The sequence below is a fragment of the Rhinichthys klamathensis genome, unplaced genomic scaffold (assembly GCF_029890125.1).
Source record: "Rhinichthys klamathensis goyatoka isolate OS25496 unplaced genomic scaffold, OSU_Roscu_1.1 h1tg000092l_1, whole genome shotgun sequence".
In the NCBI taxonomy this organism is placed as follows: Eukaryota; Metazoa; Chordata; class Actinopteri; order Cypriniformes; family Leuciscidae; genus Rhinichthys; species Rhinichthys klamathensis.
In genome coordinates this window covers 3,229,216-3,300,560 of record NW_026606631.1, presented here as the reverse complement: position 1 = coordinate 3,300,560, position 71,345 = coordinate 3,229,216, and the positions used below count along the sequence as shown (strand labels likewise).

General features: G+C 38.3%; 5 protein-coding genes and 1 long non-coding RNA gene across 8 annotated transcripts; all 6 read left to right on the top strand.

Annotated features, from left to right (window-relative positions):
* Nucleotides 1-22,528: 22,528 nt before the first annotated feature.
* tnni2a.1 (troponin I type 2a (skeletal, fast), tandem duplicate 1) lies at nucleotides 22,529-23,893 on the top strand. Its single transcript, XM_056252154.1, has 6 exons — nucleotides 22,529-22,562; nucleotides 22,761-22,797; nucleotides 22,879-23,007; nucleotides 23,124-23,213; nucleotides 23,301-23,477; nucleotides 23,591-23,893. Exons 1-6 carry the CDS (start codon nucleotides 22,555-22,557, stop codon nucleotides 23,684-23,686), a joined length of 537 nt encoding a protein of 178 aa, XP_056108129.1. The 5' UTR covers nucleotides 22,529-22,554; the 3' UTR covers nucleotides 23,687-23,893.
* Nucleotides 23,894-24,139: 246 nt separating this feature from the next.
* Nucleotides 24,140-29,107, top strand: tnni2a.2 (troponin I type 2a (skeletal, fast), tandem duplicate 2). 2 transcript variants are annotated; one of them, XM_056252156.1, is made up of 7 exons: nucleotides 24,140-24,160; nucleotides 26,385-26,413; nucleotides 27,910-27,946; nucleotides 28,050-28,178; nucleotides 28,257-28,346; nucleotides 28,591-28,767; nucleotides 28,844-29,107. In XM_056252156.1, exons 2-7 carry the CDS (start codon nucleotides 26,406-26,408, stop codon nucleotides 28,937-28,939), a joined length of 537 nt encoding a protein of 178 aa, XP_056108131.1. In that variant the 5' UTR covers nucleotides 24,140-24,160; nucleotides 26,385-26,405; the 3' UTR covers nucleotides 28,940-29,107. The 2 variants fall into 2 exon arrangements, with proteins under 2 accessions (XP_056108131.1, XP_056108130.1); XM_056252155.1 differs by lacking the exon at nucleotides 24,140-24,160 and adding an exon at nucleotides 24,282-24,577.
* LOC130086048 (troponin I, fast skeletal muscle-like) lies at nucleotides 26,407-49,791 on the top strand. 2 transcript variants are annotated; one of them, XM_056252159.1, is made up of 7 exons: nucleotides 39,181-39,256; nucleotides 40,450-40,481; nucleotides 40,575-40,611; nucleotides 41,462-41,590; nucleotides 42,732-42,821; nucleotides 47,758-47,934; nucleotides 49,516-49,791. In XM_056252159.1, the coding sequence occupies exons 2-7, from the start codon at nucleotides 40,474-40,476 to the stop codon at nucleotides 49,600-49,602; spliced, it is 528 nt and encodes a 175-aa protein (XP_056108134.1). In that variant the 5' UTR covers nucleotides 39,181-39,256; nucleotides 40,450-40,473; the 3' UTR covers nucleotides 49,603-49,791. The 2 variants fall into 2 exon arrangements, with proteins under 2 accessions (XP_056108135.1, XP_056108134.1); XM_056252160.1 differs by lacking the exons at nucleotides 39,181-39,256; nucleotides 40,450-40,481 and adding an exon at nucleotides 26,407-26,413.
* Nucleotides 49,792-52,351: 2,560 nt separating this feature from the next.
* LOC130086049 (uncharacterized) lies at nucleotides 52,352-52,772 on the top strand. The gene is made up of 3 exons (XR_008807196.1): nucleotides 52,352-52,396; nucleotides 52,601-52,637; nucleotides 52,715-52,772. It is a non-coding gene; the product is annotated as an uncharacterized LOC130086049 (long non-coding RNA).
* A 5,243-nt stretch (nucleotides 52,773-58,015) lies between these two features.
* LOC130086047 (troponin I, fast skeletal muscle-like) lies at nucleotides 58,016-66,031 on the top strand. The gene is made up of 7 exons (XM_056252158.1): nucleotides 58,016-58,110; nucleotides 59,379-59,410; nucleotides 59,518-59,554; nucleotides 59,662-59,790; nucleotides 63,577-63,666; nucleotides 63,784-63,960; nucleotides 65,758-66,031. The coding sequence occupies exons 2-7, from the start codon at nucleotides 59,403-59,405 to the stop codon at nucleotides 65,842-65,844; spliced, it is 528 nt and encodes a 175-aa protein (XP_056108133.1). The 5' UTR covers nucleotides 58,016-58,110; nucleotides 59,379-59,402; the 3' UTR covers nucleotides 65,845-66,031.
* A 555-nt stretch (nucleotides 66,032-66,586) lies between these two features.
* On the top strand, nucleotides 66,587-70,157 carry tnni2a.4 (troponin I type 2a (skeletal, fast), tandem duplicate 4). Its single transcript, XM_056252157.1, has 7 exons — nucleotides 66,587-66,662; nucleotides 67,636-67,668; nucleotides 67,874-67,910; nucleotides 68,007-68,135; nucleotides 69,468-69,557; nucleotides 69,650-69,826; nucleotides 69,968-70,157. The coding sequence occupies exons 2-7, from the start codon at nucleotides 67,661-67,663 to the stop codon at nucleotides 70,055-70,057; spliced, it is 531 nt and encodes a 176-aa protein (XP_056108132.1). The 5' UTR covers nucleotides 66,587-66,662; nucleotides 67,636-67,660; the 3' UTR covers nucleotides 70,058-70,157.
* The last annotated feature ends 1,188 nt before the right edge of the window (nucleotides 70,158-71,345 follow it).

Here is a 71,345-nt window from a genome sequence, read left to right as displayed (position 1 = left end):
GCAGCCTGTCTATTCTGTCTATTCTGAGAATAAGAATGTCTTGCAGTCTGAGTTGGTGCTGTAGAGAGTTCATGAAAAGTCTCATTTGGGCACACATCTTGTGCGTTTGTTGCACTGGATGGAGTTTTATCCAACATCTCCTTACAATACACATTCATGGCATCTTCTTCGACTGCAAGACATTCTTATCCTCAGAATAGCAATACAATTAACAATATAACAACATACTGATATTTAAATTAAAAAATGTATAAAAATTAAATAAGGTGGTAATTATGGCTCCTACACCCGGCCCCTAATTGAGCGTTTAAGCATCAATTACAATAAATTAAATATAAATGGAGCCAAATGAGTCTATACAAGAAAAATTAATACTCATCCTTTAATCATTATTCAGTCGTCACTTCTATGGTTCAGATCTAATTTTCTGCATCTTCCGATAGCAGGCAAAGTTTGGTTTGCTTTCCAAGAAACCAGTCGTTGTTTTAAGTTTAACAGTTATTATGAGTCCTTTGGAATCAAGTAGAACTTCTGTTACTCTTCCAATAGGCCACAATCCATGAGTTGCTGAACTGTCCACGACTAGCACAATATCTCCTTTCTGCAGTCCTCTTTTTGCAGTAAACCATCCCTGTTGTTCCTGTAGTAATGGTAAGTACTCTTGGGACCACCTCTTCCAAAACAGGTCTGCTAAATATTGTACTTGCCTCCACCGACGTCTGTTGTATACATCTGACCTTTGAAACAATCCCAGTGGCAATGTAGGGCTAGATTTAACAGAAGAATGTGATTTGGTGTCAAAGGTTCCAGATCATGATCATCAGACAATGTGGTGATGGGACGACTATTCAAAATTGCTTCAATCTCGCAAAATAGTGTTTGTAGTCCTTCATCATTGAGGGTGTGTTGTTGTAAAATAGAGCATAAGATCTGCCTCACCATTCGAATGAGCCTCTCCCATACTTCCCCATGATGTGAGGCTGTTGGAGGATTAAACATCCACTGAATTCTTTTTTGGAGCATTGCCATCTGTATTCTGCTTTGGTTCCATTCTGAAAGTGAATTCTGTAACTCTCTTTTTACACCCACCAGGTTAGTCCCGTTATCATTTATCAGATTGAATATGCAGTACTTGGCCCCTTCTGACTATGAATCTTCTTAAACCATCAATGCAGGAATCTGTGTTCAGTGAGTGATCCATTTCTAGGTGAACTGCTCTGCTTGTCATGCAAGTGAAAATAACCCCATATCTACCGACTCCTACCTCTTTTTGTCTCGAACGGTCCAAAGTAGTCAACGTCAACATTTCTGAATGGTGGAAAACCAGCTTAGTCTTTCCTTTGGTAAATCTGCCATTTTTTGCTCTCCAATCTTTCCTCTTACACGCTTGCACACCGCTTGCACACAGCACATTTAGACAGAATTTTGCGGGCTGTAGAATTGGCATTTATAATCCAATATTTCTTTCTCAGGTGTGAGAGAATATGGTTTCTGCCAGCATGTCCAAGCTGTTAGTATATGTGTTGAAGGATAAGTGTGGAGATCTGAAGATCTTTTGGAAGTATTATTGGTCGCTTGGTTTCCTCAGGCATTGCAGACTTGTCCAACCTTCCTCCAACCCTCAAAATTCCATCATCCATCACAGGATCTAGCATGTACAGGCTGCGGGGCGCGAGATGCAAAGCTCGCACGCCAATGTGCATTGGGTCGTTTTATCAATACTCGAAGATGACAGGCTCCCTAAGCGTGATCCCAATCAGTACAGTACGTCCGACTCACGTCGAACGTGACCGAATTGAAGGGAATCTGTAATCCTCGAGTTGCCAGTATTCTGAGAAGCACAGCCACTACCTTTGATGAGCTGGTACGTGTCGGAGCTTTAGTGGAACGAGACATGGCAGAGGAAAGAGCCTACTGGAAGAAACGCAATCCTGAGCAAGCAACCAGAAAATGAGGATCAGACAGATCAAGTAAAGGGAAAGCATTAACATGCCAGCATTAACATTCACTGTGCATTCACTTCCAGGCAACTGGAAGGTCTTTTATTGAACTGGCCCACCAATGACCAAGGACAAACCTACGTTATAAAACATCAGATTGTGACATGATTCCATCCCAGTACGGAAAGGTCATACCCTGTACCAATCAACAAACAAAAGTTAATTGATGAGGAGATTGAGTCGATGTTGAACAAGGGCATAATATGACCATCTACTTCACCATAGGCAGCTCCTGTAGTCTTACTACCAAAGAAAGATGGGAGTGTTAGTTTCTGTGTAGATTATCAGTCCTTAAATGCCAAAGCCCCATTAGACGGATTACCAATGCTTCAAATACAGGACATCTTGGAGTCGATGTGCGGAGCCTCAGTATTCAGCACCCTGGATCTTAGGAGGTGATTCTGGCAAGTTATGATGGATGACTGCAGCATCCAGAAGACTGCTTTCATTAGTTCATTCATCTTCCCTTCGGGCTGAAGAATTTGGGAGCTACCTTGCTATACCCTGTATTCCAAAGACATCCAACAATTTATCAAAGATCTTAAAGCTGCTGTAGGTAACTTTTGTAAAAAAAATATTTGTTTACATATTTGTTAAAACTGTCATTATGTCCTGAGAGTAGAATATGAGACAGATAATCTGTAAAGAAAAATCAAGCTCCTCTGGCTCCTCCCAGCGGTCCTATTGCCATTTGCAGAAATACACGCTCCCGGTCGGAAACAACCAATCAGAGCCAGGAGGAATGTCTTAGCAGTGTCAATCACGCTTGTGTACGTGCTGATCACACCCCTCTCTTGCACAGCGCGCCGCGTACCGTCATTCAAACTCAAGATTGCCGGTGTGCCGCAGCTGTGCTAATGGCGGAGAAACAACCTAAACTGCCAATTTCTCGAGTGGCACCTGCTCATAAAACAAAGACGGGTAAAAGGAAAAAGACTGATGGCGATAAACAAGCGAAAAAGAAAGAATTAGACAGAGCCCATTGACTCGGTGTCAAAACTCTAGCCGCGTAACATGTAGATAAAATGTCACGCACTGTGCAAAGCAACAATTGAAACCTGCTAATTCACTGGCTTGTCATGTTGCTGAAATAATGTTGTGGTGAGCAGGACGAGGCCGAGGGACGTGAGAGCGGCGCGAGGCCGGTGGCGTGAGTGATAATGAACGACACCTGTGAGACGCATCTCTCACGGAGGAGCGGAAGCATAAAGGAGGAGCGACGACAGTGAAGATCGAGAGAGGAACAGGCCTGATTTTACGTTGTGATTTTATGTTCTGTTTTGTGTGCCAGCTGTCGTCCGTGAGGGGCTGCTGGCTTATACTTTTTATTTTGTATTTGTTTATTTATTATTAAACTTGTTGAATGTTCGCCGGTTCCCGCCTCCTTCTTCCCATAACAACTGAACCCCGTTACAAATGTACTAGCAAAGCTTATCTAGCATTAGGCCTACATATCGCTAGAATAATTACTTGCATACTGTTACGTTAGTTACCGTTATATTATCTTACTAGCTATTTATAACTTATAGAAAGGGTGCAACGTTATAAAGTTATATTACATGTATTGCAAAATATGTAATGATTTGAGGACCAAGTTTGTAGTCAAAGTATGGGCAGGCCTTAGTCAGTGTAAAGCATATTGTTGATGTTTCGTCCCTACTAGTGAATGTGCCATAACTGTTTATCCGCCGCCATCGGTGGCCCTGCTTACTAGCCTGTGCGTTCACGGCAGGCTCCGCTGTGGAGGGAGGGCTGTAGCGCAGCAGAGAGCAAGGGGGTGGGACCTGTAAGTTGTGCTTGTTCAAATTTTCAGGCTAAGTCAACGTTTTCTCAAAACTCCCTACTGCAGCTTTAAGGGAGTGCTCTGTGAAATGGAAGTAGGTGGCTCGACACTAAACCTTAAGAAGTGTAACCTCTGTAAAAGATCATTGTCCTTTTTGGGGCATGTGATTTCTGAAGAAGGGATCAAAACAGAGGGGACCAAGCTGGAACCTGTGAAGAAATTTCCCATGCCAAGGAACTTAAAGGAAGTTCAGCGCTTTCTCTACCTTGCTGGATGGTATCATTCTCAGGTTCAGAAAAAATTTAGAGTGATTGCAAAAGACCTGCAGCAAGACTTGGTGGCAACAGGCACTGAGGTTTCAGCTTGCACAGTATAGGCATGTACTAAACGCATGCAGTTTCCATGCCAGAACTTCAAGACATACACCACTACTGACCCTGTGTTCAGTGGACCGATGAAACAAAACTGGAACTTTTCGGCCCTATGAATGAGCGGTATGTCTGGAGAAAGAATGAAGCATATGCTGAAAAGAACACTGTCTACAGTTAAGCGTGGTGGGCTCGTGATGCTCTGCATCCTCTGGCACTGGAAACCTGCAGCGTGTGGAAGGAAAGATTCATTTTTGTATATCAGGAAATCCTAGGAGAAAATGTCATGCCATCAGTGAGGATGACATCTTGAAAAAGACGCAAACGCACCCGTGTTGCTCGTTCAGGAAGTTTGGGACTCTCACCAGTGCCGGAGCACACAGGGGAATGATCGCAGCAACACTGACAGGAATGGTGCAGCCTGGACCAGTGAAGCACTCACTTTCTTCACCCTCAACCGACCTTCAGACATATTGAACAGAAGGTTAGGGGAAAAAAACACAAAAAGGAATGCTGTTAAAACAGCAGTTGAGAGCTCAGAAGGCTGCACTCGCGCCGTAAAAACAGCAGCACCGGGAGAGACTTCGAGAAGAAGCACCGACACCCTTGCTCGTTGAAAATATTCAACACTCTTCAGAGACATCGACGTGAAGACCGATCGGCTCCGAAGCGAAAGACAAATGGTGCATGCATTCACTTCCGTATTTATACCTGCGCTGCGGGGCGGAGCGTGAGATGCAAAGCTTGCACGCCAATGTGCATTGGCTCGTTTTATCAAAACTCGAAAATGACAGGCTCCCTAAGCGTGATCCCAATCAGTCGACACGTCGACTACGTCGAACGTGAGCGACTGAAAGGGAACTGAAGAGAGGAAGCACCAACATGAACTTGTGTGAATCTGAAGGATCTGGAGAGATTCTGTATGAAGGAATGGTCTTTGATCTATTGTCAGGTGTTCTCAAAACTCATCAGGCATTATAGGAGAAGACTCATAGCTGTTATCTTGGCAAAAGGAGATTGCAAAAAGTATTTAATAAAAGGGGGCAAATATTTGTGGCCAACATGTATTGGGGAAAAACATTTATTTCATAATGTGATTTCCCCCACACTTTCAATTCTTTTACTTCAGTGAAAAGTTAGATTTTTTTGCAATTGTTTGAAAGATAAAAGGCAGACACACTCTGTCAGTTCAAATCTAGACTAAAAACACATCTCTTTGGCCTAGCATACACATTACACAGTATAGACTTCCTTAATTAAAAATTAGGCTGCATAGTTTAGATCAGCCGGAACCGGGAACACGTCCCGTAAATCCTGATGTACTTGGTACATCATAAGAAGGATGGAGTCTATGCTAATATTAGTCTCTCTGTTTATCCCGAGGGACCCTCTATGGTGGACCTGCGCTTGGACCCATCCCAACTCATCCTGAAGTGCCGGCCTCATCAGCCCTGTGAAGGCCTCATCGACACTGATCCTCAACAACTCGTCTCCATACCGGCGTGATTACTTCGACTTCCAAACAGATGGAAATGGATAAATACTCTAAATGTTCCGATCCAATCTGACTTGTAATGCTGCCCGAATCATACACTGTTCCTTCGTTGGCCAGAGGAGAACTGGCCCTCCGACTGAGTCTGGTTTCTCCCAAGGTTTTTTTCTCCATTCTGTCACCTGATGGAGTTTTGGTTCCTTGCCACTGTTGCCTTGGCTTTTGGCTTGCTTAGTTGGGGACATTTAATATGATCTGCCTTACTTAAGGTGGACGTTGATGCAATTTTCTTCTAGAAACAAACTTTGTTGTATTATTTTCATGTTATCACTGTGAAGCTGCTTTGATTCAATCTGTATTGTAAAAAGCGCTATATAAGCCGCTTTCCGACCAAGTAGTTACAGGAACTTAGTTATAGGAACTGTCCACTTCTAAACAGTTCTAAGAACTACTCTCCCCCAAACTCGGTTTTGCTGTTTGCGTTCGCACTGGCCAAGTGGCCATAGGAACTGGTAGGAGGGGTAAGGGAGTGACGCAAGCACGGCGGCGGCGGCACCACATACAACAACAACAAACCAGCATGGAGGAGGCTATCGGAATGTTCCTGTTCTGAGTTCCGGGACCTTAATAACGAGTACGAACGGCGGCGTTTAAAGACTATGCTTGAGTTCTGTACAGAGAAACACAGAAGAAGAAGGCTCCAGCGTAATATGATCTTAAGTTATATAATGGAAGAAGATAGAAGAGCAGAGCGCAGGAGGCAAACAAAATGACGGGTAAGTTTAGCAAGCATTAGCAATTAGCTGGTTGAATGCGTTATGTTTGTCTTACATTATGAGTTAGCATAGCATACATAGGCGAATTGCAACAGACAGTGAAGAAAATGAGTTGACAGTGGGCGTGACTTATAAGTTGAACCAATCAACGTAGACCTAGGGAAAGGGAACAAAAAAATTCCTCACTCGAGACTAAGTACTGAAAGAGTTATAGGAACTACGGTCTGAGGAACTAAAAAATCCCCAACTTAGTCCGGTCGGAACACGCGGAAAAAAGGGTTATAGGAACGTTAGGTTCTAGGAACTGCAAAAGTCCCTCCGGTCGGAAAGCGGCTATAAATAAAGGTGACTTGACTTGACTAAAAAGGATAAACAATGCAGATTTATTTTTTACAGCCATTTTTGTTCATATTTACCAGGGGTGCAATTAATTCTGACCACAACTGTATATCTCATTTGCAGCAGGTCATAACAGCAAAAGGGTACTACTAAGTACTAAAGTTGCTTGCCAGGAAGGGGTTGAATAATTTTGAGATTGCAGAAGTCATTTGCATTTGCAAATCAAGTTGCATTTTTAGTTGAATTTGGGGAAACCACTTGAACCATGTATGTTTGCTATTTCAATTACTTTTGTTTGATTTGTGCATATACGGAATACACTCAAATACATAATATACCCACATACAGAATACCCAATTATCCAATACCACCACATATAAATAATACCCCTGTATATACCCAATATCGCCACAAATAACTAATATCACCTCATATACCAAATACTCCATTATATACGTGGACAGAACGTGCAAAAGTATTTTTATGCTTGTTTAACCTTAAGAGTCTTTAAAATGTGTTGTTTGATAACTTTGCCATATTGAACAGAAGGATAGGGAAAAAAACAGAAGAATATAACAAAAACACTGAACAGCTGTTGGCTCATTTACTTGAGTATCCTAATGATACCTGTGGCAAATCAATGGCTAAAATAAGTAAATAAACATAACACAAGGCACACTCTATTGCATAGATAAACAATTATATTCTAAGCTTAACATTATTCAACTCTTATGTAATTGTTCTGTAAGGGGTATACAGTCAAAGACCCAGAACCAGATATGAAGAATGAAGACCCGGAGTCAGAATTATAAAAAATTAAAGAAAAGTTTTACTGAAGATAGTTTGCATTTTCATCAGCAGAAGTCAGCTTCAAGACTCACACAGGAGTTCGTAGGCCGCCTCCCCTACAGTTACAAAGATCACAGCAGTTATACCATTCCCAAGGTCTAAGCTACGTCATTGCTTACAGGTTGAATGATTCTCATTGGCTAAGAAACATTAAGAGCCTAAACAATTTAACACATGTGAGGAGATAGGGGTGCCTATCGCCATTAGTAAAGATAGTTGTCGTCCACTCATTGGATTTAGGTCTGTGGTGGCCTCGCAGGTTAGAGAAGGGCGCCGGGGTGTCTGGTCCGACCGTCCAGAACCTACATAGAATGTCATACACACACACACACAAATAACAGACACTAGCAAATAACAGCTCCCATCAAGGCTGAAGAGAGTCTGAGCTCCTTATTATCAGTTAAGTATACCAAAACATACTGCTAAAACATTCACTCGTTTGGGAGAAAAACAGATCACTGGTATTTACTCCCAAGGAAGGAAATATACTGGAAAGAATACATTTTAATACAACAATTAAAGTTTGATAGTAACGCTCAATATAGCTTGACCATATGTCCAGCGAAGAATCATATGTGCCCACGCTGCCTTTAGGACCCTCTAACCTTTCTACTGATCCCAGAGAAAGAGACAAACGGCCTTGTGGGTTACGTGGCCTTCGTGTCCTGCGTGTACTAAGTGCAATCTCAAAGTAAGATTGGAATGCACCTAAAAGAAACTGGTTACTTGCATCCATGCATTTAAGAAAATATAATTTCACAAGCACAAGAATATAAAAATTATTATGTGATAATGAATATATTTGATTATTGATTTTTATAAAGGAAGTATATAACCATTCAAAATGATATATGATTATATATGTATTTGAAGAGGCAAGGGATTTTGACCAACCCTTCAGTCCCCCGTTTTAGACCAATGTGGGGTCCAATACCGCCACGTCTGGTCTAACCAGTGAGGTCACTACGGAAGGGAGGAGTGGTGACGCATGCTCCCCTGCCGGGTCACACTTGTCTCTTCACCTCGTCATGGACATGCTGGATACTAAAAATTCCAGTCCCCATTAAGAGGCTCTCCCACCTTCCACTCACAACAGGACATCAATGTCATTCTTCCTCAGTTTATCAGTCAGGTTAAAATTTTTATAAAACACATAACTGATTACGAAACAAGTACATATTTTTTCTTTGGAAGCCAGGCTAAATAAGCAAGCACTATTGCTGTATTCCTACTAGCATGGGCTAGATCCACAGTCACTACTCAGATCCTAAATAAAGACATTGTCTATAATCATGAATACCAGAATATATGCACTAGTTTTTTTTAAAAAATAATATTATGATTTCCAAATCCTTTTATTATAAACAAAGTTGGATGGTTAATCCATTATTTTCACTACCCCTTTTATAGACCCTTTAGGTTTAAAACACAATGGTTGTCTAACTAAAAATAAACAACAAACAATAAAATATTAATAATTAAGACCCATAATAATCGATGTAAGCACTTTAAGTCTTTACTGAAATCATCCTTCAGTTTACAGTCACATAGCATGTACCATTTTAATTGTATAACATCTTATACGCTTTTTTGTTTGTTTCAAAAATAGAAATAAAATAAAACAAATTCACATCATCATTTCAGTCATTATTTTACCACTAAAATATAGGATCGTTCCCCATTTCGCTTAATAAAGCTTTTGTTCATTCCTTATCCTTATATCACTTGAATCCCTGTCAATCATACAATGTCTAACCCTAACCTTTTTCATACCATTTAAACTTAATTTGACTTCCATAAATCCTATCAGAAATTGTATTTTCATAACATACATTTTCTTCTACTATATTTCTTCCATCTTGCCCTACATGCCAGTTCCTTCTGCATCCGAGTCTCTCACCACTGTCAGCCTAGTGACACTTAAAGTTCCCTCGTTAGGGAAATCATGGTATTTTATTAATTCTTCAATACTCTTGTTTTCTTATCATTAACTTCAACTTTATTTTTCATTATAACTACTTCTCACAGTATTTGTCTCAGTTCCACTTATCTTTACAGTTTTACAGAAACCAAAATATTATGTTACTCAGATCCCAGCCCACAGCCATATAGCTGCTTTCTCTTTTTACCTTTATTAAATTGTAGTTTTCTTAGACATCTAATGTCATACATACATTTAAGGGATTGAGAAATAAAACCTTTTCTTTTTAGAAGTTATATTCACTCCTCCTTTGTTCGCCCTCCGGCCTTTCAATAAAAATGAGGGAGCTCACTCTGGATAATTTGGATAGTGACTTAGCCAATGTGCCACTTTGTCTCTCTGCCGTCAAGTCTATATATATATATTTTTTTTTTTCCCTACGTTTAACCTTATGATCCCACCTAGTTGTCTATTTAAATTTAGACCCTCAGTTGAATTTAGACAAGAGTTTTACCCCAGAATGGACGGCAATCTTCTTTACAATTCCAATTTATATAAAATACTAATCCAGAGAGTAATTCAGTTCAATATCATAAATGACAAAAGCATTCATAATTACCAATAGCAGACAGAGCTGGAAAACCACTCCAATTAAAGCTCGTCCCATGTTCTGCATTGTCTTTTCATCAGATTGTCTTAGAATTATCAACTTTTTTAAAGTTGGTCATTTCACTTAACCCATCTGTAATGATAAAACACTAATTCCAGAGGTTAATGACACAATATCCTCAAAATCAGGAAATAATAGTACCCCAAACTAATACATACAAGACATAAAGTGCTGTCACCATCATACGCACTCATACTAGACACACATATGTTAACTGTTCATTTTCAATATTAATTTTTCTTTATATTATTGCTAAAAGATTTAAATTTTAAATAAGATTTTAAACTTCCCATTTTCCGGTAGCTTCTACCTAATTTTACATGGTCTCCCAACCAGTTTCAAAGCATGTCTTGTTCATTATTCATTAGAATTTAACAAGGTCAGCTGGGTTGTTTTGTTTCATTATCATTATTTTGCTTCAGCTTGCTCTAGCAGGCCAATAATGGAAAGACAGACACAGTTACCATCCCTTCCTCTGCTCAAGCAGTCTCTCTCACTATAAATAAATAATCTTTTTCAACAGCCTTCTAAGGCTGTAACTTAGACATAATGTAATATTAAATTAATTACAATAACCTTTGACCATTCACCTTGTTATCCAGACTTTTCTCAAATCTACAAAAGCTGTCTTCATCTTTAGCCACCACCATGTCTAACGACCTTCAGGAGTTAAAACTATGTCATAGACCTATTAGTTCAAAATCATCACTATGATTTTCCTTGCCCATAAGGCAAACCAGTACATAAAAAGTTTTGCTACTGTCTCCACAACAACTAATGGGAATCACTTCATGGCCTCAGCTGGCTCTTGAAAGCCCATTTCTGTTAGCCCTTTATCTATAATCTCCATCAGGGTGTTTTCCCCTGGCATATTTGCAGACGCTTGTCACAATAAAAAAAAACAAGCCATACAATGAATGCGGTTTCTGGTGATTGGTATTAGAGGAACATCACGTTTCTGGGTCAGACTGTCTGTAACTCCTCACAGCTCATCCGCCCTAACGATAAAGGATGCTGCTGGCCTCACAGTCATCCGCTCCACTCTCATACCTTTCTCACATAAACACCTCCATCTTGAGATGCCCAGTGACTTTACGTGATCCACTCTGGCTTGGGTTGCCCCCTGTCTGGCCAATAGAAGGTCTTACCCGTCATTGAGTAGCCACTCGTGCCCACTGGTGACCGCTCTTTCCCATCACAGGCTGTTTGCTTCAACAGAACTCAGCTGTTTTCTAGAGCTTAGGAAAGGCACGTTCAAGAGTCACCAGAGCCATTCGGATTGCCTAATAGTGTTCACATAGGGAGACAGATTAATAATAACAGTATTTAATCAATTAAATCCATTAACTATCTTAAAAGCAGCAACCTAGCTACTTGGATTATACTCAGTGAATTTAGATCACAACCGTACATTCAGTGTACATTTCCGTCGGCCCCTCCCCCGTTTCATGGTGGGGACTAAGATCAGACAAAGAAGTTACTGGTCCTAAATTAACCTAATCAAAATGTCATCTCTATCTGTATTATTATTTTAAATACTTCTTTAAAGTCATTCAGTTTTATTTTTAAAACATCTCTGTGTCTATGATCCTTCAACTGAAACACTGTGCTTTACACATTATCACAGATACCAGTTTTTAGCTGACTCATTGAATGAGAGAGACTCTGAGACTCTATTGGATGGTACACTGCTCTCTCATATACTTCTAACATCAAACATTTATCTATCATCTTTTAACTCTATCCCAGCTTAAGGCATCTTTGCCAGAAATTACATACGGTTTCAAATAAACATATTATTTATATTTGTCTTTTGCCCACACATCAGGAAATTTAGGCATTACAAATTTCCACTCAGATTGAGTCTGTTGCACTGGCAGTTTCAGCCACAGCACACATCAGATTCAGATAAGCAAACTGTTTCATTACAGCCAATAACAAACTTATCTTTTGAAAACTAAACATCAGCTTCTAGTTCTTTCATGGTCAACTTTTCAAGCTGTTTGTTTAATCAGCATTTAGCAACTGTTAATTCAGTACGGCTTCTGCTTATTTGTTTTACATAAAAATAATTATTCTAGTTCTCAATAACGTTTCACATTTCTCAATCTCAATTTTAGTTGTCAAGTTCTCAATTACCATAACTTAATATTTGACTTAAGTTTTCTCTTGGAGTTTATCAATCTCCAATTAGGATTCACACTAAGTTTGAGGCAAGCACTCTCTGCTTGTGATACTTTTGCAGTTATTGTAAATCATCTGTGAGATTAGTCTCTCTATATCATCTAAAATCTTTTTAAAATTTTTAATTGCAACACAATCATCCTTTAAGTTACTTTGATATATTCTGCAACTCACATTTGTTGGAGTCATTAATTTTACATCAACTTATAAAAATTACTATTATAGATCTTTTCTTCAAAAGGATTCACTTTAAGACTTCAATCTTTTGACCTTGTTTTATCTCTTGTTCTTTCTCAGACGACAACTTTAATATCGTCATTTAAACACTGATCTACTTTCAAACTCACATTATTACCAGAAACGTGTTGTCATTCTATCACATTTTTAAACACCTTCTCGGTGGGAATTTAGAGTTACGTATTAAATGGTCCTGATGACCACCATTAAAACACTCTCTGTCATCTGGTGAATTTGTTTCAGCCTCAACTACAGTATCACACCCTTGAAGCAGTGTGTCCCATTCAGGAATGCAAACAGAGCTACTGATTAAGCAGTTCTCTGTATTCTTTTACAGTCCACCAGTGGCTGATTTAATCATAATAACCCAATCATAATCTTCATCATTATTATTGGCAGAACATTAATTTTCATAAGCTGCAAAATATTGTTTTCACAAAGTGTCTGTTTAACTTTAGTCGCTTGTCCAGGGAAATTATCCCTGACCCAGAATTTCTTTCACTTGCTTCTTGTAATCATCGTAAGCAATACGAGGCTAAACATTTTAATTTTTCAGTTTCTTTGTTTGTTTGTAGCCAGTCAAGTTTTTTAAATTTCCAATCAGAATCAAAATCCTGACTACCATTTACTTAATCATTTCTGCAAATTTATTTAAAGTGAGGGCTTTAGAGCACAGCTGCTTACAGCGTTTGCTTTTCCTGACTCACTATTTGTTTCAGGACTCTTCAGGTTACTGATTAAGTTATTACATTTTTCTGCCATATCTTAATCATGGTTCATACTCACCTGAAGTTATTGCAGAAATGGAGGCGGCGATCTTTGAACAACACAGCTTGGCTTCTGCGTGATGAAACTGCAAAGTATACTCCAAAATCACAGTTACATATACTGGTCCATGCCAATTTGGGTCACAACTTTTTAAATTTTTCTCTCGGAATTGTTCCTGATGCATCCCTGGCAAACAACCCTATTATTGTTAGTATCCCTAACTGCCTGATTCACTTCACTAAGTTCGGGGATCCCCTATCTGAGGTGGAAGAGATTGAGCAGGTTTACGGTGCCACTGGACCTCTAGCCCAGGGACGTGCTCTGCTGGGGTGGTGCTACACCAGTAATGCCCAGCGGGGCCCCCACAGAGCACGCTTCGCTTGCGCTGTCTGCTGCCGTTACCCTTAACGACGCTCTCAGCGACTTCTTATACTCTCAGCAGTATAATTAACTTACTCCTTCACTCGCCTCATCGGAGTGAAGCTTCACTCGCCTCATCGGAGTGAAGCTCTCCCGCTCTCCTTCAAAATCTCCTCCAGTCAGACAGCCCTAACAATTAACAAAAGCTTACTACCTTGTTTGTTGATTTGCCAGGGGTGTCACCGAGAATAATTGCCTGCGCATCCTCCACCATAACTGTAAGGGGTGTACAGTCAAAGACCCAGAACCAGATATGAAGAATGAAGACCCGGAGTCAGAATTATAAAAAATTAAAGAAAAGTTTTACTGAAGATAGTTTGCATTTTCATCAGCAGAAGTCAGCTTCAAGACTCACACAGGAGTTCGTAGGCCGCCTCCCCTACAGTTACAAAGATCACAGCAGTTATACCATTCCCAAGGTCTAAGCTACGTCATTGCTTACAGGTTGAATGATTCTCATTGGCTAAGAAACATTAAGAGCCTAAACAATTTAACACATGTGAGGAGATAGGGGTGCCTATCGCCATTAGTAAAGATAGTTGTCGTCCACTCATTGGATTTAGGTCTGTGGTGGCCTCGCAGGTTAGAGAAGGGCGCCGGGGTGTCTGGTCCGACCGTCCAGAACCTACATAGAATGTCATACACACACACACACAAATAACAGACACTAGCAAATAACAGCTCCCATCAAGGCTGAAGAGAGTCTGAGCTCCTTATTATCAGTTAAGTATACCAAAACATACTGCTAAAACATTCACTCGTTTGGGAGAAAAACAGATCACTGGTATTTACTCCCAAGGAAGGAAATATACTGGAAAGAATACATTTTAATACAACAATTAAAGTTTGATAGTAACGCTCAATATAGCTTGACCATATGTCCAGCGAAGAATCATATGTGCCCACGCTGCCTTTAGGACCCTCTAACCTTTCTACTGATCCCAGAGAAAGAGACAAACGGCCTTGTGGGTTACGTGGCCTTCGTGTCCTGCGTGTACTAAGTGCAATCTCAAAGTAAGATTGGAATGCACCTAAAAGAAACTGGTTACTTGCATCCATGCATTTAAGAAAATATAATTTCACAAGCACAAGAATATAAAAATTATTATGTGATAATGAATATATTTGATTATTGATTTTTATAAAGGAAGTATATAACCATTCAAAATGATATATGATTATATATGTATTTGAAGAGGCAAGGGATTTTGACCAACCCTTCAGTTCAAATTGTGTATAAATAAAGAGTGAATTAGAGCACACTAATATGCTACAAAAGTTTGAAATTAAGTTTTTTAAATGTTTTTAAAATAAGTCTCTTATGCCCACAAAACTGCATTTATTTGACAAAAATATTGTTAAATATTATTGCAATTTAAAAGAACAGTTAACATCCACTTAAGAGATATGTCTTAACATTAAAGTGCTATAAAGCTTAAATTGTTATCAAATTAGTATTGAGTTATTAAATAATACTAAATTAATTGTATTGATCATTCAGGTAATATTAGAGGTATAGTTGAAATAGTTAATATTGAATTGTAATGTTATGTTATCAAATAAGAATTTTCTCTTTTCAGTTGACACGTTACTAATTTAACAATTTCTTTAAAGAACGGATTATAATTTTTTTCTCTTCATTTCAGCACCCATAAGAATAATAAAATGTACAGAAAATCATTATTATTTCTTAATTTGCATATTTTCAGATGCTTATCATGCTCTTTGCTTGACAGCTGAGCCAATTACACCACTATATTTGAGTGCCTGGGGTGGGACAGTCCCAGGTACCCATCAGCACCAGAGCAGCTGTTTGGAAACATAAGCAGAATCTGTTACTCCCCATGTTTTCACAGGCTAATCTACTGAATAAAAAAATAAAAAAAGTTTCTGTCTTTATAGACATGCCTGGCTTTCCTCAGAAAGTCAAGAAAGAGATCAAATCGCAGTATTTCTTTCAGGTCATTTGTGGGGCAAATTTCAAAAATGAAAATGTTTCGTTTCTGGGGCACCATTCCTGTTGCTTGAAAAGTTTAATATGATATTGTACAGTATATATTTTGAATATTATAAAATATGTAATACAATAGTTTTTATTTTTTGCAAATGCATTTTTTATTAACTAAGCAAACTGTTAATGAACACTGCCTCATGTGTGGGCTTCAGTTTGTTAGATTAAAAATAAATTGCACAATCTAAAGATGGGTTATTTATATGGACGGGGTTCGGGTGGAGATGAGGGATTTGATATTGTGTTTCAGGTGTGTGTGTTCTATTGGTTCTCTGAATGGATCTACTACCATAAAAAGAGAGATGGGATTTCCTTGGTCATAGGGGAATACAATATATACTTATGATGCCCGCTCCCTGCAGAGACCCATTCTTCCTCCATTCTTTTGGCTGCGTGTGCCTCAGCTCATAGGTGAGATGCTGTTTTCTCTATTTCCTTTCATTATCCTATTGTTAATGTCGTAATAGCATCTGGGTGAATCTTGACCAACTGCACTATATAATTTTTTTACATTGACAGATGATTTTTTTGTGGAATTTAAGATTGTAACCAAATTTAGCTATTTGTGATGCATTTGAAAGGTGTTTTTGCTGCTTATTATTTTTTTTATTTTCATTTTTGTAAGCATAATTTGAAATAAGTAGTTTGTGCATGATTTAATTTTTCAGAACCTTTAAGAAAAGTTTGTTCAGACTTGGACTGATTTGTTGGGAAATCAATTATCTGGTTTTATTTAGTCTTTGTCATGGGACATTAAATCTGTATTCTTGATTCTTGTTGGGAATATAAAAAACTGCTACTGAAAAATCACTATGTATTTTGACACACACTTGGTAGATGAAAGATAATGTGTTGATTTGAGATTTGGAAACTCGATTCGTTGCGGCTGTTAGGACTAGAGGGTGATATGCCAATGTTTATCTTGCTGTCAAGACCGAATCTTAAAATAAATAAATAACACTTCAGCTGGCGTGTCTAAAATCAACCTCAGGGATCTCTTTGGTGCTTTAGACAATGATGCTATGGCTTAAACCTGGGGTATTAGCATTGTTCAAATGTAAAGGACTTTACTACATATTTACTCACATTATCACAATGGTACTCATTGTCATACTTTCGACCTGGCATTGCAATTTGCATTCTAAAAGTAATCCTGACACAGAAGAAGAATAGACAATTGATAATTGCTCCGTTTTTAACTAATTATTATATTATTTTGTTATCCTGTAAGGGACATTTATGTTGTAAATATTAAATGAAGTTCAATGTTATTTGACACATTTATTTAAACGATAATATAATATAATATGATATAAATATGTGAGTTAGTAAATGACAGAATTTTCATCCAATGGAAAAAAAAAAGTCATCTATTTAATTGGAAATAAATTTTTATCATTTGGTCATACATTTAAGTTGGGCTCAGCCTTTAAATAAATGGAAATTAAAACCGCGAGAAAGGGGTTTACGTGGAAAAATTTGATGTCATGATTTGAATCGTTATGTTAGATCAGTTGCAGATGATTGGAAGGGAAGGAATGGAGGCGGAGTCAAGATTTTGATTATCACCCAGAAACAGGCTTAGCACAGAAGATCTCAGGAGATGGAAAACTTATACCTTCTGCCCAAAAATAGCAGATGATTCACTTTGGACCAGAAGACTCCATCACTGCCTTATATGAACATAATGATGATTATATTTTAAATGTCAGGGTTATGTTTAGGTCTGCTTAGTTTCACTGTGTTTTGGTTTCGTTTCGTCTGTGTTCCTGGTGATTATTAGTTTCCATAGTTACTCATTAGTTCCTCACCTGTTCTTAGTTCTGTTGATTAATCTGTCAGTGTATTTAAACCCTTAGTTTCCTCTGTTCATTGTTCCGTGTTTTTTTGTGTTGAAGTGGTTGTCTTATGAGTTTTGTTCCTGTATACTCCTGCGTGTTTTCCAAGTAAACCCTTTATTGCATTTCCTGTGTCATATGATTATTACAGCCACCAAAATCGTTACAGAATAAGGAATCGAAAGATGAGATTATTTTTTACGGTGTTTCTATAAATGCAGAAGTACCTTCTATAAATACCAGAAGTCTACCTGCTCTGTTTAGAGCAGGAAGAGCATAGCCTTGAGGACCACACAAGGACAGTTTTAGACCTGGCGTGGCTCAACCACTACTCGCTTTGCATTTTCTATTACACCAGCCTCAGTGAGCGATCCAAGAAAGCCAGTCCTCCGGCCCTGCCTCTTCAGGCTCCCTTTTGTCTCCCGGCTCCCCTTCTGTTGACTTCACTCTGCTTTGTGGATCTGCCTTGGGTCTTCAGGTCTCTAGCTTCGTCTTGGCAAGGGGATCCCCTGGCTCTGCCTCCAGCCGCCGAGCCCGTCATTCCACTTCAGCTAGTCGACCAGTCGGCTCCACCTTAGCTCCTGCCTCCCTCGGCTCCACCTGGGGCTGTCGTCCCTCTGCCTGCGCCACGGCCTTCAGCTACACTTCGTCCCTCCACACCTTCGGGTCCGTCAGGCTCCACCTTCCCTCTGGCTCCACCTTGGTCCTCGGTCCCATAGGCTCTGACTCAGTCCTCGGACACTCATCGCTGCGGCTCCGCCTCTGCCTCCAAATCCATCAGTGTTGCTTAGTCTCATCGGCTTTTCGGCTCCGCCTGGGTCTCCACTTCCATAGGTTCCTTTTCAGTCTGTCTTCCCCCTGGGTCCGCCTGCCAAGTATTCACCATGGCTCTTCCTTCCCTCAACTCCGCCATGGGCCTTCATCCTGGCTGTGCTCTGGGTCTCTACCTGGCTCTTCCTGTTCTCGTCTCCTTCCTGGCTCCTCCTGCCGTCATCACTTCCCTAGTTTCTCCCGCCATTATCTCCTCCTGTTTCCTGGACTGTTTTCTGCTTCCAGAGCCTCTACCTTCCCTCCTCACTTAGGGCCAAATTACTAAACAGGGCAAATTAGCATGAGAGCACAATTAAAAAAAAAATGCTAGGAGTGGAAAGGTCTACGCGTGATCTACTGACGACTCGCAAATTAAAGAACACATACGCAGCCGGATCGTTTCCATCATGACCAACCTGTTAGCATCTGGTTTAAGACTTGCTTGCTTCGAAATCAAGGCCCCGCCCTCACTCTCGCAGAATCAATCGCAAGCACACGCCCCTGCACTTTTTCAGTCCTTCCCTCTCATGTTGACCAACCATTGTTTAAGTCTTACTGCTTTATGCTTACCTAAAGGAAAACTGCGAAAATATGTGTAATTATTTTTACTAATGTTTTAAAGCTCCAGTCCGTAACTTTTTTAAGTTAAAAATAATCCAAAATAATTATTTTTTTAAAAACTTATTCTGCCAGTGGTCAAAACTATCTGCTTGCCATAGCTAGATTCAAAACGGTTAGCTTGTAATAATGATTTTAATTCCAGTGGTACTGGTGGGTTTCCGCGGGAAATTCGAGCATGTCTTTGCTTCATGACGTCACACCCGTACACATAAAGAAGGAGTTTCGGCTCCTTCGGCTATACTGCGCGTGACGAGATGTTTAGATGTATAGGCTTTTCTCGCAGCACTTTACATGATTAAACTTATGGCATCCAGAAAGATCCAAACAACAATCATCAGTGTCAACTGGAGATTCAGCAGTTCTAAAACCCAAAAGACTTCGTACTTCGGACTTAAGGTGGCTAGAGAAAGAGAAAGAAACCGTCTCATGCGAACACAAGGATTTAAACATCGGCGGGGCTTTTGAAAAGTGCGTGAACTCCGTGTTTTGAAGGGGTTCAAAACGGAAGAAGAGACGGCTTTTTTCTGCTGAACAAGTAAGATATTTCAATAGTTCAATCGTGTAACAGTACGTTTTCTTAATTCACACAGTTATGGAGTTTCCTTTGTTGTGCCTTTCTCGTTTTGCTATTATGGAGAATATGAATTCTGAACTACACAGGTAACCATAAAACACATTAAATTTAACATTAGTCACGCAATGCTGATGTGATGTTGTTAACATGAACAATTTGAGAACAAAGTAGGCTATAATTTGCACGGTTGCTGTAAATCGCGTTGATTAAATCTAACGAAGCTTATCATGTCGAATGCTTTTTCCCCCTTAGTTGGTCAGAACAAAAATGGATTTTACTTACTTGTTCAGAAGACATTTTCTTATGAAAATTCTTATGTTGGTCAAACTTTCAAAAAGTGAATCTGTGATTCTGTATGACAGTATCCACACAGCGCTGTGACTGACAGCAGCACTCGCCTCAAAGCACTGTGTTCATCCGCGCTGTTTCATGCCGATTTACAACCCACGTAAAGATGATAATTCCGCGAATCACTGCAGTTACAGATTTCGAACAGAGAGATGGCGACAAAGAGGAAAAGATACGGACTGCAGCTTTAATTAGCTGCCTTGAGAAATGGACAATCCAAGAATTGATCATTTGTAAATATATAAGAATGATTTTTAAGGTTAAGGTTTATTCAAGTAAAGTACAATTAGGTTAGTAAACGTAAAGACATAAGTACACAGCAGTAAGCAGAATAATAAATATGTTTAAAGTGTATTTATGTAACACATGCAATACAAAAAAAAAAGGATTTTATCACCTTACATCTAATCATTAAAAGCAATTGCATCTGAAAAAGGGACTGATAATAAAAAGTAGATTTTTTTTGCTAATTCTGGTGTATTTAAATTTATTTTAATGTTTATGATTTTATGAATACTGTTATCTCTAATCTTATGTTTATTCTGTTCATTCAGAACATAATTGGGATTGATTTGTATTTTAAATATACATAAACGTTTCTCGAGCGGCAATAACAATATTTATAACAGCAATATCACTAACGTAATATGAACTCAATGTCACTGGAAACATATCAGTAACGCTAACGTACTGAATTTTTAAACCAAGTTCAATTAAGACCAAGTACAGTACAACCTTTGCTTTAGATGATAGGTTATACTACATAATTTTTAACCATATTAATTTATAAAATAAAAATAATTAGTAACTTCTACTAGCTAACGATCACCTGCTTTTTACGAGGCTTGTTGTCTTAGCTAGCTGGCCCATAACATATATTTGAGAACAACCCATTATGACGGTGTGAAATAATTAATTATAGAACTATAGATATTCAATTTAAAGCTCCAATCTCCTCAGTCCTCCGGAGATCCCGGAAAAAAGTCCGTTGGTGCTTCAGTGACTACTTCGCTCAGAGAACCTGTCAATCACAGCTGGACTACTAGGACCAGTCACCGGGGGCGATCAAGATGCTTTGGCTTCTTTTCAGGGCTTGTGCGGGACGCTTGGTTTGTGCTGGCCCTGTTCGGGGGTGGGGGGTGTAATGTCAGGGGCTGTTTAATTTCATTGTGTTTTGGTTTCATTCCTGTTTTGTGTTCCTGGTCATTATTAGTTTCCATAGCTAATCATTAGTTCCTCACCTGTTCTTAGGCCTTGTGTCCACCGAAGCGTTCACCAGTGTTCTTCTTAAAATGCCTTGCTGCGAGTGCTTGAGAATGTTTCGGTGGTGCAACATTTTTTTTTCAATTTAGATGTTACAGTATGTGCTATGATATTGAATATCTGTGGAACTGTAACTAGTATCTGATTTCGCAAATAGTTTGTTTCTGAATATAAAAATGTCGACACAATGTAAAATACTTGCTCTGGCACTTGATTTGGATAAAGAGATGTGCTTGTTTTTGTCGTTTGTTATTGTTATACACGCAGAATGTGACGGTTGGTTGTGTGGTATTTGTCCTGCCCCTCCTCCACTGTGATTGGACGGCTGGGTAAAAAGTGACATCTGCGTTCAGCACTGCGTTTTACCCAAACTTAAACATTGTTGAAATCTCGGTGACTGGCAAAAACGTAGATCGCTCAGTTCTCAGGGTGAAATAGATGCTCAGCACCTCGTTTTAAAAGTGCGGTGCTCCCATTGAAAACAATTGGAAAAATACGGTTGTCTCGGGAAAAATGCTTTGGTGGACACACAGCCTTAGTTCTGTTGATTCCTCTGTGTAACAAGGTTCGTTGATTAGGGAAGAAGGAGGCGGGAACCGGTGAACGATCAACGTAATCATTGAATAGTAAAACAAACAAACAAACAAAAAAACAAAAGTAAAGCTGCTGTCCCTCTCGGACGACTGCCGCATATAAACATAAAAAACACAACACAAATTCCAGGCCTGGTCCTCGGTCCTATCGGGAGCTCCTCCTCGAGACATGAGGCTGATGTGGCACGCATGTGATGCTCACTAGTAATAGCGCCACCGGCCTCGCTCCATTCCCACGGCTCTCTTGCCACACTCTGTCTGTGTATTTAAACCCTTAGTGACCTGTGTTCATTGTCCCATGTCATGTGTGTTGAAGTGCTAGTGTCCTATGAGTTTTGTTCCTGAGTTATCATGCTGTTTTCCAAATTAAGACTTTTTTATTGCATTTTCTGCACCGTGCGATTATTACAGCTAATAGATTATTACTATTCCCAAATAGTTATTATATTATATTAAACAATCTTATTAAACTGAATGAATCAATAATTGAATAAATGTTGAGAAAAGAATAAAATGTGCATACATGATTTTTTTTTATTACTATTAAACCATACAAGCTTAAGTCCTTTTCCCTTGCTGATAAAATATATATTAATTATTACTTTAATTGCTGTAATTTGACCAATGCTTTGCATTAATTGTAAATTGTGTATTATTTCGCAGGGGGCAAAAAGTAAAATTCAGTCAAGATGTCGGAGTAAGTAAATATTTTGAATTCCCCTTTTTAGATAATCATAATCTTCCTCAACTAACAGAAATTGTTTGCTGTGGTGGTATATTTGTATGTTTGTGTTCGTTGAATATAAAATAATAGTATTAAAAAAGTGTCTTGTGGTTATTAGTTATTGCTTTACACAATGTATTTGATTGATCTCAAATTTTCAAAACACCTCAGGAAAAAGATGTCCTCGAGTCGCAAGCATCATCTAAAGGTACAGTATGATTTAAAATAAAACCTATTTTTCATCGACCATTCATGATTAATAATGACACCCCGCCTCTCTGTGTCCCAGAGCTTGATGCTTGCTATCGCTAAAGGTTTACTGGAACAGGAAGTAAAGGACATAGAGGTGGAGAGGCAGAGATACATGTCAGAAACCTGCCAGCCTCTGTCTCTACCTGGATCCATGCAGGCATTACAGGTATAATATAATAAGTTCCCATAAATAATAAAATAAATATGTGCTTGACACCTTAGAGGACATATAATGTAAGTGGATAAAATAAATCAAATACTCTTTGACCTCATTGTTTATAGGAATTGTGCAAGGAGCTTCACCACAAAATTGATGTCACTGACGAGGAGAGATATGACCTGGAAATGAAAGTCAATAAGAGTGCAAAGGAGGTAAGATGTCATCTAAATTATATTACAATCCAATTTGTGTTTTATCTTGTAGTTTCTATATTGGTAACCCTCACTGACTGATTGTAGATCGAGGACCTGAACATCAAAGTTATTGACCTGAAGGGCAAGTTCAAGAAACCCGTGCTGAGGAAAGTGCGCATGTCTGCCGATCAGATGCTTGGGGCTCTTCTGGGCTCCAAACACAAGGTGTCCCTGGATCTGAGAGCCAACCTGAAACAAGTCAAGAAGGAGGTCAAAGAGGAGGTGAGCGTTCATGTGACTGCTTTGTCTAAAAGAGTTTAGAACCAAGATGCTGATTTCAAATCCTAAGTATATTGGCTCACTGACTAAATCTTATTTTTCTTTACTCATACTAGGATAAGGAACTGCGTGATGTTGGAGACTGGCGTAAGAATATTGAAGACAAGTCTGGCATGGATGGCAGGAAGAAGATGTTTGAAACTGAGGCTTAAATTTAGTTGTAGTTTTTTGAGGCTTAATTTAAGTTTTAGTTTTTTTGAAGTTCAATGTGCTGCTCAAACATAACGGGCCTTGTCTTTAATTTGTGAGAAACTGTACTTTAAACACATTCATTTACATTTGCTATTGTGGGAAAGTAAATGTGATCACTTAGTTTTCTGTTCAATATTGGACCTGAAATGTGCATTCTCAACCTTGTATCAATGTCTTACACAATCATTAAAACAAGTTTAAGCAGGAATGATGTTCTGTGTTCATTTTGATGCATAAACCACTTTGTAACCAGTTTTTTAAAAACTATTTCTTCACCAACCTGTGGAACAAGTAAGTATTTATTGTCAGTTTGTATTATTGGTTTATGAGTAAATAAAAGGTTATAACATATTTTTATTATGATTAAATATAACAGGTAACAGTGAGAAGCAGCTGTCCGGAAACACAGACGATGCTGAACACACAAACATAAGGTAACTCACATTATGAAATGTATTCTTTATTTATGGATGTATGGATGGATATATATATATATATATATATATATATAGATAGATAGATAGATAGATAGATAGATAGAAACAATGGATGGATGGATATAAATGATTATGAATCACATAGGGCTTTGTGAGAAAGTCATTCTTAGAATAAAAGAATAACTATCTTGAAGGACAGGATATTTATACTGAAGGCGCAGCGAAGGAGGGATAGTGCCGTATTTCATGACCTTGTCAGCTCATTGGTTTGGTGGGTAATCCACTTCCATAAAGAGAAACCATGGATTTGCAGAGAGATCAGAGAATGCAATATATATCTTCCTAGCATGTCTGCTGTCTGTGTCTTGGTTTGACAGCCATCTGTCCAAGACGTTCCTCTGTTCTTCAAGAAGGGTGAGAGCAGTTCCCTCGGTTCATTGTCTTAGCTTTGTAATCATTTTTTTTGTAGATATTTGTTAGAAGTTGTAAAATGTAGTTTGTGGGATTGATAATGGATGTGATGGAAAAGGTTGTCATGGGGATTGGTTCTTCTTTTTAATTTGCTATGTTAAGAAGGCATCTGTAAAGATCATATATGTACTGTATAGATTCTTTGTTGTACTGTTGTTTGGATGGTTTTGTAGCTATTGTGGATTTAGACCAAGTTGATTTGTGAGTTATTTGTAAAAATATCTTCAAATAGTCGTCACAACATTGTATGATCATTATTGGCGATTTTAACTCGTGTAAAGTTTCTGTTTTTTGGTCTCAATTGAAGTCTTTCCTTCTGGAAACACAATGCTAAAAAGAAGAGAAATCGTTTTGAATGGTGATCTGAAGGGGGAAGTCAGGTTTGATATACTGCCTGCTGATGTCAGTTTACTGCCATTTGAAAGTGAACACCGACATGAGCATAAATTTGATACTGATCCTTAAGTCTTACTCCACCTGTCAACACTTTCGTATGGTCCTCCTTAACAACAACTGATTTACGATGCTGTCTTCGTATAAACTTTGTGAATAGACAGCATTGTCTTTCAGATTCAAAAGACCTTCTAGTTATTCTTATAAATATTGTGTAATGGTTTGAAATGCCTTAACCATCTGGAAGCTCTGGAATATGCATATATTTCTTCAGAGAACTGATTAGTCTTGACTTTTAAGAGTTCTTAAGTTGCTCTTTTACTAAACCCTCACACAAGAAGACACCTAAGGCATTTAGACTACATGATCTATTCTGCCATATGCTTTTGCAAAATGTGTCCTCATTCACCTTATGGCTACTTAGAATAGTCCTTCTTCAAATAGACGTATGCGACCTGACTGTTGTCTTCACAGCTTTCTAAGTATGTCATTGAGGCATTAAGAGTCCATTTGAGTGTACTAAATAAGTCAAATCAGTTTGTCATCGGTTAGCCAGTTAGTCCCGTCTGTCCCTCAGAGGAGGAGTATATTAAGAAAGACATTTGAGACAGTTGTTTAGCTGGGAATAAAGGAGAGCTGTGTTGTCATATCTTTGACATCCCAGAGATGCTCTTGAGTATGGGGCTGTGTTTGCAGCTGATGTACTGGCCTTGAGATCATATTACAGTGACCTCCTAGAGAAAATCCTCTCGGATGAGTCAAAGAGGCTTGGGGGACCATGTGGTGACATTAAGGGTAATGCAGAAAAGCTCACATGATCAGAATGTCTATGGCTGGGTTTCTCAAATCCGTCTCTGGAAGGCCGCTTAGACCAAACCCTGATCAAACTCAACGACCTGTAACTCTGAAGACATTGATTATCTTGTTCAGGTGTCTTTGATTAAGGCTGGAGATCAACTCTGCTGGGCAGTGGCTCTCCAGGGCCGGATTTGAGGAGCCCCGGTCTATGAATTTGGTGCCATTATGTCCACCTGAAGGTTGTAGGTTCAAACTCTGCTAGAAACGAGCCTTGGGCTTTACTGAATCCTTAACCTGTAGTTGTTGGACAGATATACTTGGTGTTGGTGGGGGGTGATGCTTTAATTAATCAGTGCTGTCGACAGTTTAAATTTCTCATCACTGCTGCTCCACCATGACAGTAGAAGACAGTTTGTACTAATGCATGCTATAGAGCCCTTTGTGGCAATGTTGAAACTAAAGGATGCTTGTGTACCTAGAAACATTTGTGTTCTCATACTTGCGTAAAGTGTATTTTTTGGCCTCTGATGCATTTCTCTTTTCTCTTCCTGTCAGAAAGTTGTAAAGAACACTCTCCAAAATGTCTGAGTAAGTACACAATCCATTCATTATTTTGAAGAATATACCAGTGGAGTTCTTTGCCAGGAAACGCAAAGTTTCTCTGGGGAAGTTTCTCTGAGGAACGCAAAAGATAAACCTGCTATAGTAAAGAAAACAAAATTTTTGTGTTTTGAATGGCAAACAAAAAAAAGGCTAATTGGCTAACAATTCTTCAAATTCTAATCTTACATTTCTTAAAAAGAATCTAAGGGGCTAAACTAAAGGCTGGAACGCACTACGTGACTTTTGCACAGATTTTTGGCTTGATTTGCAGTCTGTCCTTGTTGATGAAAGTCTACATATATTGGGAAGTCATAGTTGACAGATCTCAAAGAAAATCGCATAGTGTATGTTGGGAGTGGAAAGATCTTGGATCTACTGACGATGCGCAGCCGGATCATTTTCATAATGACCAACGTACTCTACCAAGAGCGTTTAGGCGTTAAATAATGGCGCAAATACTAGTAGATTGACTAGCGCAAACTTTAGTAAATCACCTTGCGTGATTCTTTTAAATACTCTCCTCCCAGCGTCTGAAAGGAAAACTTCTATGAAGGCATATGCAATAAGGTCAGCCTCAAAAATAACCCTGTTGTGTAATAACGTGGTCTTTTTCGCAGATTTTTCACTGCGTGTCTTTAGTAAATCCTGATGGTAGTTTTAAAATAGGGTTTGCATTGGCGGAAGCTGGCCCATATTTTCATGCATCTCCTAACATGTTTCAGTGTGAGTTTGAACGACTTAAAAGTCTGGTAGTGTGTAATTCTCAGTCGTTTAGTATATAATACCCAGTTTTTCTCTGTAACCATTTACAAAGTCAGCATGATGCCTAGTGTTTTAAGATCTGTTCAGATTTTAAAAGTCATCTAGTGGATTCCAGCCTTAATAATTTTTATGCGAGGCATAGCACAGCATCAGAATGTAGGACACATTTTAACATGATACGCCATCATAAAAAAACCCGCAAGATTCATTGCAACAGTCAAACATGTCTGTCTAATGCATGTTTCGAGAAACAATAGGCTTTATGCCGAGCTTCACTACTTCCTGAACTTCAGCCAGCTCCTTGTTTCCTGTCTGACATTATTGGACAAACTGATTAACCCAGGTGTGTCTGGTATTTTTTACTGGTCAGGCACACCTGGATTAATCAGTTTGTCCAATAATGTCAGACAGGAAACAAGGAGCTGGCTGAAGTTCAGGAAGTAGTGCAGCTGTGCATAAAGCCTATTAAATAAGGCATTCTGTGTGAATGGGTGAAAAAGGCTAAACAAGTTTAAAAAGGGGTCTGTTTTGCTGCTGAATTAGTCACAAAATTTTAAGAACTTATAGTTTATGGTTTAGAACAAACGGTAATTAGATGGCTTGAGGAATATCAATGCTGTGCTTCCTTGCAAGCACGGTAAATATTGTGTCCATGCAAACAAAGCACAAGAGGTGAATATCCTAATGTAAAATATGTCCTTATTTCTCCTCTTTATTAGCAAACGAATGTCTAGTAGTAAAAAACACAGCCTGAAGGTAAGAGCTCATGTTTTATTAGTTGAACCAAACCAACAATTTAAACCAACCATTAAAAATTTTAAGTATACTGGGATTCTCAATTAATCACATTTTCTTGTAGAGCTTGATGCTCGTGGTTGCAAAAGACTTAATAGAAGCAGAGAACATCGAGAAGAAGGAGGAGAGGAAGAGATACATGGAAGAACATTGTCCTCCGTTTTCATGTCCAAGCTCCAAAGAAGAACTACAGGTCCAATCCGGTTATCATTACTTCTAGAAGGTTTTTGGGAAGTTCAAAGCTTTAGCGTGAATTTTATTCTGTCAACAGGAGCTCTGCAAAGAGTTACATGAAAAAATCAATGTTATTGATGAGGAGAGATATATTCTTGAGCACAAAGCCATCATGGTCGTTAATGAGGTAAGAAGTTTCTTACATTTACATTTGTTCATTTAGCTGACGCTTTTATCCAAAGCGACTTACAATTGCTATATATGTCAGAGGTCGCACGCCTCTGGAGCAACTAGGGGTTAAGTGTCTTGCTCAGGGACACATTGGTGTCTCACAGTGGATTTGAACCCGGGTCTCTCACACCAAAGGCATGTGTCTTATCCACTGCGCCATCATCGAGGTGGTCAGCTGTGAGATTATCTGTGTGTTTTAGGTCAAAGACTTAAATATCAAGATCGTTGACCTGAAAGGCAAGTTCAAGAAGCCTCCTTTGAAGAAAGTGCGCATGTCTGCTGACGCTATGCTTCAGGCTCTTCTGGGCTCCAAGCACAAGGTCTCCATGGATCTGAGAGCCAACCTGAAACAAGTCAAGAAGGAGGTCAAAGAGGAGGTGACTACAAAAGATGAGCACATTTTCATTTTTAGGTGAACTTCCAGGTCACTGAAAACCCCCCTTTATTTTACAGGATAAAGAACTGCGTGATGTTGGAGACTGGCGTAAGAACATTGAGGATAAGGCTGGTATGGGCGGCAGGAAGAAGATGTTTGAAACTGAATCTTGAAGACGATTATGAGTGATCCGCTATGATCATTTCCAGACTTGGATCTAAATAAAATGTACTACTTAAAGGTTCTGTAGGAACAGTTTAATTTATAGTCCATAGAAATACCACAGATTGACTGTTTGCCAAAATCATACCTTTTCTAAATAAACAACCTAACTATAATAATTGTTGCTCTCTGCTTTCTTTTCTTTAATTTTCTATCACTGTAATCTTAAATTTGTTTAATTAACACGGAATCAAAACACTTTTGACTTTTTATTAGACAAAAGACTTTCTATGTCTTAATGCAAATGAAACATCTGTGAATGTTGTTAAAAAGAAAATTGTCTTTACTAAATGTAAACGTCACCTCAGTTTCAGTTGACCAAGCCCTCACATTTTTCCATCGTCAAACCACCTGATACCAGTTTTACTGGTATTTATCTTATAAAGTCCCACCAAACATTTTTTTTATGAAAGTAAAAGGGGTAGCAATAAGGTTTAATTTTGACTTTACACACAGAACTGTTTCTAAACTCTTATTTAATATAACTAACTCCAATTCTAAACCAACTGCTGCTTGTTGTTTTATCATCAAGGTAAGATTCCTTCCTTTTTAAATGAATAAATACAAAGTTCTGTCATGAAACTCTAGATGGCACAGGCTGATCGGTCCTTAACTCAATCGGCTTGCAATCACACCATTCTCTAAAAGGCACAGCTGATTGGTTCCTGCTGTATCAGTAGCCAATGAGATCGCTTACTCAACTTTCAAATACTTGGTTGGCATTTGCCTTAACAGTGCAGTGCACTTTCAGAAACCCTCCCCCTTCCCCAGCTCCACCTGCATAGATATGCCACAGGTCATTTATGTACGTTATATTGTACAGCAGCAGCATGTCTTACTTGCTCACAGCAGCGTGTCGTGTGTGTATTGGCAAGTCCAGCAACAATAATCTACAGCATCAGCAATAACAGCAGCGTAGCAGATCTTTTCCCTCAAGACCAAACACATTAACATTGTCATACACATTACCATGCCAAACACTCAGAGAGTTGGCATGACAGAACTTTTTTGTCTCTAAAAGGTTAATATCAAGTGTGAGGGTAAAATATAATTATAATATTTTATAATTTTTGCAGAATGATGTCCTGTATATGTCTTGATGGATCATCGGGTGAGTAATGTCAAGACCCACACAAAGCATTTTTAATTTAATAAGTGAAAGTAGGCATTACTAGCAGAGGTGAAAATTCTATTAAATTCTATTCATTCTAAATAGAAAGAACGTCTTTAAAGGTTAGGTTACTTTTAAGAAGGGAACATGGAAGGTATTTGTGGTGTGAATTTCAGATGTGTGCTCTTGCTCTGATCCACTGGTCTTAGCAACCCAGCAGTTCCTTAAAGAGAAACCCGAGCCATCAAAGAATACCATTAAAAACCCTCATTGCCTGTCAACAGCACGTGTGAATCCAGCCGCCTTCTTTGGGTGAGCACCTCTTGGTTGACTCCCCTGAATCTTACTTTGGATCTGAAGGATTTAACATGCTCCTTTACGGGACCTTAAGGCAAACACCTGCTTTCTGGATCCCGCTATTCATCTATTTAACACTACTGTATTGAGAAGAGCAAAATTCACCATGAAATCTGAGCAAGATTATTTATGAACCGCCAAGTGGTGTTTGTCTACTGGAGTAATAAATGTATGGTAGGCCCGTGTTGATACAAATACTAATTCTGTGATAATAAAAGTCCTTTATTATTGCCTTTGTAAATGTATGCCATTGTGGCAATTACTTTATTTTTAATAATTATGAATTATGAATGCAGTGAGCTAATCTATTATAAGAATAAACGTGTGTCCTGGTTCAGTGCAGTGTTGCTCGATGACTTATGAAGTGATGATTTGACACTTCACTTGGTTTGAATTTGCTCAAAAATTATGTACGCTACCATTAAGTTTGTAACAAAATGTACAAAAAGAAAGGGATAATATATATGTATTTTTTGTCAACGTATTGTTTCCCCTGGCTTGCACTATTATGTGTTTTTGTCCAGGATCTTAAGCCATGTACGACTAAACGATGCGTTCAAATATGTTTTAACATCTTAATTATGAAACTGACACTGATATGAAGACTAAATAATTTTAGTTTTTCAACCATACCATATACATATTAGATATACAAATCATCTAGTTTTCATGCAATTTAATTTCTTTAGTGTTCTTTATGGTGGTTATTAATATATTACTTTTTAAAACTGTATTTCACCATTATATCTGCACCTGCTTTATAGGAAACGCCGTAGTATGAAAAAGTATACATTCTCTAAAAAAATAAAAAATCATTTTAAACATACTTTTCACTAAAATTGTTAATAAAAAAGAAAATGACCAGCAGTAATTTATTGGACATCACTTTTGTCAATTAAAGGTAATTAATTTAGTATGCCCTTACTGTAAAGTATATAGACTATAACATATATAATGTTCTGCAAGCAAATATGGGAAATTAAATATAGATATTAATTTAAAATTAAATATATATATATCTTTTTTTAATTTACCTGTTAAGGGGAGAATTCCGCCGCAAAATGAACCTAGGGTCTAATAACACATGGGTACCGAGTCGACTGTTCTCTGGGATGTGTTGTCATGCTAATCGAATGTACCCAGTTTTAGCGAAGTGTACTGTCTTTATATCTTCTTATTAAACTGTCTATACACATACAAAGTTCTCAATGCTTCGGTTTGCATGTAGGGACACTCATTATGCTACCGTGTTAGTGTGGGGCTATTTTGAGCCTTGTTAGCAATTTCTTTTTACTTACTCTATGCCCTATATACTAGCGTTATAAGCTAATCAGTGGTTTGAGCTAAAACTGGGTACATTCGATTAGCATGACAACACATCCCAGAGAACAGTCGACTCGGTACCCATGTGTTATTAGACCCTAGGTTGATGTGATACTGTGAAATTAAGGATACAATAGATGGATCCTTCGCTGCTTTGCGTACCCCTAAATCATTGCGCACCAGTGACGACAGGATCTTTTTCTCTTTTTTTTGAGAAATTGCCTAATTACACTTTTAAATGTAAATGGTAAATGGTAAATGGACTGCATTTATATAGCGCTTTCACAGACCCAATGGCCACCAAAGCGCCTTACAATTTGCCTCACATTCACCCATTCACTCACTCATTCATACACCGACGGGCGGGTCGTATCGACGGGTAAGTATTGGGTTTCAAATTACTTATAAGTTCGGAGCTTTAGAATAAACTTTTATTTTAAACCAGAAAAAAGTGTCTTGTTACCCGTTTAGCTTAAAGGAGAATTCCGGCGCAAAATGAACCTAGGGGTTATGGGTACTGAGTCGACAGTAATCTATTGGACATCACTTTTGTCAATTAAAGGTAATTAATTTAGTATGTTTTAGCTCAAACCACTGATTAGCTTATAACGCTAGTATATAGGGCATAGAGTAAGTAAAAAGAAATTGCTAACAAGGCTCAAAATAGCCCCACACTAACACGGTAGCATAATGAGTGTCCTTACATGCAAACCGAAGCATTGAGAACTTTGTATGTGTATAGACAGTTTAATAAGAAGATATAAAGACAGTACACTTCGCTAAAACTGGGTACATTCGATTAGCATGGAAAAACATCCCAGAGAACAGTCGACTCAGTACCCATAACCCCTAGGTTCATTTTGCGCCGGAATTCTCCTTTAAGCTAAACGGGTAACAAGACACTTTTTTCTGGTTTAAAATAAAAGTTTATTCTAAAGCTCCGAACTTATAAGTAATTTGAAACCCAATACTTACCCGTCGATACGACCCGCCCGTCGGTGTATGAATGAGTGAGTGAATGGGTGAATGTGAGGCAAATTGTAAAGCGCTTTGGTGGCCATTGGGTCTGTGAAAGCGCTATATAAATGCAGTCCATTTACCATTTACCATTTACATTTAAAAGTGTAATTAGGCAATTTCTCAAAAAAAAAGAAAAAGATCCTGTCGTCACTGGTGCGCATTGATTTAGGGGTACGCAATGCAGCGAAGGATCCATCTATTGTATCCTTAATTTCACAGGAAACGAAGGACGCAGTTTAAGGAGCCTTTGAAATTGGGACAGGCTTTGTCACGCCGCAGTGACACCATGGATGCAGCCTTTGAATTGGGACGCAGCAGGGGAGTGTTTGGTAACCTGTCTGGAAAGCGGAAAACAAAAATATCAGTCCAAATATCAACTAAACTCCGACCTTACGCTTGGAGCATTGGTTTGGGTGTTTTTAACCTAACCATTACCCCCTGGTTACCTCCGGCTTAAGCCTAGTCCCAGACTAAAATTCATGTTTGAGCTGTTTTAACTGAAAGCAACTTTTGTTTTGTATCAAAATGCACATCAGTTATATTTTTTTCTAAGGCACATTTAAAAAAAAGCTATTTAAATGTCCTAATTGAACTAAGGCCTAGTCTTGGCTTAATCTAAGACCTGTCTATGAAACCAGGCCTTAATCTTTTTTTTTTTTTGTAACATAACCTTTGATTCTTCTTATCAGGGAATAATGATGAACGTAATCAGGAAGAGAGCTGGATGGAGAGTTCCAGAAGTCTTTAGTGACATCTACTGGTCATGGTGGGAACTGCAGGTAATCTGAAACTTCAAACCGTAACTAGATTTACATGACCGTGTGTTATGCATAATTGTACATAACATGCACAATATAACTGTACAAAACATGCAATTGATAAAACATGATACTGACTGCTATTTTTTATAATCAATGTGATACTTTAGCCTATGTGATATGCAGTGATAAATGTGTCAATTTTAGTATTCTTGTTGTTGCATAAAGCATAGCCCTCATTACATTACCTGTTTAATTAAGTCAGTGGAGTCAATTGCATGTCTAAGTCAGTGAAGTAGATACTGAATGGTTATTTCACTTTTCAAAGTGTGAGCAAAAATATGCATGACATTACTTGGTTGTTGCAAAGTCTAAAGTTGTTTTTACATTGCTGAGTTACCAAAAAAAGCCTCAATCTAAAAAAAGCCTCAATCTAAATAATTTGTAATGAATTATTATTAATAATAATAATAAAGACATTTAACAAAAGTATATTTCACTTGCTGATTCGACACTTTTGGTTCTGATGTAAATTACTAATGGGCAGCAAATTTCATCATTATTGTTTCACTTGTTGATTTGACACTTTTGGTTGTGGACAATTGTCTTGGACTTTATACTGCCATCTGCTGACGTGGATGCAGTTTTAGTCTTGTGTAGCCAGAACTTCAGACTGATGGCTCCAATGACCAAGGACCACCCACAAGGGCGTAGATTTGGTTTGAACATTGGGGGGGTTGAAGTTTGGGTATGCCTCCTGATATTGTGATCATGGTATAAATAATAGGGGGGTTGTAATGCATAGATTTAAATATTGTGGGGGGGTTATATCCCCCCCATCCCGCCCCTGACCACCCAAGAGACCACCTCACTGACTTGTAAAGCAACCAATCCCAGTTTGTTTTGTTCAGCGTCATGTTTAGTGGCGTGAAAATGTCAAGTCAATGTCCCTACAATAACAGACTGGCATGTAAAACTCTTGGACATCTTTTAAAGAGTCTATGTCACAAACTTTACATACTTACTTTTGATAATCCAGCATTTAGTTGATCCTGGTAAGCGCTCATTGTCACAGTTGTAAACATGACGGGTTTCTTCTTCCATGAGGGGGTTTGGCCTTTGGCGTCACAATGGCTTTTTTTTAAGATCGCGACACAGAAATCCATCCTGTAGAAATTAGAATTCAACCTATAAGATGGTTACTTCAAAACTCCCAAAATGTTTCACATTTTGTGTGCCTTATGCATCAGACGTTCGTGCAAGACAAGGCAAGGCAAGGCCTTGAGTTATCCCATCACAGGCAAATTTGTTGCCGTTATTAATTTATTCCTCAACCAAATGTGTCTGAACACAAGGGAATTATCAAGATAAAGTGAGTAGTATTCAGCTGGTCATGTGATCTCAACATGGCAGCCTCCATGAGAGGGCGACCTGCCTCTTGCAGAATAAAGCAGATACTTACATGACTGTAATAATAATAGTAATAATAAATGCTTTTCTCTGCTCTCAAATCGCTTTACATAGAAGGGGGAATCTCCTCAACTACCACCAATGTGCAGCATCCACCTGGATGATGCGACGCCCACCACACACCAGCTTACTGGTGGAGAGGAGACAGAGGGATGAAGCCAATTGGTATATATATATGGGGATGATTAGGAGGCCATGATGGACAGAGGCCACTGGGCAAATTTGGCCAGGATGCCGGGGTTACACCCCTACTCTTTCGAAAGACATCCTGGGATTTTTTGTGACCACAGAGAGTCAGGGCCTCGGTTTAACGTCTCATCCGAAGGACGGTGCTCTTTGACAGTATAGTGTCCCCATCACTATACTGGGGCGTTAGGACCCACACAGACCACAGGGTGAGCACCCCCTGCTGGCCTCACTAACACCTCTTCCAGCAGCAACCTGGTTTTCTCAGGAGGTCTCCCATCCAAGTACTAACCAGGCTCAGCCCTGATTAGCATCAGTGGGCAACCAGTACAGGTGGATATGGCTGCTGGCATAAATGTATGTAGTCTATGATGTATTCATCTTCATCTCCTGTAATTAAACATCATATTAGACATTAAATATGTAAAACTTATTTTTTTTTACAGTTAACAAAGCGATGTGCTGTCTATGACTCAGCTTCTGTTTGATTCAGTTATTGTTACTTTTACTGAGCTAATGATGGTCAGCTAATGAGGAGAAATTCATCAGTGGAACTGGTCCAAATTAACCATGTTTCCTCCTCTGTTGAATGTGAAGTTCTGTAAAAACAGTTCAGTAAGAAAGAAGTTCTTTTAGTCAGTCACGATCGTGTTTGGGCATTCAATACGCTAAGGCTGCTTTTGTGAATAGCTCATGTTCTCACTGCGGTAACATGACTATTACGGTGTTGAGGTCAAGACTGGCTAACCTCAAGGGAGCTGCAGTCCCCTCGCCTATGCCCCGATCTAGTGCCTATTCTGGTCCCCCACGTTCTGGTCCCCAGAATAGGGCTACTTCAGTGCTTAGCCAGGGTGACCTGAGGATCACTGTGAGGGCTTTCCCGCTGAGTCAGCCTTCGTGGGCCCGTCAGGCCTCTGCAATACCGCACGCCGTGGAGCTTCCGTTGGAGCGCGCTGGTCCTTCTCATGGATGACTAGCCGTTTCCTTCAGGGCTCCCGTGATGATCAGATGTCGATTGCAGCATCGGAGGGGGAACTTCAGTCTTCTGGGGATGAAGACTCGGCTGCGTTGCCTTCTTCTGGGAGAGTGGCGCTGCCCGAGACGGATCCAGAGTTGACGGCTATGCTATCCCGGGCCGCCGAAAAGGTCGGGCTCGTGTGGAACCCTCCACCGTGTCCCGAACTTTCTAGGCTGGACGACTGGTTTCTCGGGGCGGCTCACGCTGGTTCTCAACATTCTGCCCTGTTGCCTTTCTTACCGGAGATGCATGAGGAGCTTACTAGGACGTGGACGGCATCTTTTTCTGCCCGAAGGCATTCCAGTGGCTCCTCTCTCCTCACTACCCTCGATGGCAGGGCAGCTAAGGGGTACGTGGATATCCCCCGGTGGAGCGGGCCGTCGCGATGCAACTGTGTCCGGCGTCCGCTGCCTCCTGGTGGGGTAATCCGCGGCTCCTGTCCAAAGCCTGTAAGTTTTCGTCTGGTCTCACGGGGAAGGCTGGCAGAGCCTGTGGACAAGCTGCTTCCGCCCTCCATGCTATGGCGCTCTTGCAGGTCCACCAGACCCAGGCGCTCATGGACATGCATGAGGGTGGTTCTGACCCAGAGCTCCTGAAGGAGCTACATGCATTGACCGACCTTGCTCTCCGAACGACTAAGGAGACTGCACGTTCGATTGGTCAGGTAATGTCCACCATGGTGGTCCAGGAGTGCCACCTCTGGCTCAACCTGGCAAACATGAGGGAGGCCGATAAATATTGGTTCCTGAACTCCCCCCATCTCCCAGGCTGGGCTATTCGGCGACGTAGTCGAGAGCTTTGCCCAACAGTTCTCGGCTGCCCAGAAGCTGATGGAGCCGGACCACTGCCTGTCTGTCGGCCGCAGATCCTCCGCCTGCTCGTCGCTGCATTATAACATTCATATAGTGTTTGCGTGTGTCTTGACTCTGTTAACTTCTAGACAGCGCTGAGAGATCCAGAGAGAGCTTGTTTGAATTTGCTGTAGTATTAATACAAATGTAGTACATAATTTAATAGCGGGAGTGACGGCTACATTCGTATAGTGTTTGTGTATGTTTCAGCAGTTACAAATAAAGCCACAATAAGCTCATGGAGTGAACTTTTCAATCATCTTGATGGATGAGGAAGAGGAAATCTGACCAATAAGAGGACAGTTGTACTCGCATGTGACTTGGACAAACACATTTTGGTACACTTTGAAAGGTTGCCTTATGAAAGCAACAGAACCAAGAAGAAAATCCAACATTGTAACAAATTAAGTCCCAGTTTCGGAACAAAACAAACAATCTATAGATGTTAAATTGCCCTATAGGCTATATCATGTACAGTATAATGTGTGAAATGGCACAATTGTATGAAATTAAATATAGAATTAAATATAGAAAAGACACAACAAATTGTAGAATTTGGTTAAGCTAAACAGATAACCAAGTCATTTTAGCTGGTTTAGAAGGAAAATTTGTATAAAAGCCAAATAGCCAAGTTGCTATTCAGCCATTGTTTTAGCAAACTTGGATTCGGGGTTAGGTTCATTTTGGAATGTAACACCTACTCTTCATTATCCAGTCAGAATAAAATAAAGTCTCAATTATAGAAATGTCACATTAAAGAAGTAAAATATTTACTACCTATACACAGTGCTTGTAGAAAGGTGTTTTTTTTTAAATAGATGTTAGGGTTAGTATTAATGGGTCAAGCGTTGAAAAAAAAGATTCAGCTGTTTCTTAAAAATGGCTAAAGACTCAGCAGCTTGAGTTGAGATAGGCAGGTCATTCCACCAGCGTGGTACAGTCAAGGAAAAGGACACTGAAAGTGATTTTGTGCCTCTTTGGGATGGCACCACAAGGTAACGTTCACTTGCAGGACGTAAGCTTCTGGAGGGCTCTGAGGTGAGTTTAGGTATAGGGGTGCAGAGCCAGTGCTTGTTCTGTAGGCAAACATCAGTGCCTTGAATTTGATGCGAGCGGCTATTGGCAATCAGTGCAAACTTATGAGGAGAGGTGTAACGTGTACTCTCTTCGGCTTGTAAAAGACCACTCTGGCTGCAGCATTCTGGATCTGTTGCATAGGTTTGACAGTCCATGCTGGAAGGCCTGCCAAAAGAGCATTACAATATTTCAGTCTGGATAAAACAAGAGCTTGGACAAGGAGTTGTGTAGCATTCTCTGATAGGAAGGGCCTGATCCTCCTAATGTTGTATAAGCCAAATCTGCAGGACCAGGCAGTTCTAACAATGTGGTCTATGAAGTATAACTGATCATCAACCACAACTGCAAGGTTTCTGGCTGTCATGGATGGAGTTATGTTTGACAAACCTAGCTGAATGGAGAAGCTGTGATGAAGTGTTGGGTTGGCCGGGACCACAAGCAGTTCTGTCTTAGGTTGAGTTGAAGGTTTCTGAAAATAGTCCACCAGCTTAACAACTGTCTTACGCTTATTAGTGAGCACTGCTGACTTTGCAACCCAGAGGATCATGTTAGGTCAAAGCAGGGAGGAGCACCATAAATCAGTTGTTTCTATGAATTAAACATAAGAAAAGTAATCATTAGAAAGCAGAAATGGCAGCTTGTCTTCTTCCAAAAAAAACAAAACAAATCAAGTTTAAACAAAATAAATTTTTTTCTTAGTTGTAGCCAAAAAATAAAAGAAGAATAAACACAAAAATAAGTAACACCCTGCATGTTAATCAATTCATTTGTTAGATAAACGACTCCTGGCAGCCTTTATCAGATCATATTCAACAACTGCCTTGACCTAATTCTTCTTGTTAGTTTCATTATCCTGACATCTGGAAATTTGTTTTCTCCAATAGTCTATTTTAAGCAGTGTGATTGGCGGACACTAAAAGTGGATATTTCAAGAGCCTGGCAAACCAACTGTGGTTAGTACCTTACCATAAAGAGGGGAGACGAATGATGACGCCAGGTTTATATACCGTCCTTAAGTGTAGTCCTGCTGCTAGTGGTCTGCTTCCTTCAGACATTCTTCTTTCAGGGCTGAGCCGCTGCTTAACTTTCTCATACAGGTGAGGACAATGTCTACCTATTCATGGTTTGATTCCATCTTTGCTTTGGATTGCATTTTTAGGATGACAAACGTATTTCTGTAAGCAGATTACAGTGATTTGGAACTATAAAATAAACTATATAATATATATATTTTTTTATTTTATTAAGTGATTATTTTAGCATTTAGCATTGAAATTAATTTGTACCAAAAAAAAAAAAAAAAGAAGTAATTTTGGAGTATTGTGCACAAATTATTTAATCCTAAATTCGTATTAAATATTTTATTTTCTTGTTACTGAATTATATGCTAGTTGAGTCTCTTGCAATGCGTGTTGGACTGCCAAAATGAGCTTGGCACAAAAATGACATTTTAAATGACTGTGAACATGAATATGCTGAAATGCCACTCATGTGATGACAGAACTGTATTGCTAATGCATTTATGGTTTATACTATTAAAGGAATAGTTGAAAATTCTGTCATCATTTACTCAACCCTCAAGTTGTTCCAAACCTGTATTCATTTCTTGTGCTGAGCACAAAAGGAGATATTTTCAACATATATTGTGGGTTGCTATACCATTGACTTCCATGGTTTAGAAAATAACACTATGGAAGGAATGGGGACCACAAACTGTTTGGTTAACAAACATTCTTCAAAATCTTCCTTTATATTCAAAAGAGGAAAGAAACTCATACAGGTTTAGAACAACATGAGAGTGAGTAAAGAAATTTCATTTTTGGCTGAACTAACTCTTTCATGCTATAAAAAAAAATTATTTGCAGATTTTGCACAAAGAAAGAAAGAAAAATAACCCTCCCTTAGATATCTCAGTTGAACCATCCTAAGCTTTGAAGGGATCTGTTAACAATATGCAGGAATACAGCATAATGAATATCTGAATACTGCAAAACAGGATCTGTGTGATTTATACAGCTGTCGGCAGACAGGGTCAGAGTAGTTGTATTGTTGGCATATGCATAGATTGTTCCAGAAGCAGGGAGACTGAGATACTGGATATCAGAGGGGGAAATTCACACGCCTCCCTCTGGATCGCAAGACATTTCCAAGTGCTGGTTTCAAATTATAATGCAGAAAATATAGCCCGTAATAAAGATGAAATATTGTATATCAAAAGGTATATAAAAATGGTTTCATCTCTCTAAAAATGTCTTTACATTTTTTTTTCTCTGTTTTGCACTCTGTACAGGGGTGAAGAAAACGAGGGCTCAAAATGTCTGAGTGAGTATATGAATATCTTATTTGATTGATTACATATCAAAGAAATGGGAATATATTCTTGTTCAATTGTAATTCCTTAATCATCCATCACAGCAAAAAGATGACATCGAGCCGCAGGCACCATCTCAAGGTAGAGTAATGAATGCACAGATGCTTTTGATACTATATAATAATATAACATATTAATTGAAGACCTCATGAAATAATATTTGACTTTTATGACTGATTAATATAATATAATTAGGGCTGTCAAACGATTAATCGCGATTAATCGCATCCAAAATAAAAGTTTGTGTTTACATAATATATGTGTGTGTACTGTGTATAATTATTTTTAATACATAAATACCTACACATACATGTGTATTTAAGAAATATTTGCATGTATATACTGTATATAGACTGAATGTAGCCTATATATAATGTATATTTTATATAAATATAAACATTTTATATATAAATAACATATTTTTCCTAAATGTATACATGTGTGCATTTATGTACAAAATAATTATACACAGTACACACACATATATTATGTAAACACAAACTTTTATTTTGGATGCGATTAATCGTGATTAATCGTTTGACAGCCCTAAATATAATATAATATATATAATATCACAGCAAGGCTATCAGGAATTTTTACTTTCCTTACTCTCTTGCGAATACGGAGCTAGAAAATGTATGGCTTTGTCCAATCAAATGCTTGATGAGAATGTCCCTCATTCTAATACCATCTACAACAGACCAGCAAGTACCACATCATGGCTTTAAAAAGTAAAATCCAACCCTTTGAAATGTCCCACCCTCCTGTTTCAATAGGAAAGAAAACTGTGCATATGTGATTACATGAGGTCTTTACAATAGTGTCATTTTTTTCTGACTGCTTTTATGTTTGTCAGTATGTGTGTTGCTGATAAAAGCACTATAATGGTGTTGTATGAAATGAAGGTCTAACTGATGTATTTGCCCTACAGAGTTTGGTGCTTAGCATTGCAAAGGGCCTTATGGAGAAAGAAGCCGCTCAATTAATTGTAGATAGGGAGAATTACATGGCAGAAACCTGCCCTCCTCTGTCCATGCCCTCATCTACAGCGGAACTGCAGGTCTGTCACCACTTTCACCAAATGTTCAGAATGCTAAACAAATTAAAAGTCCTTTAAACTACAGAAAATATGAAATTACAAAACATAACAAATTTACTTAAACTTAAACCATAAAAACATTTACTAAAACACAAAAAACCCAGAAAATATAAAAATGTAAAAGTAATTCGCTATTTTAATAAAAACTATAATATTAATAAAATAAAATAAAACAACTGATGCACTCATGGTTTTTACACGCCACTAAATAGTGTAGTGTAGTGAGGTGTAGTGATGTAGTTGGAAGTACTTCAAGAAAACCATAGACGCATCTGGAAAACCAATGGAATATATTTAGATTTTACAAGAATGGCATTTGAAATATGTTTTTCTTGACGTTTATGGTTGTGAGCGAACAAATGGCTCTTAGTATTGTTTATTAATGCTTAACTTGTGTGGCTTTAAATATTATAATATAATACAATACAATATAATATAATATAAACATTAATGTACTCATGTTATTTAGATGGCACCATGAATTAAGAAAACTTTAGTAAATATCCAGAAAACCAATGGAATTTATTTAGATTTTGCTACAATCTTCTCTTTTGGATATTAGAATGGCATTCAAAATATTTTTTTCTTGACATTTATGGTCGTGAATGAACCAATATGGGTTTCACTTTATTTGGATGGTCCCTTTAACACATTCAGTTGACTATAAGTAACGTTGCACCTACATCTCTACTAACTCTCACTAGAGTGTTAGTAGAGTATTAGTAGACTGGCAGGGTTAGGGATAGAATAAGTTGACATGTAGTTGCAAAGTTACTTATAGTCTATAGATGTCTGTTGGAGGAGCATCACAATAAAGAGTTGGCAGATATTAAGCAGACAGTCTACTAATACTCTAATGAGAGTCACTTGACATGTAGTTGCAAAATTACTTATAGTCAACAGAATGTTCAAAAGGGACCATCAAAATAAAGTGTTACCCAAATATGTTCTTAGTATGTAGTGCTGTCCAGATGTTCCACTGATGTCTCAATGATGTATATGCGGTTAGGGATGATAAAAGTTATATTGCATACTCTTGAAACATTATGGTGCAAAAGATGGTTAGAAAAGAGAGCTTGACTCTTTCAATGTCGCCATTCAGGAACTGTGCAAGAAACTTCACCATCAGATCGACACGGTTGATGAGGAGAGATATGACTTGCAGAGCAAAGTGGGCAAGGCAGATAAAGAGGTAACTTATAAACTAAATACTCAAACATACCTTATGATGATGATGATGATGATGTTTCTGTTGAGTCTTGAGTTTCCTATCAAGGGAACTCGAGCTGCGTCGAGAATGCCTCTGCGTGATTGCATCATGAAGCATGTATGAAATCAGTCCAATGGTGTGACTGAACGTCATGTGACGTCATTGACCAGGAAACTATAAAGCATACCTGGAACAAACAGTCACTAGCTTCTGTGTCTTCAGCAAGCGCTCTGTGTGAAACTGTTTCTGTCTATTTATTGTCGTTTGTCTACAAGCACAATATATCTAGACAGGAGTATAATGGCGAGCAAACAGCATTTTGGATCTCACTTTCTCGAGGGAAGAAAGTCAATAAATATTCTTGGCTTGGATCTCGCGTTTGCCGAGGCGCGTAGATTACGGGTCTGCAATAAAGATTCTGTGACTCGATCTCGGATCTTGCGTGTGCCCAGGCACCGCGTAGATTATGGGTTTCCAATAAGAATCTAGTGGCTCAGATCTCATGTTTGCCGAGGCAGTGTGTAGATTTTGGGTCTGCATCTCTGCAATAAGAATTTAGTGTCTCATCTCGCATTTGCCGAGGCAACGTATATATATATATTAGGGGTGGCACGGTTCACAAAACCCACGGTTCGGTTTGTATCACGGTTTTAGGGTCACGGTTTTCGGTTCTGTACGGTTCTTGTTGTTATTTTTTCTTTTAATCTTTAACACTCCAGAAATGTACTTCAGCATATGATATATAGCTTAATTATCCACAATTTAGGACACAGTATTAAAAAAAAAGTTTTATCATGCAATCATGCACAAACTGAATTTGACTTGACTTTAAACACATTATTGGGACCATCTCAGAGGAAAGCTAGGTGAGATTTTGATACAGCAAGAGAGAAGACATTGATGACATGCTTTTCGTTTATTTGGCAAAAAAGGTATAATGTGTATCACTGTCTCTACAGGAACTTATGTGCATTTTTAGCACACAAAGATTGAAATTAACTTGCATTTATCAAACTGCCAACTTAAGTGTAGCTCTTACAAAAATTGTATCTTTTAAAAGAAAAAGAGAGGAACTCTTAAAACTCTGTCTTTTAAATAAGTCAAAATACATAAAACATACTTGCCTATAATTAGGCTATAGCAATAGCAAAGGCCATAATCATACAGTGAAACATAAGTTCAATCTCAACACAAAAACAGTATCAACAATGCTTCTATTCCCTGAGAGTGAGGATACATTTTTTTTTCACTTGAAATTTAAGTGCAGTATTTGGAAACATATGACTGGACTGTACTGTAGCCACTGTAGCTGCTATATATTTAAATATCATAACATGAAATCCAAAATGTTCCCACACACCGGACATATAAGACGCTGGCGCATCCTCCAACTCTGGTTAGCCTTCCTTATCTCTCCCACTTGCCACTTCTCCGCGTGACGTGTCCTGCAGCACTCCATACTCCACTTTTTACTGGCTTGTTCGACTTGAACCGGCGCTGCACTGAGCGATCGGTTTATTGCATCAAAGTACCGCGAGAGTGATTGAAAAGCATACGGAGCCGTCGCTCTCGCGGTACTTTGATGTCATTCACCGATCGCTCTGTGCAGCGCCGGTTCAAGTCGAACAAGCCTCATTTGTATGTCCACACACGTCTTATTTCGCGCGAAAAGGAAACGCATGTCTGAGGTCACATACGGGCACGAGGCTACATTGCGCATGCGTCGAACCGTGAGACGCACACACGCTCCGAACCGAGACAAGCGAACCGAACGGTTCGGATGTTTTTTCATGTATCGTGCCACCCCTAATATATATATATATATGCGCGCAGGGAACTGAGCAGACAGGGAATTTCCCTTTTTCTCTTTCTCTTATGATTGTGTGCAAACTAATTATGTGTGTTAGCAGACTATTATTTAGGCTATGGTTCTTTTTGTGTTGAGATTATAATATGAATATTCAGTCATTCAGACCATGTATTCTTGTCTGGTTGATATTTGGCTGCATTTAATTTTTGGAGAAAATTAAATAGGTACTCATCTGATCTTCGAGGAGTTAGATGTCTGTATTAATATACTATTCAGCCTTTTATTCAGACCGTGTTTACTTGTCCGGTTGATATTTGGCTGCATTTAATTTTTGAGAAAATTAAATATGTACACATCTGATCTTTTAATTATTTTAAATCATTTAATTCTGAGGAAATAAATGGTGAATTCCCTCTATAACATGGATAACACCTCATTTTACGGTGCCCATCTCCCTTCAGTGCCCTCAGTCTCTCCTTTCAGTGCCTTTCTGCCTTACTCGCAGAAAGAGGGTTTAAGAGGGGTCAGTTCGGTTGTTTCCTGCCGGTCATCCGTTTCAGGACAATGGATTGGCTTCTCGAGCTATACTAGAGACCAGTCTCGAGAGGCTGGTTCCTTTAGTAGTCTCAGCCGTATTCGTCAACAGATCTGAGGACAGTCATTATCTCGAAGAAGGCTTTGACTAAGAAGAAGTCCTGACGCAGAGGCCGTCAGACTTCTGAAGGCAGTCCCCTCCGGGGAGAAACGGATTCCACCTCATTACACGGTGTCCGTTTCTCTTCGGCACATTCTAGGGGGCGACCCTCCGAGGTGGGCCACAGTGCTGCCAGTTCGGTTGTTCCCAGCCGGTTCACTGCTTTAGGGCACAGAGGTGTCAGCGTTCCCCACCGATCCTCTGAGGAGGGTCGTAGAACAGTCAGTTCGGTTGTTCCCTCCCGGTTCGCCTTTTCAGGGCGCCGAGGTGGCTGTTCGAGAGACTGATCCCCTTAGCAGATTTTCTGGCAGCGTGGAAACTACTGCCAAAAATATCTCGTTGGGTCCTGCTCAGGCTCTGGTTATGGAGCAAGAAGTACAGACTCTTCTCTGAAACGAGGCTCCTCTTCCCAACAGGGAGTTACAGCCTTTACTACATTCCAAAGAAGGATGGAGGCTTACACTCAAACAGATTGTGTCACAGATTCAGTCCGAGGACTGGTTGGCTTCGACTGGTGACACGATAGATTTGAAGGATGCGTACTTCCATGTAGCAATCTACCTCCTCACAGGAAGTTCCTGAGGTTCGCTTTCGGGGGCGAAGCCTACCAATATCGGGTTCTTCCCTGTGGCGGCATAGGTTTATTACCCCGTAGTTTCACGAAATGCTTGGATGCAGCTCTGGCTCCACTGAGACTCCAGGGCATTCGCTTGTTGAATTATATCTACGACTATTTGATTTTAGCAGGTGGTGGAGCTCCAATGAAAAACTTTGGTCGAGCGGAAGTAGACCAAGTAGACAGTGTGTCGCATCTTAAAAGACGACACACTGTCCACTCTGGTTCTCACTCAGTCAGCCAGCTCCTCTGGGGCTGGACGCTATGGTGCAGACGTGGCTGAGGTCACTCCCCCGATCGCTCTGCTCCCGGAAGTTCTGGAGAGAGTTCGCCAAGACGGGGCCCGTCTTCTGTTAATAGCCCCATTTTGGCAGGCCTGTGTATGGTTCTCTGACCTAGAGTCTCTCCTCGACGGCTCACCTCTGGCGATTCCGCTCAGGGGGGACCTTTTCTCTCAGGCGAGCGGGTTGATCCTTCACCCCAGCCCAGAATTTGGAAAACTTTGGGCTTGGCCTCTGAGGGGGCCCAGCTCATAATTTTAGGTTTCTCAACCGAGGTTGTTGAGACCATCCTCCACTCCAGAGCTCCCTCCACGAGGAAACTCTACGCCTTGAAGTGGATATTTTTTCACTTCCTGGTGCGGAGAGCACCAGCTGGACCCAGTTATCTGCCCTGTGGTTGCAGTGCTGGAGTCCCTGCAGGAGCGTTTCTTCGCAGGTCTATCCCCCTCCACACTAAAGATGTACATGGCGGCCTTAGCTGCTTACCACGTCCCTTTAAGGGGCGTATCCTTGGGGAGACACCCTCTAGTAACGTTTCCTTCATGGCACTGTGAGGCGTCAGACCAAGAGACTAGGATCCCTCTATGGTGGACGGCACTGATCCTCAACAACTCGTCTCCATACCGGCGTGATTACTTCGACTTCCAAAAAGATGGAAATGGATAAATACTCTAAATGTTCCGATCCAATCTGACTTGTAATGCTGCCCGAATCATACACTGTTCCTTTGTTGGCCAGAGGAGAACTGGCCCTCCGACTGAGTCTGGTTTCTCCCAAGGTTTTTTTCTCCATTCTGTCACCTGATGGAGTTTTGGTTCCTTGCCACTGTTGCCTTGGCTTTTGGCTTGCTTAGTTGGGGACATTTAATATTCAATAATATTATTGATCTGCCATAATTAAGGTGGACGTTGACGCAATTTTATTTTAGAAACAAACTTTGTTGTATTATTTTCATGTTATCACTGTGAAGCTGCTTTGATACAAAAAAAGCGCTATATAAATAAAGGTGACTTGACTTGACTTGACTAGGAGTATGGCTGCTTCTAAAAAATTATCGTCAGGAGTGTTTGTGATAAGTTTGTGATGTGGCGGAATGTTGCCTCGTTTTACTATGGTGTCGTGGGTATAGTGTTCCCACAGCGTCTTGACGCAGCTCGAGTTCCCTTGAAAGGGAATGTCTTGGGTTACGACTGTAACCCTGGTTCCCTGAGGAGGGACAAGACGCTGCGTTGCCCTTCCATACTCCCCGCATGCCTGTGAGCGACTTCTTTCAGCCTATCAGAAGCTAGTGACTGTTTGTTCAGGTATGCTTTATAGTTTCCTTGTCAATGTCGTCACATGACGTTCCGTCACACCATTGGACTGATTTCATACGTGCTTCATGACGCAATCATGCAGAGGCGTTACCACAGCGTCTCGACGCAGCATCTCGTTCCCTCCTCAGGGAGCCAGGGTTACAGTCGAAATCCGAGACGTTCTCTGAGGTCCGTTTTGAGTCTAGTCTAATGTGTGTATAGGTTGAAGATCTGAAGATCAAGGTGGTCGACCTCATTGGCAAGTTCAAGAAACCCGCGTTGAAGAAAGTGCGCATGTCTGCCGATCAGATGCTTGGGGCTCTTCTGGGCTCCAAACACAAGGTGTCTCTGGATCTGAGAGCCAACCTGAAACAAGTCAAGAAGGAGGTCAAAGAGGAGGTGAGTGAAATATGATCCTGTGACTACCGTATTCCTTTTTGCTTAAAGTACAGAGGAGATGTGAATAGTTATCTAAATCCAAGAAGCACCAAGAGGCATTGCATTAGTGATTTTACCATGGGTAAATCCCCCTAACTGGCCTCAAGTCGCTCATTGCTTGTAGCATAGGTGAACATAAACAATAATATAAATATTTGTATCACTTATCCCGTAAATATGATACAAAATAATATTTATTATTAAAACAAATAAGCCATTAGAGGCTCTTATCAACCGTTAACCATGGCAAAAATCATGCTGGATGAGTTCTCATGATTTACTGCTGTAATAAATACGTTTATTGATATTGAAAATGAGTAAGTAGTTAATGCATTTTTGTGTCTTCCTTTGGTTTATGTCAAGTCACATTTATTTATACAAGTCGCATTTTATTGTATACAATACAGATTGTTTCAAAGCAGCTTTACATTAATAAACAGTGTTAATGTTGTAAAATGCTTCAATTATGAAACAAATTAAATTTAAGCTGTAAAGCAGCTCTACAGAAGGTAATATTAGGGCTGTCAATAGATTAAGATTTTAATCATGATTAATATTCTTTAACGTGTTCATTTTCTCATCATTTGCTATATCCAGCTAAATTAACTATCCGATTGAAGGATGATTTTCACAAAACTGCATTTTCTGCAAGTTTTTTTCATGGTAAATGGTCCCAAAAAGGACACTTGGAGACTCCAAAAGGACACCTAATAACCAAATGATATAAACAGTCCATATAGCTTAATTCATAAATGTATGCACACTGAAGCACACACGAAAAAAAAAAAAAGTTACAGAACAAAACTTTTTAGAGTTCAGCATACAGTATGTGTACAGTGCAACAGCAAAGAGCTTGTTTACGTTTTAGAGATGTCAAGTTGCAATACTGAACAGAACCACATGGAGATGACAAAAAATAAATAAAAATCCCTAAACCAACGGCCTTGACCTGACTACATTATATGCCTACTACACTACAGTACACGGATCCATTCAGAAGGACGTGAATGTACTGAAATGTGTCTGTGCATAAAAACAATGTGCGTTTGGAACAGACACTGGAATGAATAATTCACTGAGTCTCTTTTCTCTCTGCCATCTTTGATGTAATCAGCCTGGTTTTCTTTACATTAGTGCTGATTGTTTCAATGCATTCGCTAATTGGATAATTGGACTGAAAACTTTCTTAATGGCCTAAAATGATCTGATCGCAGACAGAGAAGCGAAATCGGATTAAAGGGTTAGAATAGAAATTTCCGCCTACGAGGGTTACAGGTTATTGTGCCATTGTAGATCCTCAGAGTCGGTCTGAAAAACTCCTGACTTCTAAGATCATCTAATTGCGTGACGTTAATGCGTCAACTGTGCGTGCTACCAAGGTTACCACATAATTATTTTAATGCGGTAATGCATAATTTTTAATTACGGTAATTGCATGCTTAAACGCATTAACGTTGACAGCCCTGATATGTACACAGTATACAGGCCTTTGGTTAATTGAACTACCATTCCTTCACACTCAATTCCTCTCTCATAATCCAGACTTCAGATGTCGGCGACTGGCGTAAGAACGTTGAGGACAAGGCCGGTATGGGCGGCAGGAAGAAGATGTTTGAGGGCGAGGCCTAAATTCCCAGACATTTTTTTGTTTAATTATTTTAGGAATTTGTCAGTGCTATGCAATCATTTATCTTTTTTTTTTGCCATAGTTTCAATGCCTCAAATGAGCATTTGTTTCATGTAGTATGTATATGTCCTGAAAGAGAATTGTGTATCATCGCTGAGCCACGACCATTAAATGAATGCTTTGGAGGAAAATCCCTTTTTTGTTTGTTTTATTACACATGTTTTGGTTCTTTCACTCCCTTAGACTCTTTTGACTAGTGCTTTGTTTTTGACTGTAATGAATAAATACTATAGTGCTGAAATTTAATTTGGTCGGTGCACAGCTTCCAGAAGAAATATGGGTGGCAATTTACTTTAATTTGATCGGTACACAACTTCCGGAAGAAATATGGGTGGCATTTCAACTCATATTTATGGAGATCTCCTCTTTTGCTGTATAGTGATTGGTGAGTAACTTAAAATACTTTTTTTTTTTATGCTGAAATATCTCATTATTTTGCTATGTAACCCTTTAATTATATATATTCTCACAGATATGTTATGCATCTATGCAGCTCAGTGGCTTATTGGTCTAGGCTGGAACCCACTTCCATAAACAGGAATAAAAAAAGAGTGTTTCCATCTTTCTAGGCATGCCTGGCTTTGCTCAGAAAGCCAAGAAAGAGATCAAATCGCAGTATTCCTTTCGGTTCATTTGTCAGACTTGGGCAAATTTGGAAACAGAACATTTTTCGTTTCTGGGGCACCATTCCTGTTGCTTGAAAAGGGAAGGTTTAATAAGATATTGTATTTATTTTTTAATATTATAAAAGATGTAATACAATATTTTTTGTTTTGTTTTTGCAAATGCATTTTTTTTATTAACTTAGAAAACTGTTAATGAACACTGCCTAATGTGTGGGCTTCAGTTTGTTAGATTAAAAATAAATTGCACAATCTAAAGAGGGGTTATTTATATGGACGGGGTTCGGGTGGAGATGAGGGATTTGATATTGTGTTTCAGGTGTGTGTGTTCTATTGGTTCTCTGAATGGATCTACTACCATAAAAAGAGAGATGGGATTTCCTTGGTCATAGGGGAATACAATATATACTTATGATGCCCGCTCCCTGCAGAGACCCATTCTTCCTCCATTCTTTTGGCTGCGTGTGCCTCAGCTCATAGGTGAGATGCTGTTTTCTCTATTTCCTTTCATTATCCTATTGTTAATGTTGTAATAGCATCTGGGTGAATCTTGACCAACTGCACTGTATAATTTTTTTACATTGACAGATGATTTTTTTTTTGTGGAATTTAAGATTGTAACCAAATTTAGCTATTTGTGATGCATTTGAAAGGTGTTTTTGCTGCTTGTTTATTTTCCATTTTGTAAGCATAATTTGAGAAAAGTAGTTTGTGCATAATATCATTTTTCAGAACCTTTAAGAAAAGTTTGTTCAGACTTGGATTGATTTGTTGGGAAATCACTTATCTGGTTTTATTTGTCATGGGATATTAAATCTGTATTCTTGTTGGGATATAAAAAAACTGCTATTGAAAAATCACTGCACTATTTGGAAACTCGATTCGTTGCGGCTGTTAGGACTAGAGGGTGATATGCCAATGTTTATCTTGCTGTCAAGACCGAATCTTAAAATAAATAAATAACACTTCAGCTGGCGTGTCTAAAATCAACCTCAGGGATCTCTTTGGTGCTTTAGACAATAATGCTATGGCTTAAATCTGGGGTATTAGCATTGTTCAAATGTAAAGGACTTTACTACATATTTACTCACATTATCACAATGGTACTCATTGTCAAACTTTCGACCTGGCATTGCAATTTGCATTCTAAAAGTAATCCTGACACAGAAGAAGAATAGACAGTTGATAATTGCCCCGTTTTTAACTAATTATTATATACTTTTGTTATCCTATTAGGGACATTTATGTTGTAAATATTAAATTAAGTTTAATGTTATTTGACACATTTATTTAAACGATATATAATTTAATATAATATAATATAAAAATAATATAATATAATATGGGAGTTAGTATCACAGAATTTTCAGGGATATATAGTTTCATTGTGTTTTGGTTTATTTTTCCCTGTTCCTGTTTTGTCTGTGTTCCTGGTCATTATTAGTTTCCATAGCTACTCATCAGTTCCTCACCTGTTCTTAGGCCGTGTGTCAGCCAGCTGAAAATGCCAATGCTTTCATGAAAATGCTTGCTGTGGGTGCTTGAGAACGCTTCGGCGGCGCAACGTTTTTTTCAGTTGAGATGGCAAATGTGCTATGGAATATCCACAGAACTGTTACTAGTATCTGATTTCGCACATAGTTTGTTTCTGAATATAAAAATGTCAACACAATGTAACGTAATTGCTCTGGCACTAGTTTTGGATGAAGAGATGTGCTTGTTATTATCGTTTGTTGTCGCTCAAATGCTGAGTGTGAAAATAATGTTCAGCACCTCGTCACACTGCTGCTATCTTAAAAAACCCATAGTTGCTCCCATTGAAAACAATTGGAAAAATATGCTAGCCACTGGGAAACGGAATATATGGTGAGAAAAGAATAAAATGTTCTTAAATTAACAGTTTTAAATTTTTATTTATTTATTATTAAACCTTACAATCTTAAACACCAACAAAGCCCATTTTACATAGCACATGCACAGTCCTTTTTCTTTGCTGATAAAAATATATCATTTTTACTCTAATTGCATACTGTCATTTTACCAGTGCCTTATTAATTGTAAATTGTGAATTATTTCACAGAAGGCAAACATTTAATTCAGCCAAGATGTCGGAGTAAGTAGCCTAAATATTTTGATCTCCCCTTTTTAGATAATAATCATCTTCATAAACTAACAGAAATTGTTTGCTGTGGTGGTATATTTTTTATGTTCGTGTTTGTTGAATATAAAATAATAATGTGAAAAAAGTGTCTTGTGGTTATTAGTTATTGCTTTACACAATGTATTTGATTGATCTCAAAATTTCAAAACACCTCAGGAAAAAGATGTCCTCGAGTCGCAAGCATCATCTAAAGGTACAGTATGATTTAAAATAAAACCTATTTTTCATTGACCATGATTAATAATGACACCCCGCCTCTCTGTGTCCCAGAGCTTGATGCTTGCTATCGCTAAAGGTTTACTGGAACAGGGAGAAAAGGACATAGAGGTGGAGAGGCAGAGATACATGTCAACCTAACCTTTACTCCCGGTTTCACAGACAAGGCTTAGTCCCAGACTAAAATTCATGTTTGAGCTGTTTTAACTGAAAGCAACTTGCACTGACAAATCTTAAAATATGTCAGTGCAATTGTTTTGTATAGAGATTTGTATAGAGATTTTTTTCCAAGGCACATTTAAAAAAGCTATTTAAATGTCCTAATTGAACTAAGGCCTAATCTTGGCTTAATCTAAGCCCTGTCTGTGAAACCAGGCCTTTATCTTTTTTTTGTAACATAGCCTTTGATTCTTCTTATCAGGGATTAATGATGAACGTAATCAGACAGGAAGAGAGCTGGATGGAGAGTTCCAGAAGTCTCTAGCGACATCTACTGGTCATGGTGGGAACTGCAGGTAATCTGAATCTTCAAACTAGATTTACATGACAGTGTGTTATGCATAATTGTACATAACATGCAATTAATAAAACAGGATACTGACTACTATTTCTTGCAATCAATTTGATACTGTAGCCAATGTGAAATGTGTCAATTTTAGTATTCTTGTTGTTGCATAAAGCATAGCCTATATAAGTATATTTCACTTGCTGTTTGGACACTATTGGTTGTGGACAATTGTCTTGGACTTTATACTGCCATCTGCTGACGTGGACGCAGTTTTAGTCTCGTGTAGCCAGAACTTCAGACTGATGGCTCCATTGGCCAAGGACCACCCAAGAGACCACCTCACTGACTTGTAAAGCAACCAATCCCAGTTTGTTTTGTTCAGCGCAGTGTTAATTTTGACAGCAAATTTTGATTTAGTTTTAGTCATAGCCTTTAGTCATCTATTTGTGTCATATTTTAGTCATCTGAATTGTTTTAGTTTTAGTCGACAAAATACAATGCAATTTAACTGCTGTAGATAAAAAAAGAAATCTTAAAATGAAATAAAACCACTTCTCCAAAAGTAGAACACAGACTTCTTTTCAATAAATGATATATGCATTCTGCTCTTCTCTTTCTCCCAGACGTTAACATTTTTGAACGTTTTATGAGACATGCATCAAGCGCATGTCAACTCATGTCGCGCCGGGTAGATCAGCGTGTTCAGCGTGTCTACCACACACGCAGGACATCAGTTCTGACTGGATCTCTTCCCAAATCGTCCCTACCTAACAATTTTTATTTGTTGACGGAAATGTCAATAGATTTCCGTCATAGTGTTTCATTCAAAACTGGTTTTTATTTAGTTATCGTCTTGTTTTCGTCTATGAACAAAATGTCGTTAAACGAAATTAACACTGATTCAGCGTCATGTTTAGGGGCGCGAAAATCTAAAGTCAATGTCCCCACAATAACAGACTGGTGTGTAAACGTCGTTTAAAGAGTCTATGCCGCAGACTTTACATACTTTTGCATTTAATTGACCCTGATAAGCGCTCATTGTCACAGCTGTAAACATGACGGCTTTCTTCTTCCATGAGGGGGTTTGGCGTCACGATGGTTTTGTTTCCAGACAGACCATTAAAGAACGGGACACAGATTTCTCCAGGAAATCCTGTAGAAATTAGAATTCAACCAATAGAATGGTGACTTCAAAACTCCCAAAGTGTTTCCCATTTAGTGTGCTTTATGCATCAGACGTTCGTTCAGCCAGCGGTCCGTGAGCGTGACGCCTGAGGCCGAGACTAATGCAGTTTCGAGCAAAAGTTTAAAGTTAGTGATAAAGATGAAGTGAGTAGTATTCAGCTGGTCATGTGATCTCAACATGGCAGCCTCCATGAGAGGGCGACCTGCCCCTTGCAGAATAAAGCAGATACTTACATGACTGTTTATCATATTAGACATGAAATATGTTAAACTTATTTTAACAGTTAACAGAGCTATGTGCTGTCTAGATGCCTCAGCTTCTGTTTGATTCTGTTATTGTTACTTTTACAGAGCTGATGATGGTCGGAGAAATTCACCAGTGGAACTGGTCCAAATTGACCTCGTTTCCTCTTCTATTGAACGCGAAGTTCTGTAAGACACCTCGAACCTGATGGTAAGTTCAGTGAGACTACTGCTATTTGTCTGTGATTTGAAATGTATTCAGAGCTAACTTGTTTTTAGGCAAAGTATTCAAGAAAATTCTACTTTTCTACACAATTAATTATTTACAAAAAATCAGCTTGCTCTCCCTCTGAAATGACTTTCCTTCTTCACTGATGTCGGGTAGGAAGTATGGGTCTTGGGTAACACCAACCAATAGCCAATTAGCTATTCAGCCATTTTTTTTTTTTTTTTGGTTGAAAAATTGGATTCAGGTTTACATCCATATACTTTTTGGGAATTTTTGTATTAGACATCACTGTCATCAAATACATTTAATTAATATATTATGCCTTTAATAAATGTACAGACCTATAGATTGTTTGGTTTGTTCCAAAACAGGGACTTAATTTGTTACAATGTTGGATTTTCTTCTTGGTTCGGTTGGCTTTCACAAGGCAACCTTTCAAAGTGTACCAAAATGTGTTTATGCAAATCACATGCGAGTACAACTGTCCTCTTATTGGTCAGAGTTTCCTCTTCATCATCCATCAAGATGATTGAAAAGTTCACTCCATGAGCTTATTGTGGCTTTATTTGTAACTGTCGAGACACATGCAAACACTATACGAATGTAGCCATCATTACCGCTGTAAAATTATATACTTTATTTGTATTAATACAGCAAATTCAAACAAGCTCTCTCTGGATCTCTCAGCGCTGTCTAGAGGTTAACAGAGTCAAGACACACGCAAACTATATAGGAATGTTATAATGCAGCGACGAGCAGGAATCAAGGCTTCAATTACACAACATTTTAAGAAGAAGAACGGCTCTTTTGGTGTTCAACTGTGATAACTGTGAACTGTGATAACTGTTTTAATGTGCTCACTCACAAAATCAGACACTACTGCTATTTATATAGCACATTTCCAGTTATGAATTATAATACCATTTGGTTCATTGGTCCGTTGGGTCGGATTGCTTTCACACCTCAAGCGAACCGAACCAAGGGAGAAAACGCACCAGGTTCCAAAACAAATCAGAGTGAAAGCCTTTTTTGTTTTCACTGAGCGTTTGTTTCAGAACCTGGTGCGTTTTCTCCCTTGGTTCGGTTCAGTTAGGCATATGTGAACATTGTAATTGGGCTCAGATCCGCACCAAAACAATCGCTCCGAGATCGCCTGAACGAGGTGGTCTCGGCTCGATTGCAAATGAACTCTTGGGCGGTTCACTTGAGGTGTGAAAGCAATCTGACCCAACAGACCAACGAACCAAATGGTATTATAATTCATCATTGGAAATCTGCTATATAAATAGCAGTAGTGTCTGATTTTGTGAGTGAGCACATTAGTTATCACAGTTGAAAACCAAAAGAGCCGCTCTTCATCTTAAAATGTTGTGTAATTGTGCTTTAAAGCCTTGATTCCTGCTCTAGCTGCATTATAACATTGCTATATTGTTTGCGTGTGTCTCGACACTGTTAACCTCTAGACAGCGCTGGGAAATCCAGAGAGAGCGTGTTTGAATTTGCTGTAGTATTAATACGAATGAAGTATATAATTTAAGAGTGGGAATGACGACTACATTCGTATAGTGTTTGCGTGTGTTACAAATAAAGCCACAATAAGCTCATGGAGTGAACTTGTCAATCATCTTGATGGATGATGCAGAGGATACTCCGACCAATAAGAGAACAGTTGTACCAGCATGTGACTTGCACAAACACATGTTTTTGTACGAACTGAAAGGTTGCCTTGTGAAAGCAAACCGAACCAAGAAGAAAATGCAACATTGTAACAAATTAAGTCCCAGTTTCGGAACAAAACAAACAATCTATAGATGTTAAATTGCCCTATATGCTAAATCATGTATAATGTTCTGCATGCACAATGTAAGAAATTAAATATAGAATTAAATAAAGAACAGACAAAAAAAAAAATTGAATTTGGTTAAGCTAAACAGAAAACCAAGTCATTTTAACTGGTTTAGAAGGAAAATTACACTGAACAAAATTATAAACGCAACATTTTTGTTTTTGCCCCCCTTTTTCATGAGCTGAACTCGAAGATCTAAGACTTTTTCTAGAGGCTTATGGTAGAGAAATGAACATTCAATTCATGGGCAACAGCTCTGGTGGACATTCCTGCAGTCAGCATGCCAATTGCACGCTCCCTCAAAACTTGCGACATCTGTGGCATTGTGCTGTGTGATAAAACGTCACATTTTAGAGTTTTATTGTGGCTAGCCTAAGGCACACCTGTGCAATAATCATGCTGTCTAATCAGCATCTTGATATGCCACACCTGTGAGGTGGACGGATTATCTCGGCAAAGGAGAAGTGCTCACTAACACAGATTTAGACAGATTTGTGAACAATATTTGAGAGAAATAGGTATTTTGTGTACATAGAAAAAGTCTTTATTTCTGTTTCTTGAAACCAGATTTGTTAGCTGTAGAGTCTAATGAACATGCTATTATGTCATCTAAATCATCTGACTAAGGTTGTGGAGAATCTTTCTCAACTGAAAATAACTCATAATTGTAATTTGATGAAAATAAGAGCATAAAACATTACATAATGTACATCATATCCTGTTGGAATTGATTTAAACGGTAGTAGCATCTCTATGACCAACAGAAGCAGTCTTAGAAGTTTCTGTAAATAGTACACTACTAACAACTGAGTAAGTATTTGTAAATGATCTTATGTTTATTAGTAAGCACTGCTGACTTTGCAACCTAGAGGATCATGTTAGGTCAAAGCAGTGGGGGGAGCACCTCACTAAAACACAATAAATTAGTTGTTTCTATTAATTAAACGTATGAGAAACTTGATCATTGCAAGGCAGAAATGGCAGCTTGCCTTATCAAAAAAAAAAAAAAAAAAAAAAAAAACGTTTTTCTTAGTTATAACCAAAAAAGGAAAGACACAAACACAAAAATAAGTGTTATTCTCCAACACCCTGCATGTTAATCAATTAATTTGTTAGATGAACGACTCCTGGCAGCCTTTATCAGATCATATTCAACAACTGCCTTGACCTAATTCTTCTTGTTAGTTTCATTATCCTGACATCTGGAAATTTGTCTTCTCCAATAGTCTATTTTAAGCAGTGTGATTGGCGTACATTTGAACTGGATATTTCAAGAGGCTGGCAAACCAACTGTGGTTAGTACCTTACCATAAAGAGGGGAGACGAATGATGACGCCAGGTTTATATACCGTCCTTAAGTGTAGTCCTGCTGCTAGTGGTCTGCTTCCTTCAGACATTCTTCTTTCAGGGCTGAGCCGCTGCTTAACTTTCTCATACAGGTGAGGACAATGTCTACCTATTCATGGTTTGATTCCATTTTTGTCTCATCCAAAGATGCTTGAGGTGTTATTCACTTGGAATTTACTGAACTTATGCTTTGGATTGCATTTTTAGGATGACAAACGTATTTCTGTAAGCAGATTACAGTGATTTGGAACTATAAAATAACCAGGAATATCAAATATTTTTATTTTATTAAGTGATTATTTTTGCATTATTTTTTCAATTAATTTATATGAGTATTGTGCACAGATTATTTAATTCTAAATTCGCATGCATTAAATATTTTATTTTCTTGTTACTGAATTATATGCTAGTTGAGTCTCTTGCAATGCGTGTTGGACTGCCAAAATGAGCTTGGCACAAACATGACATTTTATATGACTTTATGATCATGAATATGTATGCTGAAATGCAACTCATGTGATGACAGAACTGTATTTCTAATGGATTTATGGTTTATACCATTAAAGGAATAGTTGAAAATTCTGTCATCATTTACTCAACCTCAAGTTGTTCCAAACCTGTATTCATTTCTTGTGCTGAGCACAAAAGGAGATATTTTCAACATATATTGTGGGTTGCTATACCATTGACTTCCATGGTTTAGAAAATAACACTATGGAAGTCAATGGGGACCAGAAACTGTTTGGTTAACAAACATTCTTCAAAATCTTCCTTTATATTCAAAAGAGGAAAGAAACTCATACAGGTTTAGAACAACATGAGAGTGAGTAAATGATGACACCATTTTTGGATGAACTAACTCTTAAATAGTATAAAAAAAATAATTTGGACAAAAAAAAGAAAGAAAGAAAATAAAATAAACCGTCCCTTAAATATCTCTGTCGAACCACCATAAGCTTTGAGGGGATCTCCTATAAATATGCATGACATCCGAATACTGCAAAACAGGATCTGTGTGATTTATACAGCTGTCGGCAGACAGGGTCAGAGTAGTTGTATTGTTGGCATATGCATAGATTGTTCCAGAAGCAGGGAGACTGAGATACTGGATATCAGAGGGGGAAATTCACACGCCTCCCTCTGGATCGCAAGACATTTCCAAGTGCTGGTTTCAAATTATAATGCAGAAAATATAGCCCACTCTATACGACACAATCTCTCTTAATGCATATATCACATAAGAACCTTTGAATTAATCAAGATTAAATATTGTATATCAAAAGGTAAATATATAAAAGTTGTTTCATCTCTCTAAAAATGTCTTTACATTTTTTTTTGCTCTGTTTTGCACTCTGTACAGGGGTGAAGAAAACAAGGGGCCAACATGTCTGAGTGAGTATATGAATATATCTGTTATTTATTTGATTTATTTCATATTAAAGAAATGGGAATCTATTTCTTGTTTTGTTCAATTGTAATTCCTTAATCATCCATCACAGCAAAAAGATGACATCGAGCCGCAGGCACCATCTCAAGGTAGAGTAATGAATGCACAGATGCTTTTGATGTTATATAATATTATAAAATATTTATTGATTTATAGCATGAAAATTCAGGGTCTAACTGATGTATTTGCCCTACAGAGTTTGTTGCTTAGCATTGCAAAGGGCCTTATGGATAAAGAAGCCGCTCAAGTAATTGTAGATAGGGAGAATTACATGGCAGAAACCTGCCCTCCTCTGTCCATGCCCTCATCTACAGCGGAACTGCAGGTCTGTCACCACTTTCACCAAATGAGTTAAAAGTCCTTGAAACTACAGAAAATATGATTTTCGTTCTCTCATAGCACATGTACATCACTTAGATGTTTTTTGTTTATGTTTTCATTTGGAAGACAGAATTTTTAAGTACATTCTTTACAAAAATAGTAATTCGATGAATATATTATTATAACATTACCATACTCATGAACTTCAGGGTTATTATCATTACCTAAAACGTCTCGGTTACTGATGTAACCCTTGTTCCCTGAAGGAGGGAACGGGAGACGTGGTTAGGGGATCACTTCAGGGAGCCCTATCAACTTCGAGTATCTAAAGAACAAGCCAATGAACGTTGGCGTGCGTGAACGCGCAGCGCGGGTATAAAACAGGAAGCGGGCGCACACACACACTGTTTTTCGCTGAGGAGCCGAGATAGTGACGGCCGTAGAGCGATGGTCAGCAACTGTGGCGGCAGGACGTCACGTCTCCTTAAGGGAACGAGGGTTACATCAGTAACCGAGACGTTCCCTTTCAGTCGCACACGTTCGACGTGACGTCGTAGAACCGAGAAGGTTCGGGAGGTGGTGGAGGATTCCACGCAAGCCCGACCTTCTCGGCGGCCCGGGAAAGCATACCCGCCCATTCTGGATCAGGCTCGGACAACGCTACACACCCCGAAGGGGGCAACGCAGCCGAGTCGTCATCTCCAGAGGACTGAAGCTCCCCCTCCGATGCTGCGATCGACATCTGATCGTCAGCTGGCGCCCCAAAGGAAACGACCGGTCGTTCCGGAGAAGGACCGAGCCGTTCGCAAAGGGGCGCCGATGGCAACAGCACATGAGAGGCGTGAGGGGCCGCGGAGATTGCCTCGACGGGGAAGCCCTCACGGTGATTCTCAGATCACCCTGGCCATGCGCTGAAGTAGGCCTATTCTGCGGGGCAGAATAAGCACTAGATCGGGGCATAGGCGAGGGGACTGCACCTCCCTTGAGGTAAGCGAGTGCTGCGATAGTCATATTCCCGCAATGGGAACATGAACTATCCACAAAAGCTGCTTCAGCGTGTTGAATGCCCAAACACGAGATGCAACTATTGTGGCCATCTGCTGGCGCCAGGGAACAACGACATCCAGAAACGCACAAGCGGAATGACATCTTGAAAAAGACGCTTGTGTTGCTCTTCTAATCAAATAAAAAAAAGGATGGAAAAATACTCTCACAGTGCTGAGGCGCCCAGGGGTAGCCACAGTGTGAATGCACACACACAGGAACGACACACACACACAGACACAAACAATAGTGCTGTGAGAACAGCAGTTGAGAGCTGCACTGCTCGCGGCCACCGCTGATCGCGCCGTCACACCGACACTGCAGGCAGAGAGATCTCCATTGAAGTCTTCAAAGCGCTGAATTCTTTTAGACAGAAGTCTCACAGAAACTCGGCTCCGAAGTGAAAGACAGTGTGTGCGCGCGCCCGCTTCTTGTTTTATACCCGCGCTGCGGGTCGGGGGCGCGTGACGCGTTCACGCACGCCAACGTTCATTGGCTTGTTCTTTAGATACTCAAAGTTGATAGGGCTCCCTGAAGTGATCCCCTAACGTCGTCACGTCGAACGTGAGCGACTAAAAGGGAACTGATATATATTATTTCAGGTAGTAGTCAATGCGACATTTGAATTCTAAAATAATTAAAACTAAGACTGAAATAAAAAGTTATAGAAACTTTTTTTTCTGTTGAAAAATTACAAAACAACAAATTTACTAAAACTTAAAACTTAAAAACGTTTACTAAAACAAAAAGTAATTTGCATTTCAATTTTTTTTTTTTAAAGTAATTTGCAATTTTAGTAAAAACTATAATATTAATAAAATAAAATAAAACAACTGATGCAATCATGGTATTTACACAGCACTTCCTTCAAGAAAATACTTCAAGAAAACCATAGACGCATCTGGAAAACCAATGGAATATATTTCGATTTTTACTAAAATGTTTTGAATGTTAGAATGGCATTTGAAATATTGGTAACACTTTACTTGAAGGTAAAGTGTTTATGCATGTTTATGACAACTGTCATTAAGTGTCTTTCGCTCAATAATGACATTTTGAATGCAAATGTGACATTGTTTAAGATGTCTTTGTTATGACATCTTGACATAAACCATAACAACATAACCTGTCAGTGTATTTGTCATGACAACATGACATTAAATTAAATTAAACTGTGGTTGGTTTTGACATTGGCTGTCATGAGGCCATTATAACTGTCATGAATATTTTTCGTGACCTCAACTACAGTGGTACAAATTGAATTTGTCATTAAAAAGTTATAATGGCTTCATGACAGCCAATGTCAAAACCAACCACCTGACAGTTTAATGTAATGTTAACCAATAAAGCTAAGTGGTTTCTTAAGTTTGATATTTAATCTGCTAGCTCATGTTTATGACAGGTTGTGTTGTCTTAGTAATGTCAAATTGTCATGACAAAGACACTGACAGGTTATGATGTATTTGTTTATGTCAAGGTGTCATAACAAAGACATCTCAAACAATGTCGTATTTGCATTAAAAATGTCATTACTGAGCGAATGACACTTAATGACAGTTGTCATAAACATGCATACAACTTCCTTCATATTCATAACATGTGTCATGTCATGATTATGAAGGTGTCATGTTAGTCTTATGCACACCCCTTCAAGTAAAGTGTTACCGTGGCTTTTTATAATATAATAATAAAATTAATATAACATAAACATTGATGTACTCATCATGTTATTTAGATACTTCAAGAAAACCAATGGAATTTATTTAGATTTCGCTACAATCTTCTCTTTTTTTTTTTTTGTGATCAACATTTTTATTGTTTTCCGGGGAGGGGGGAGGGGGGAGGGGGGGTTACAGACATCTCCAAAATCATATGTGACTATATAATGAAAAAGAAAATAAAGAAAAGAAAGAAAGAAAAAAAAAACATCACAATGGTAGTGAATGGATGAGTGAGACAATACATATGATAAGACAGTACATAAAACAACAGAAATATGTTTGGCAGGTAGAGTTCACATCAAAGATTGCCTAGCTGTTGTCCCTGGACCAAGAAATAATCCTAGATGAGAAAGAGTTCCAAGCTTGTACAGTCGCTGGTTGCGCCTTATTGAGTCATGCAGTTGTATGTTCAAGGTTGACAATGTTGACAAGGCTATGGATCCAGAATGATTCCATACACATATCCGGAAAGAACCAGTTTTTCAAAATTGTTTTCTTTGCAGAGGTAAACCCTGCGAACAACATTTTGAACTGAATTTGCTTTAGATTTATATCAGAATTATCATTAAGAAGACAGAAACCAGGATTAGGAACATAAAAAATGTCAAGTATATCCGCTAAGGATGAGTTTACATGCAACCAGAAGTTAGAGATAACTGGACACTCCCAAAACATGTGTAAAAACGTTCCAGGTGAAGCAGTGTTACATATATGACAGTTGTGAGTAGGTTGTAATTTCATCTGGAATCTCCTATAAGGTGTGATGTAGGCTCTATGTATTGTTTTGAATACAATCTTCTCTTTTGGATATTAGAATGGCATTCAAAAAAAAATTTTCTTGACATTTATGGTTGCGAACGAACAAATATGTTCTTAGTATGTAGTGCTGTCCAGATGTTCCACTGATGTCTCAGTGATGTATATGCGGTTAGGGATGATAAAAGTTATATTGCATACTCTTGAAACATTATGATGCAAAAGATGGTTAGAAAAGAGAGCTTGACTCTTTCAATGTCGCCATTCAGGAACTGTGCAAGAAACTTCACCATCAGATCGACACGGTTGATGAGGAGAGATATGACTTGCAGAGCAAAGTGGGCAAGGCAGATAAAGAGGTAACTTATAAACTAAATACTCAAACATACCTTATGATGATGATGATGATGTTTCTGTTGAGTCTATATATTGGGTTCTCTGAGGTCCGTTTTGAGTCTAGTCTAATGTGTGTATAGATTGAAGATCTGAAGATCAAGGTGGTCGACCTCATTGGCAAGTTCAAGAAACCAGCGTTGAAGAAAGTGCGCATGTCTGCCGATCAGATGCTTGGGGCTCTTCTGGGCTCCAAACACAAGGTGTCTCTGGATCTGAGAGCCAACCTGAAACAAGTCAAGAAGGAGGTCAAAGAGGAGGTGAGTGAATGGTTATACAGAGGAGATGTGAATAGCTCCTCCTCTCGTCAGTGAGTATGGCATTCTGATTCCCCTTGAATCAGAATACCTTCTCGAATTATGTTGTACTTTAAAATCTTGAATTAATGATATCTGCAATACATTCATGTTGGTTCTGTTCTGTTGACCCTAAGGGGGGTTATTGCTGCTCTCCCTGCTCTTACTGTATGCTAATTGTCAATTGTATTTGACGATAGTGGTCCTGACAGAAATAATAATGCCATAAGCCATGAGAGGCCGTGCATTACAGTGATTTTACCATGGGTAAATCCCCCTAACTGGCCTCAAGTCGCTCATTGCTTGTAGCATAGGTGAGCATTTAAACAATAATATAAATATTTGTATCACTTATCACATAAATATGATCAAAAATAATATTTATTATTAGAACAAATAAGCCATTAGAGGCTGTTATCAACCGCTAACCATGGCAAAAATCATGCTTACGTCCCCGACAGCAACATAGTGTCGGCCCAGATCCGGGCCACATCTGGTACATCTGGATTCAACACGGCCCAGATGTTGCTGTCATGATTTACTGCTTTAATAAACATGTTTATTGATATTGAAAATCAGTAAGTAGTTAATAATACATTTTTGTGTGTCTTCCTTTGGTTTATATGTCAAGTCACATTTATATATACAAGTAAAACATTTTTTTTATACAATACAGATTGTTTCAAAGCAGCTTTACATTAATAAACAGGAAACTTACAGTAATGTTGTAAAATTCATCAATTATGAAACAAATTCAATTTAAGCTGTAAAGCAGCTCTACAGAAGGTAATTTTATGGCTGTCAATAGATTAAGATTTTAATCGCGATTAATCTTGTTTAACGTGTTCGTTTTCTCATCATTTGCTATATCCAGCAAAGTAAACTATGCGATTGAAGGATGATTTTCACAAAACTGAATTTTCTGCAAGCTTTTTTCATGGTAAATGTAGGCGTCTTTCCAAAAAGGGCACTTTTGGAGACTCCAAAAGGACACCTAATAACCAAACGATATAAAATGTCCATATAATTCATAAATGTATGCACACCAAAGCACACACGAAAGAAAAAAAAAAGTTACAGAACAAAACTTTTTAGAGTTCAGCGTACAGTATGTGTACAGTGCAACAGCAAAGAGCTTGTTTACGTTTTAGAGATGTCAAGTTGCAATACTGAACAGAACCACATGGAGATGACGCTCTTCAGACACAATTACAGAATATGACAGAGCTCATGTAAAAAAAAAAAAAAAAAAACGTGTGTTTTAAACCTAAACAGACACTGGAATGAATAATTCACTGAGTCTCTTTTCTCTCTGCCATCTTTGATGTAATCAGCCTGGTTTTCTTTACATTAGTGCTGATTGTTCAATGCATTCGCTAATTGGATAATTGGACTGAAAACTTTCTTAATGGCCTAAAATGATCTGATCGCAGACAGAGAAGCGAAATCGGGTTAAAGGGTTAGAATAGAAATTTCCGCCTACGAGGGTTACAGGTTATTGTGCCATTGTAGATCCTCAGAGTCGGTCTGAAAAACTCCTGACTTCTAAGATCATCTAATTGCGTGACGTTAATGCGTCAACTGTGCGTGCTACCAAGGTTACCACATAATTATTTTAATGCGGTAATGCATAATTTTTAATTACGGTAATTGCATGCTTAAACGCATTAACGTTGACAGCCCTGATATGTACACAGTATACAGGCCTTTGGTTAATTGAACTACCATTCCTTCACACTCAATTCCTCTCTCATAATCCAGACTTCAGATGTCGGCGACTGGCGTAAGAACGTTGAGGACAAGGCCGGTATGGGCGGCAGGAAGAAGATGTTTGAGGGCGAGGCCTAAATTCCTAGACATTTCTTTGTTTAATTATTTTAGGAATTTGTCAGTGCTATGCAATCATTTATCTTTTTTTTGCCATAGTTTCAATGCCTCAAATCAGCATTTGTTTCATGTAGTATGTATATGTCCTGAAAGAGAATTGTGTATCATCGCTGAGCCACGACCATTAAATGAATGCTTTGGAGGAAAATCCCTTTTTTGTTTGTTTTATTACACATGTTTTGGTTCTTTCACTCCCTTACACTCTTTGACTAGTGATTTGTTTTGACTGTAATGAATAAATACTATAGTGCTACTGTATGCTGCTTTTTTTTATCAGTTTCATTGCTCTATATGTATTCCTTTAATTAAATTAAATTTTAATTTAATGAAATTTAATTTGGTCGGTACACAAACTTCCAGAAGAAATATGGGTGGCATTTCAATTCACATTTATGGAGATCTCCTCTTTTGCTGTATGGTGAGTAACTTAAAATACTTTTTTTTGCTGAAATATCTCTTATTATTTTGATATGTAACCCTTTATTTGTTCTGTCAGATATGTTATGCATCTTGGTGTATTACGCATTGCTTCCGTTTTACAGCACACACGCGTATGCGTCTTGAAGGAAGGGAAATTTTGTCATGCCGAGGATGGGCTCGGGATATTTCAGGAGCTCAGCGGCTTATTGGTCTAGGCTGGAACGCACTTCCATAAACAGGACTCCCAAGATCTGCTGACCCATCAGAGTCCAACATATATATCCTATTTAACTTTTCTCTCTCTGAGGCTCACCAGTCTTTCCAGTTCTTCCTCCAAGTGTTCCTCTTCTTCTCATTAGGTGAGCGTCATTCCAGAACTCTCTGTAGATCTGTACGTAAAGGACAAAGGCACATCTTTGAATGCAAACATTTGTGCATAGATTTAGATACTATTTATCTACTAAAACAATTACGTTACTGATGAATCTTTCCTGTTGTTTAGAGACATACTGCGCTCTAAGTGCTTGATTTTTACATCCATATGTCCAGACACATATAGTATTTTAATATTCATGAGTACATAGAATATGTTGATAAGTGTGCTTTTAAATGTAGTTATGAATTACCTGATAAAGTATACATAATCTGTATTAATGATATATAGAGAATTTATATGAACTTGAAATGTATATATTTAAAGGAAACAATATTTAACAGCAATACAATTTATTTATTTATTTTCTCAAAAACTTAAATATTCATTTAAATGTTCTATTTTAATATGCTCTAATTGATATGACAGTTTATTCTGTTTAAATCACACGAGTTTGACTGTAGTTGTTATTGATACAATATATATTTTTATAATTAAAATGATAGATCAATACATTATGACAACATCTTCAAAAAAAGTTAAGCAATTTTCAACTTTTTCAAAAGATTAGAGTTAGAGTTGAACTCTAATTCAACTTTTTAAGTCAGTTTAATGTAATTTAAGTTGAAATGACTTAAACATCCAAGTTGATTGTACTTAATTTCAGCTAGTAACTTTTTTAACAGTGAATAAAATGGTATAATCTTTAATCGCATTTGTCTTATCGCCTCTGAATACAGCAGCTGATCGCTGGTATCATGTTTATGACCTTTTGAAGTCGTGTCAAATGTGACTCAAGCATCTCAGTATGTTGAGCTAAACTTACAGACTCAGTGTCCCTGATTGAATTTCATTTCTTACCAAACTTTACCAGTTTAAAACCGCATAGAATTGCTTGTCTTGGATTAGCCAATTAACAACATTGCCAATATCTAATGAGTAATTTCTATCCAATCCAGGGTGAAAACACACTAAACCACCAAGATGTCAGAGTAAGTATTCTAATCCTAATTGCAGCGGGTTCTTTATTGGTTTAGAATAACATTTTACATAGTGTAAAACCTTATAGACTACATATGTGTACTTTTAAATGAAGTTATGTTTGTTTTGAATAGAATAGTTTATAATAGAATCCCTTGCGCTCTGAGTAAGTACAGCTCCGTTTGATACTCATGGTGAACTTGTTTTCATAAACAGAAAAAAGATGACCTCCAGCCGTAGGCACCATTTGAAGGTTAGACAATTTTACTGTCATTTCATAAAACACTTGTTTTAAAAAAAAAATGTTTTGTAAAGCGTATTGTTGATTTCTCTTCCTCTAACCCCTCAGAGCCTGGTGCTCTCCATCGCCTTCAATCTCCTGGACGCTGAAGCCAAGCAGGTTGTTATTGATAAGGAGACGTACATGAGTGAACACTGCCCTGCTCTGAATCTGCCTGGATCCCAGCAAGAGCTGCAGGTGACCACGTTAATGCTAGTTTCACCTGTAAAAACTATATGATCAATAATTGATGACAAACTATGTTTTTGCATTGCTTTAACTCATCAAAATAAGTTAAGCAATTTTCAACTTTTTTTTTATAAGTTATTCAAGATTCAACTAAGTCAGTTTATTTAAGTTGAAATGACTTAAACATTCAAGTTGATTGTAGTTAAAAAATGCAGCAACTTTTCTTTTTCTCTACAGTTTATGAATATTGTTATACAATATTTAAGCAATAATTATTTTTTTATCATCATATCAATACTATAACAGTTTTTGCAATATTACTGTATTAGTATTTTGTATTATCTATTACATTTGTAATTATATATCATACATATTGCAATTTTACATTATAAATAACTAACTCTTAATTTATTAGTTATTTAAAAAGTTACTTATAGTCAACAGAATGTCTGGACCATCAAAATAAAGTGTTACCAACTCATATATAAACAATTATATTAATATAAAATTAGGTAATTATATTTAATACATGTATATTAATATGAGGTCAATTAATTTTAAATGATCTAACTATATGTGATTATATAATAATATGAGGTCACAATAAATAAATATATATATATATATATATATATATGCATTAACTATAAAAAACATTATTTTTTTCACACTGTATCTTTTTAGCATTCATTAACCCTTTGTTAATGTTAGTTAAAATGTATGCTCATGTTAGTTCACAGTGCATTAACTAATGATAAACTTTTGATATTAAAATGTTTTAGCAAATATTGGTTTTAGTCTAGTATTTACTGGACTAAGAAATGCAGTTTTGTTTATTAAAAAAAAGTATTGTTTATTGTTGGTTCATGTATATATATGACCATACTTTCATATATAATTAGATCATATGTAATTAAGTGACCCCATATTAATACACATTTATTAAATATAATTACTTAATTTTATATTAATATTGTTAATATATAAAAGTTGGTAACACATGTATAGTCAACAGAATGTCTAAAGGGGACTATCGAAATAAAGTAAGTAACTTTATAGTACGTCAGCCTAACACCTAACAGTCCACTTATAATACTCTAATGACTGGTAGTTGACATGAAGTTGCAAAGTTACTTATAGTTAGTAGAAAGTCTTAAGCAGACCAGTGTAACCTAAAAGTTATATAAAGTTACATTGCATTCAATGTACATGTTTTTAGGTGCTTTGCTTGTGAACTGAAGCAATGACCACCATGCTCTACTGTTTGAGCTACAGGAAGGTTATAGAATGCTTGCATCATTTTTGTATGTTTGATAATCAATATCATATATCATGTATCAGGACCTGTGCAAGAAGCTGCACCAACAGATCGACACCATTGATGAGGAGAGATACGACTTGGAGGGAAAGGTTTCCAAGGCAAACAAGGAGGTAAAGACCATGACACCTCAGTGTCATCATTTGATCAGTGATTCATCCATTTATTCGTTTTTCCAATTGTTATTTATTATTATATAATATAGATTGAGGATCTGAAGCTCAAGGTGGTCGACCTGATTGGCAAGTTCAAGAAACCCGCGTTGAAGAAAGTGCGCATGTCTGCCGATCAGATGCTTGGGGCTCTTCTGGGCTCCAAACACAAGGTGTCCATGGATCTGAGAGCCAACCTGAAACAAGTCAAGAAGGAGGTCAAAGAGGAGGTGGGTGAAATATGATCACGTTTCTTTCCTTTGTTTGGCCATGTTTCTAATTTTGTGGGAACATCTCCAAGTGTGATGTATTTGGGCTTTATCCTCATCTCAGCACATTGTATTCATGTCTGATGTTTTTGCGTTCCACAGTCTGTAGAACAAGTCGGCGACTGGCGTAAGAACGTGGAGGACAAGGCCGGTATGGGCGGCAGGAAGAAGATGTTTGAGTCCGAGGCTTAAGATGTATCGTTTTTATTCTCCCATATGTCTTACATTTTCTCTGCCAAACATCTTTCTATCCTGTGAGCCTCCCGTTCAAATAAAAAGTATTTTTCCTGGACTATTTTGCACATTGTACATTGTCCGAGTGTTGAATGGCATGGCATTAAAGATTAGTGTATACATGTATGCCTTTGTGTTTTTGCTCTCCTGAACAGCCAATAGCATTCACATGTTCACTACTATTCAAAGGTTTGGGGTCGGTAATATTTGAAATGTTTTTGAAAGAAGACTATTATGCTCATCAAGGCTGCATTTTATGATACAAAATACAGTACTTTTGTTAACATTTAAAATAAATGTTTTCTATCTGAATATATGTTCAAATGTAATTTATTCCTGTGATGTCAAAGCTGAATTTTCAGCATCATTACTCCAGACGACAGTGTCACATGATCCTTCAGAAATCATTCTAAAATGCTGATTTGATGTTCAAAAAACATTTCTGAATATGATCAATGTTGAAAACAGTTCCATATTTTGTTGGAAAATCACTTTTTTCAGGTTTCTATGATGAATGGAAAGTTCAAAAGAACAGCATTTATTTGAAATGTATACATTATAAATGTTTTTTTTTACTGTCACTTTTGATTAATTTAATGCATCCTTGCTGAACAAAAGTATTAAATTCTTTAGAAAAAGACAAACTTTTGAATGGTATTGTAGGCTTCATGTAAACTTTAATACAATTGCCTACATAAAACAGATTTAATATTACATTTTTGTCTGCAGTATGTGTTTACTTGATGAAAGATCCTGAAAGGCATAAAGGAAGATTTAAACTCATTTTTCATGAGTTATTATGGTATTGTACGGTAATACAATGGTACATTTTCATATAAAATGCTACTAATCAATTACAGTACCATATTCATGTACCATATTATTTCCATGGTCCCTTGAGAATACCATGGTAATACCATACTACCATGGCCCAAAAATAAAACATGTCAATTATGTGGTATAGTTATTTTTTCTTAGTTCAGTCTGCTTTTGTAAACATTAGGGAAACAACTCTTACCATTGATGTAAAATACTGATAGCGGTAACCTCTGGTTATTAATATGGAATTATGCTTCTTGATAAAAATACTCTCCATAGTACTGTAGTGGTATTAGATGGTAATACAATGGAATTGACATGCTTTAAACATGGAATGAATTACCAAAGTAAGGCTGGTAACGACTGTGTCCAATTACAGGCTATTTTTTGCATTTATTTGAAATAATTGTATGTCATCTTGAGGCCC

Bases quoted from the DNA above. Each gene is read 5' to 3' on its own strand.
- tnni2a.1 (XM_056252154.1), top strand. The intron at 23,008-23,123 runs GTATAATATAAT...CATTGTTTATAG, and splicing joins GATCCATGCAGGCATTACAG to GAATTGTGCAAGGAGCTTCA. The intron at 23,478-23,590 runs GTGAGCGTTCAT...TACTCATACTAG, and splicing joins AGAAGGAGGTCAAAGAGGAG to GATAAGGAACTGCGTGATGT.
- tnni2a.2 (XM_056252156.1), top strand. The intron at 28,347-28,590 runs GTAAGAAGTTTC...TGTGTGTTTTAG, and splicing joins CCATCATGGTCGTTAATGAG to GTCAAAGACTTAAATATCAA. The intron at 28,768-28,843 runs GTGACTACAAAA...TTTATTTTACAG, and splicing joins AGAAGGAGGTCAAAGAGGAG to GATAAAGAACTGCGTGATGT.
- LOC130086048 (XM_056252159.1), top strand. The intron at 41,591-42,731 runs GTCTGTCACCAC...GTCGCCATTCAG, and splicing joins CATCTACAGCGGAACTGCAG to GAACTGTGCAAGAAACTTCA. The intron at 47,935-49,515 runs GTGAGTGAAATA...CTCATAATCCAG, and splicing joins AGAAGGAGGTCAAAGAGGAG to ACTTCAGATGTCGGCGACTG.
- LOC130086047 (XM_056252158.1), top strand. The intron at 59,791-63,576 runs GTCTGTCACCAC...GTCGCCATTCAG, and splicing joins CATCTACAGCGGAACTGCAG to GAACTGTGCAAGAAACTTCA. The intron at 63,667-63,783 runs GTAACTTATAAA...ATGTGTGTATAG, and splicing joins TGGGCAAGGCAGATAAAGAG to ATTGAAGATCTGAAGATCAA.
- tnni2a.4 (XM_056252157.1), top strand. The intron at 67,911-68,006 runs GTTAGACAATTT...CTAACCCCTCAG, and splicing joins GCCGTAGGCACCATTTGAAG to AGCCTGGTGCTCTCCATCGC. The intron at 68,136-69,467 runs GTGACCACGTTA...ATCATGTATCAG, and splicing joins GATCCCAGCAAGAGCTGCAG to GACCTGTGCAAGAAGCTGCA.